Source organism: Nelumbo nucifera, chromosome 3 (genome assembly GCF_055504915.1).
Source record: "Nelumbo nucifera cultivar China Antique chromosome 3, China Antique-T2T, whole genome shotgun sequence".
NCBI lineage: Eukaryota > Viridiplantae > Streptophyta > Magnoliopsida > Proteales > Nelumbonaceae > Nelumbo > Nelumbo nucifera.
This window is the reverse complement of record NC_142651.1, coordinates 15800034-15866511: the sequence shown is the minus strand read 5'-3', so window position 1 is coordinate 15866511 and position 66478 is coordinate 15800034. Positions and strand designations below refer to the sequence as shown.

At 38.4% G+C, this 66478-nt stretch overlaps 3 protein-coding genes and 1 pseudogene across 14 annotated transcripts in view; 2 read left to right on the top strand and 2 right to left on the bottom strand.

Moving 5' to 3' along the window:
- Positions 1-3002, top strand: part of LOC104603023 (phosphate transporter PHO1 homolog 3-like) — a 5460-nt pseudogene extending 2458 nt beyond the window's left edge. Inside the window, exons 2-7 of the transcript XR_016083817.1 lie at positions 1040-1160; positions 1292-1547; positions 1667-1771; positions 1890-1934; positions 2033-2182; positions 2318-3002. The product of XR_016083817.1 is annotated as a phosphate transporter PHO1 homolog 3-like (transcript). The remainder of the gene's footprint in view (positions 1-1039; positions 1161-1291; positions 1548-1666; positions 1772-1889; positions 1935-2032; positions 2183-2317) is intronic.
- A 4170-nt stretch (positions 3003-7172) lies between these two features.
- On the bottom strand, positions 7173-13905 carry MTO1 (Pyridoxal phosphate (PLP)-dependent transferases superfamily protein). The gene is made up of 11 exons (XM_010260023.3): positions 13332-13905; positions 12881-12984; positions 12572-12645; positions 12307-12475; positions 11390-11449; positions 11083-11286; positions 10897-10983; positions 10255-10362; positions 8197-8292; positions 7985-8103; positions 7173-7476 (listed from the first exon to the last, which is right to left on the bottom strand). The coding sequence occupies exons 1-11, from the start codon at positions 13789-13791 to the stop codon at positions 7350-7352; spliced, it is 1608 nt and encodes a 535-aa protein (XP_010258325.1). The 5' UTR covers positions 13792-13905; the 3' UTR covers positions 7173-7349.
- A 6734-nt stretch (positions 13906-20639) lies between these two features.
- On the top strand, positions 20640-22997 carry LOC148800976 (uncharacterized). Of its 3 annotated transcripts, none has more exons than XM_088901635.1 (4): positions 20640-20951; positions 21566-21655; positions 21751-21907; positions 22379-22997. In XM_088901635.1, exons 1-4 carry the CDS (start codon positions 20921-20923, stop codon positions 22419-22421), a joined length of 321 nt encoding a protein of 106 aa, XP_088757761.1. In that variant the 5' UTR covers positions 20640-20920; the 3' UTR covers positions 22422-22997. The 3 variants fall into 3 exon arrangements, 1 of the variants encoding a protein (XP_088757761.1); XR_016084263.1 differs by lacking the exon at positions 20640-20951 and adding an exon at positions 21065-21389; XR_016084264.1 differs by lacking the exons at positions 20640-20951; positions 21566-21655 and adding an exon at positions 21165-21389.
- A 13160-nt stretch (positions 22998-36157) lies between these two features.
- Positions 36158-66054, bottom strand: LOC104598063 (ribulose-phosphate 3-epimerase, chloroplastic-like). Of its 9 annotated transcripts, none has more exons than XR_735297.3 (11): positions 65736-66053; positions 64652-64766; positions 59137-59277; positions 58893-59006; positions 57976-58054; positions 56746-56855; positions 56609-56665; positions 56125-56194; positions 55907-55995; positions 52226-52290; positions 36158-36677 (listed from the first exon to the last, which is right to left on the bottom strand). XR_735297.3 is itself a non-coding variant. In XM_010259962.3 (10 exons), exons 1-9 carry the CDS (start codon positions 65945-65947, stop codon positions 55946-55948), a joined length of 948 nt encoding a protein of 315 aa, XP_010258264.2. In that variant the 5' UTR covers positions 65948-66053; the 3' UTR covers positions 51989-52290; positions 55907-55945. The 9 variants fall into 9 exon arrangements, 3 of the variants coding, with proteins under 3 accessions (XP_010258264.2, XP_010258278.2, XP_010258296.2); XR_735299.3 differs by having other exon boundaries at positions 52226-52281; XR_735294.3 differs by lacking the exon at positions 36158-36677 and adding an exon at positions 51892-52009 and having other exon boundaries at positions 52180-52290.
- Between the last annotated feature and the right edge of the window lie 424 nt (positions 66055-66478).

Genomic DNA, 66478 nt, shown 5'->3' with positions numbered 1-66478 from the left:
TCATATATTGTACTGAAATTTAATTAATTATAATGGGTGACAAGGATCAAATACTAAATTTAATTAATTATAATGGGTGATAAGGATCGAACACTAAACCACTTGATCAATCAGGCTCTTATATGATTTCAAGTAACTATTTAAAATAAAAGTTTACGCTATTAGTTAAATTGGTCCTTGAATAGGTTTCTATTATCTAACATGCCCCCTCACCTGCAAGTCTATTAGGCTTGAAGCATGGACAAGACTCATATATTTTGGTGAAATTTAATTAATTATAATGGGATGATTAGAATTGAACATTATACCACTTGGTCAAACAGACTATGATTCCAATGAACTATTTAACATAAAAACATATTAAGTAAGGTCCCTCGATATGTTTTTATTCTCTTGAAAACTTTTACTTGGAAGTACTACTAATCAATGAGTCTTGTCTTCTTTCACTCATTTTTTATCAATTGCATGCCCCAGTTCACTTCAAGAAATGCATCAAGAACTACTTAAAAGTGGTGGACAACTCCTACATTGGAAACTCTGATGAGGTAACAAATCCCACTTAATGTCTTTTATTTTGCATTGTTAGAGATAAATAATTAACATTCTTTAATTGGTAGACGCCATTTATGAGAATATCTGATTAATCAATTTTTACTTGGTGAAATTTGTTTGGCTTATCACCTCACAGACCACTAGACTCATGGATAGGGCAGAGGCTACATTCATCAAACACTTCGCAAACTCAAACCGCAAGAAAGGCATAAACATCTTGAGACCAACAGCAAAGGCGGAAAGGGACAGAATAACTTTTTTCATGGGTAAGCTTTTAGTTTTAGTCGACTAGAATCCAATAATGAAATGCTAGACTCAAGGGTATAGTTATCATTTAAAATATCTTGATCTGGGAATTCGAAAGAACCCTGTTACAAAGAATCGATCAGTACATTCATGGAGATTAGTTCATCAATCCGGTCTAATTTGTTTTTAAGGAATGACACTATCTGCTAATTGAATTAATTTCTTCATGGTAAATCCTCAGGTTTATTTACCGGGTGTGCAATAACTCTAATAGTGGCCCTTGTTGTCGTTGTAAGACTCAAACATCTCATAAAACAGCAAGGGAGTGCCAAATACATGGATGTCATGTTTCCACTTTATAGGTAAGAGAAGATGCATTCATGTTGCCTGAAAACTCCTCAACATTTCCAGTAGTAATAAAATCTTGGGATTTCTGACTTCTCTCACCTGCTACGTACATTCTGAATTAGATTAATTGTCTCAACACTTGCAGCTTGTTCGGATTCATTGTCCTACATATTATCATGTTTGGAGGAGATATATACTTCTGGAAGCGTTATCGAGTGAATTATACATTTATATTTGGCGTCAAGGGAGAGAGGGAGTTGGGCTTCCGAGAAGTCTTCCTCTTTGCTTCGTGTATTGCAGCACTTGCTCTTGGCACTGTGATTCTAAATCTGGATATGGAGATGGATCATAAGACAAATTCCTTCGGACGCAATGAGCTACTGCCTCTGGGACTCCTTGTTGTATGATTCCTGGACTCACTGTTCTCTCTCTCTCTCTATCTCTATCTCTATCTATCTATCTATCTATCTCTCTAAATAATGTTATATACTGATCATTTGCATCTCTTCTTTCCATGTAGCTTCTACTTGCTATACTATTCTGCCCATTCAACATCATATACCGCTCTTTTCGCTTTTTCCTCATTCAATGTGCATTCCACTGCCTTTGTGCTCCCCTTTACAAGGTACAGCATGAATGGAGGAAAAACTTCTCCCTTAGAATGACTGAAATAATAAAGAAAAAAGCAAAGCAAGCTTGGCTTATTAATTTCTGTATGTGGTTGTGTTTTAATTTCTCTGCAGGTTAACCTCTCAGATTTTTTCTTGGCAGACCAACTAACCAGCCAGGTCTGGTAATGGTATTATGGATAGTGATAATCTTTTAAGTTAATTTGCTTGAAACAATAAATAACAAGTACCAAGTGTTTGTTATTGTCCTGTGCCAGGTCCAAGCTATCAGAAGGCTGAAACTGTACATCTGCTACTATGATTGAGGAAACTACCTGAAGAGAGAACACAGATGCAATGTTAGCAGTGTCTATAACGCTTTCTATTTCATTGTAGCCGTGACCCCTTATTGGTGTCGGTTCCTTCAGGTAGGTCCTCACTCTTGACCACAAGTAGTGACAACCCGTCATATATATATATATATATATATATGCATGATTAAACTGCATTGTATTTTGATTGGAAATTAACATTAATTTGGCTGCATAAATTAATTAATGTAGTGCCTCCGCTTCTACGAAGAGAAGGATAAATTGCAAGGATACAATGCCCTGAAAATATTCTCGACAATTCTAGCAGTTGCCATGAGAACAGCTTACGGCCTGCAGAAGGCAAAGGCATAGCTGATCCTGGCTGTGACCTGCTCAATCACTTCAGCAGTGGCAACTACATACTGGGACCTTGTTATCGACTGGGGGCTGCTGCAGCGTAACTCTAAGAACCCGTGGTTGAGAGACAAGCTTCTCGTACCGCATCATATGGTTTATTTAATATAGATATATATATATATATATATATATATCGATCATTTGTCTGGCATTGTGACTTGGTTTACATATATAGCTTTAACGTCCAATGTTGCAGGTGTTAGATGTCCTGCTACGATTTGCGTGGATGCAAACTGTGGTTCCCTTTAAGCCCAGAAATTTACATAGGCAAGCCTTAGTTACAATTGTGTTGCCTGTCTGGAGATCATTCGTCGTGGCATATGGAACTTCTTCAGGTATATATGTTTTTGTTTCTAGTGTTAAAGAAATCATGCTAGAAGTTCTAAATGAATAATTAGATCAAATAGTTTTCCAGTACTCCGTCCAAAAATATATTAAAGAATAACTTTCAATTGCTTTATGGATATAATAGATAAATCTATAGATCTAAAACATATTTAGTCTTTATCGATAGAACAAAAAAATCATATTTTCAAATTTTTTGTTAATTTATATTTTCCCCAAATATCTTCGTGAAATTTTCATAAATCTACTGATAACACCAAAAAAAAAATATGATTTTGAATGTAGGAAATGTAGATCAACATAAATTTAAACATTCAAGATGTTATAAAAATTTGAAAAAATGTACCTATTTTTGCCATTTTTTTCAAAATTTGAGAAATCTTAAAAAAAATTAACAATTCATACTTGTTTCTTGCAAATTTTTGTAAATCTAGCACTCTAGGAATGAGGTTTGGAGATTTAGAGTAATTTAGGAGTGAAAGGAGCATTATTTCAGGGAAAAGAAACTTGTTTTCCCCTTTATTTTTCTTTTTCAGTTTTTTGTCGTATCTTTTTCACCGATACACTACCAATACACCCTTGATACGGGTCCGATACACATGAAAAAAGATAAAATGATCAATTTCCATGTGTATTCATATCTGTTTTTCAAAGATATGATACGACACACCTCATATCGGGTGTATCGTATCAAAATTTTAAACCATGGGCTCGCTCGATGAGGAGCGAATCCGAACTCCTATTGAAGCTATTGAGTTCATAATTTTAAACAGATCTATAGTAATAAAATGGTTAACAAAACAAATCTTCTTAAGGTGAAAAAGAGGGTAATGGCGTTTTTAGAAAATAAAAACCTATTCAGGGACTTTACGTAACATATCCTATTAGAGCCTATTTGATCAAGTGTAGTGATTGATCCTCACCACTACCACTATAATTAATTAAATTTCAGCATTTGAGGACAAGGTATGGATGGGCCTTTGCTTATACACGCTTAAGCCATAACCTTTAGCATGAGGGGGCATGTAAGAGAAGAAAATTTTATTCAAAGACCTCACCTAATTGCTTAAACTTTTTAGGTTAAATGAGTTGAATTGAGTTGGGGCAAGGCTTAATTGAGTTGAATTGAAATATATTCAATTGTAAGCTTCCATCCATTTTGTTTATTCAGATGAGACAATCAAGAAAAGGCGGTATTGATGCCGTTTTCTGAGAGGCGTCTTCTCATAAAATGTTTTTCCATGTTGTTGCTGTTATATAGGCGTTTTTCAACGCTACATCAGCACACGAGAAAACATCAAAAATGGCATTTTCTTATACCACATCTTTCTAGATTTTCAAGGCGGGTCTGAAAAAACTTTTTCAAAAAAACGACCAACCAAACAGCAGACATTTTCTCAGAAAACAGACTTTTGACATGGTACTGATGTGGAATGTTTTCTGAGGAAACTCATCGATCCCAAACACCTACCAAGGCACTAGGCTCCTTCACAATAAACCAACAACAATCACGCAGCTAGGCAAACCGCTCCACCCAAAGTGGGATGGGTCTGATAATCGGGTTGAACATCTGAGACCAAGTAAGACAGAGGAAAACACAAACACAGGGCTAGCTTTCCACCCAGGGGGGCAGCCGAGCAAGGAAAACCACAATCTTACAACTCAACTTAAACAAGGAGTGCAGATTTTCCTCTACTTCTTTTTCCCCTTCCCTAGACACCAACTTAAACAAAGGGTTTGTCCCTTAGAATATCTACACGGAAAAAGGCAAAGGAAAGGCATAAGCAAAACAGTAAATAAAACCATTTTGTCCAATTCAATGGTATCAACTATCGAGTACAACCGAAGTAAATTAAGACAAAGAAAATAAAGTAAAACCCAAAATAAAATTAAACAAGAATTTATATTTTTTTTCATTTGCACTCTCATGCATTTGTACCAATACAATTAAAATTGCAGTGCAACCAAACAGTCAAAGGTTCAAAGTATCAATATATACCACATTGCATCATACAATATGTATCGATTTTCAAAGTCACTGATGCACTAAATACAAAGGTTTATGACAAAGTCATTCAACAGGTAATACCTTTTCCAAAAGTGATCCAAAGATTGAAAGCTTAAACAATTTCAATCCATGAAAATGGCCCATTTGAATTGTACAATACACGTATTTTTATCCAGTTGCACATTGGGAATATCTCCCATGAATGTATGTTTTTTTTTTCTGATATCTTCTGAAGGGCTACACAATGGGGGTCAGGGGCGGAGCCAGGGGACCCAAGGGAGCCATGCGCCCCCCCACCCCCCACCCCAATGGGTTGACCCCCTTATGACCATCCATATTTATTCTCCCTCCCCCCTCCTCCCAATCTACCTTAAGTTTTGGCCCTCCCTCATAAAAATATCCTCTCTCCGCCCCTGATGGAGTAGCCCATCCCCCAACCCAGGTGCAGGTGAGATACAATCCCAGGTCTCCACTACAACTAGCAGAAGATCTTGCCAATCAGTTGGTTGATACCTTGCTGCCTATGAATGTATGTTAAATGTACAGTTGGACTCCCTTTTTGTGCAAAGTATTTGTTTGGTTGCAGCCATTCGGAAGCGCAAGCTGCCCTTATCATCTCAAAGACAGGATTATTACTTAGGATACGGCGGGGTTTCCACAGAATTTGAATTTCCAGGCTATTCAACTCCAACTCGAAGCTTCAAGTAAGATCTTCAATCAGCATTATCCGACTATATATATTCCTAACTGCAGTATTTGCAATTAAGTATCAGCAGTACTTTGAATTTATTAATCTCTCTTTATGAGCCTGAACTCAAACCAAATAAGTGATCATTCCATTTCCACGCAGTGGAATGTAATGTGTTACAGTCCAGTTAAGCCCTTGGAGTTGGGCTAAGGGTGATCATCACCCATCACCAAAGCAATTAATAAGCAATCAACACAACTCAGAAGGTTAAGTTCATGCAGGTTCTTGAACCGTGCAGCACTGAGAATGGAAGGAGACACTGGACCAGACGACTCCATTGCAAAACCATGGAGACTATGTACAGTGGAGCAGGTGGAGGATCTAAAAGGCGTCATCAGAATTCTCCCACCGTATAAGCACCCCAATTGGCATCCAGGCCGGCCTAACCATCATTGAAGTTCTGAAGATGGACCGTCGTGTCTGGTCGCACATGGAAATCCCAGCTGGGTCCTTCATGGTCTTTACACTATTTTCCACGGCCATCTCCATTTTCCTTGTGGATCAAGTTGGCAGGTCGACACCGCTTCAGCGTATCGGCGTAGGTCACTTCTTCACCATCATCGGCATGGCAGCATCCGCCATGGTAGACCCCGATTTCTTCTTCCCTTTCTCTCTCTCTCTCTAGATTATCATTGCTGCTGTTTGTGTATCGTGAGGTCGGGGAAGATGAACATTGTTTTTCTTCCAATTGTTCTTAAAAATTATTACAACAACGGATTTCAACGGAAAACTAACGGAAAAAGGTCTTTGTATCACAATTATAATACAGGGGGGGTCTTTGTCTTAAAACAAAGTACAGGGGGTCTTTGTCACAACTCCATAGTAGAGGGGGTATTTGTAATTTTACCCTAATAAGTTATAAAAAGGCATTAGCAAATTCATTTTTTGTAAAACAGTTTTAAAAGCCTTTTTTATTGAGAGAATGTAGAGTAAGTGCCAGTTCGGAATTGATATCAATTCACGGGTAGATATGAATGCATGGAATGCGCATTTTTGACCTTTAGAATGTTTAGAGTTACAGCAGAATTAAGAATTCTGCATTAGGCCTGTGCATGCTCGTCCGTTTTTTATTTGCTCATCATTAAATAATAAAAAGAAACCCTGAAAACCTTTCCCAATTTTCCATATCGTCATTCTTTTAAAAAGATAATATTCAATGAAAGCCTGAAACTTCAACGTATACGCATCAACCTGGGATACGGCTGACGGGCGAGGGCAACAAGCAGACTCCTCTGATGGAAGCATGAATTGGAATTTTTCCATGACCAGTCTTAAAATTAGCTGAACAATTGCACATCTACGGTCTTCATAATCACTTTGACGCTTATGGATTTCCCAAATACCCACATCTTTACGACTTTACCATGTAATGCCTGCCAATTCTTGTAATGGCATCATCCATCAGGTCGTTTGCACAAAGGCAAACAACGTGCCACTCGACTAGTCTCGCTGAAGGTCAAATGACGAGTGAACAATAAATGACAGAACTAAGGCAACATTGTTGGTTTTGTTCATGTTGTAAGAAAATGCTCCCTAGCAGGATTTCCATTTCATTCGAACAGACTGATCAATTGAAACACCATAACAAGGAAACAACTAATACGGAATAATTGAGACATTAGAACGATAGGCATTACATTCTCGGTTCTTATTTGGACGAAGCTGAAACACAAAACAGGAAGATTAAACGCTTAATCAGAATGGTAGAAAAGAGTCCCAGAAAAATTGCCAGGGGATAAGGAGAAAAAAAATGGATATGACACGTTCTATATATTCTCCAGAGCCTGGAGGACATCGGCCTTCAAGTCCTCAAAATCTTCGACTCCAACGCTGAACCTAACCAGGTTGTCCCTGATGGAAAATTCGTTGGTTCTCTCAGCTTGGTTAAGATCCCTGTTCCATGCACAGAAAGAAAATATCATCTCAAACAAGGCCTGTCCCAACATGAATACTATTCCGTTATAAGTTTTTTGATGAATCCTATTTTGGCATTAACTCCATTCATTTAAGCTGCGTTTAGAATCAGTGTAAAATATCATCAGTGTGCTTTTTTGAAAATAGTGATGGGTGGAAGAGTGTAAAGTTTTATAAAACTTTAGAATTGATGAGATTTTATATCGATTGTTGACGTAAAACTACTCTCCATCCAAAGCATGCAAAATTGAATCAGAGTGTAATTTTACGTCAATAATTACACCCTCTTGCCAAATACATACAGACCCAAACCGATGTAAATTTACATCGGTTCTTGATTTACATTGCATCCAAATGCAGCCTTAGTGCTTGTTCTTTTCTTCTTTTTTCCTGATGGATGTTTGATTTTCATTTCCTGGAAATATTTCTTTTCCCTTTATTTTCTCAAACACAGAAGACGGTGGACAATAGATTACAGAAAGAATACCAGTAGGACATGAGTGCAGGCTGATCTACAATGCTCTCGCAGCCTCCAAACGATGGGGCAATATATGGAATCTTCAAGGAGTCGATGAATTTTTTTGTTTTCTCGAAGTCCCCATCGATCTGCATGAGCAAATACAAAGGAGCATAAAGAATAAAGAACCCATATAGATGCATTTCTGCACTCAGACATGTATCATCAATCAATTAGCTAACCTCAAAACTGACAACACCACCAAAGCCAGACATTTGTTTCTTGGCAATGTGATGATCTGGGTGACTTGCCAGGCCTGGATAATAGACACGTGTCACCTGCAATTCAATTTCTGTCAGTATAAAGGTCAACAGACCTGATGCCAAGAAGAATCACTTATTTCTTGCAAAACTTGGCTAGACGAGATTGGCGAGAGGTATAACCCTTTTAGTAGTTGCAAATCTTTTTTCCTGGATTTTATATTACTCATAGAATTTGCTTTTTGCTCTTAAATGATTTCACTCAGATATCAAGCACATTCCACATGGTCTTTCTCAGTGATTAGGAAACCGGACCATACCAGCTGGTGGGACTGGTTGAACCATGACCCGGAGCTACATCTGATTCGGTTATACCGTAGAAACTGGAATAGGTAGAAAACTGGTGAAGCAATCCAGGTTTCCTAAAACCACTCCGGATCTGCTACCCACTACTTGTTCCCACACCTATACCCACCAAACACCGCCGTCCCGGTATTGGGAACATCTCCCTGTGAATGAAAAGGGAGATAATCCCAATGCGCAACTGTTATGTCATGTGGATTGAGATGTGGGAACAAGTAGTGGATAGCATATCCGAGCCCACATAAAACCACCCAGGTCTCAAATGTTTGGAATTTTTAACAAATGATGAGATTCTAACTCATAACCTTTTTTCTCCATGCATAATGTCTTGTTACCATTAATTTATTATGTGTTCACTAATGATTCTTTAATGTACACATTACATTAGTACATGTATTTTAAAGAAAATGTGATGTGAGTTAGGAGGTTTGAACCCTTGTCAATTACTACGTATATGTATATGCGGTATGCCACATCATCATGGTTCAACCTCCTGTTTGACCGTGTTTGAACCTCTCCCCTTTCTGGTTCTATATTCGGTCCGGTTCTTTGAACATTGCTCTTTCCTTAAGTCATATTTTATTTACAGGTATAAATACAAAAAATTAAAAAAAAAAAACACTAAAATTGCAGATATGATATCCTCGTACATATAAACATACTGGGTATGCAGGGCCTCTGGAGGGCTTGGCTGAATATACACTTAACCTTCAGCATTTTTTGCCCGAGGTGGCTACTCTTGTACTCAAGCCCAGTCTCATGCTTGTCACACTGAGGTTTTACGACAGCACTAAGCAAGGACCTCAATGAACCGCCCATGCTATAGGTGGTGCTAACCTCCCAAAAATCTCGGGAATTACATGGAAGTCTAGAACCCTGGTTTTCAAGATTCCCAGGTTTACTTCACAAATGAGAATTTTCTTTTTTTTTTTTGTGGAAAACATACTAAGAACCTTAATATATTCGATCACTCCTTACAATTTATTATTCCAAGACATCCTCTAGGAATAATCTCTTTTAATTTCTTCACTTTCCTTAACACTGGATAACTATGCAGTTTGCTTGTATTCAAGCTCAGAAATCATTTTAAGTCACATCATGCAACTCTAATAACCTAAACCCAAATCCAAATCCATACCCAAGCCCATCGCCTACCTTCAAAGAACCATATCCAAGCCCAAGGAACAGTTCTTCAGTCTGCAACGTTTTAGATTATAACCCTACATTACCAAGGGACTAGAAAAAGATATGGAATTGCATAAACTTCTGGTTCATCCTACTGTGAATAGCCACCATAAGGATACATAACCAAAAGCTTCACCTTTATCCATAAAGGTGTTGTAATGGTGTTTGTCGCCTGCTTCTGCTAAGCAGAATATGTAAGTTTGCATCCCTTTCTGGCAAATATAAGGTTTTTAAACTATATTTTATGTGGGCCAATGTTTCTTGTGTATCTTTTAAAAAAAGATTAACAATTTAATACATGTGTCACTTAATCAAAACCAAATAAAGACTACCTAGACTACAGAAAGATCTGATTTTTATAGTTTTTTAAAGACAAGAGAGAAAAATTATATGATTAATTTAAATAGGATCATTGAAGCTACAACAAATAAATTAACAACTAAGCATTTAGTAAAGATATTATGCATTTAGCTTTATAGACTCTTCAAGTACCTTAGGATGTGCCTCTAAAACCTCGGCCATCCTCAATGCTGTTGAATTTTGCTGCTGTACACGAAGATGCAGTGTCTTCATGCCTCGGATGATCAGATACGCGGCATTCTAATATCATAATAGGATCAGAGTTATTACAATGCATGTTCAAGTAGCATGTGTACTTGCAATGGGGTAAGTAAAGCTAGGAAATATACAAAACAAATAAGCAACCACCACTACTTTGTTAGATACATCACTTCAGCACTTTACATGGAGTTCCAAATATAAGCTTCAAACAGATCAACCGCTCTTCTTTCAAACATTTATGGCCTGTTTGAGGCCACTGAGCTAAACATTAACTCAACAAGCATCCATTTGGGAGGGCTTTCATGCAGCTGCTTCCGGCATTACATGAGCTGAAAAACCCAGATACATTATCTAGGCTGAAGTAGAAAGCCCAAAAAATGACCGACAACTGATTTAGGCTCTCTGGGTCTTTCACCAAAGATAACTTAAAGACTGTGTAGAGCCCATCTCAAAGCCAGAAGCTGCTGCACTTCAGCCTTCCCAATCAGGCACTTAAGATAACATGACTACATGGATTTCCTGGCTATGGACAATATAGCAGTAGCCATGGTAACAACTATATTTATAGCTTACCGGGTTTAGCGTACCACCCAAAATGTGATGCAAGGTACGGATTTCGGAAACCAGTTTTGCAGAACCACTAATACAACCTCCAAGAACCTGGAAATCATGTTCATTTGTCACAAAACTTTTATTTCACATCACAATAGCAAGTAATTTTTAACAATAAATACAGCACTAAGTGCAGGAATATCGTACATCATTGTGACCAGCAATGTATTTTGTTGCAGAGTGCAGAACAATGTCGGCACCAAGGGCAAGAGCCTTCTGGTTCAAAGGTGTTGCAAAAGTTCCATCTATGCACACCAGTGCACCCCGGCTGTGACAAAGCTTAGAAACCAATTCAATATCAACACAGTAGAGGAACGGGTTGGTTGGGGATTCTGTAAAGAAAAGAGATACCTGCAAGAAACAATGCCATCAGGTAAGGTGGGACTCTTCCAAGATGGCAAACAGAAAAAATAAGAATTCAACAAATAAATTAAGCAATATAATGGTTACTGACATCATTCTTGTCCAGGGCAGATTTCAGTCCATCCATATCAGCAGGATTGATAATAGTTGCCTGCAGATTGGTATTAATAAAAATTAAGGATAACAATATAATAGGAACCGAGTAGAGAAAGAAACTCAAAAATCTGAAAAGTTTTGAATGGAAATTGTAACATGCACTACAGAACAACAACAGTTACATTACTACTACCAAGAGCACTATCAACAATTCCTACAAAACAATAGAACCAACCGGTTGAACATTATCAAATATGACATGAAAGTTAAACAATCCACATACAGTGGTTTCTTAACCTACATACATATGATAGAAAATGAACTCAATATTTGGTCTTAAAAAAACTAAATAAATTATTTTCTAGTATATCCCTTAACAAAATTAAATAGAAACAAAGAAATGTAGAGAACTAATTCTTAATTGAATTTATCTGAATCACATGAACCATATGAATTGTAAGACTCACGAATCAAATTAGAGGATTCAAACAAAAAAACATAAAACTTTGCAGAGAAGGATTCAAACATAAGATTCAAATCACGAATTGTATTATAAATCATAAGATTTTAACAACAATGGTCGAAAACAAAAGAGCACAAATACCAAAAAAAAAAGCCTCAGCAAATATTCTGGAAACCAGACCAGCCAGCTAGCTGGAAGAGTGGCGATGAGATGAGGGTGCACTTATGCAACAGCCCCACTATTTTAATCATCCATTGGGGAAAAATGAAAAGAAAAGGCTTACAATTTCTTCATTGTCTAGATTTTAAGCCAACAAATGATAGACAATTATTCAGTGAAGTGTTATACACTGAATCATGAATCATTATTCACATTTCAACTTAAATATAAAAATCAAGGTCTCATAACGCATTCAAGATAATAAAGAACAAAACAAATAAGAAACTTACCCGGATCCCCATTTTGGGAAGTATTTTTTGAATGAACATTCTAGTCTTCCTGTAACAATCTGTGGTAGTCACAATATGCCCACCAGCAGGAACCAATGCCATCAGCATGACCGTACTAGCACACATTCCAGAAGCCAAAAACATTGTTGACTCAGCCCCCTCTAGTGCACTGCTCCAGAGAACAAGACAATAGGCCTCACTAAGTATTTAGCCAAAGAATCCAATGCAAAAACAATAAACATGCATATTGAGAAGCAGGCCATACCTAATCTTCTCCTCTGCCACCACCGTAGTTGGGTTTCCATAACGCCCATATTCAAAACTTGCACTGCGTCCCTCCTATCACAAGATCAAAAAGAAAACTATATTAGCTCTAACATTCATGAAAACAAGTGACAGTGCTGACAAACAAAAAAAAATATACAATGAAAAAAATGCTATTGTTTAGTGGTGGTTCAAAAGATCAATTAGCTGCGGTAAGTTACGCTAACTTTTTATGCAGTTGGATGCATAAGAACAAAGAGTACCAACACTTCATATCAACAAAAGACTGCAAAGGCAGTATGATACATACCTTGAAATCAATGAGGTCATCCGTTTTCTTGAAGAAGTAAGCAGAAGTATTGACAACCGGGGTGGTGATTGCATCGGTGACTATACCACGACCTAACCTTTCACCTGAAGAAACCGAAGGAAAAGCAATGGCTTTATGGTGATATTCCAAAGATATGTCAGCAGGATCCACATCATCATGCTAACAGAACTTAGAAGAATGACCAATCAAAAACAATAGGATGGATAGTCGATCTCTTCCAAAATTAGAACAGAAAGTAGAAAAACAAATCATACACGAGGAAGCATGATTCACAATAATGTTCTATAGAAAATTCTAGAAAGGGAAAGGAAAAATATAAGAGAAACTAAAATGAATTGAATCATGAAAATACAACCAGAAATCTAGAGCATTTTGTCTGGCAAGTGCATATAAAAAGAGAGGGGAGAGTGAGAGAAAGATGAGTAATCACCGGCATGAACAGCGACAGTCCCATCGGAGCACAAAAATGAGGCCTTCGAATCGACCAAACCGGAAAACTGTACATCAGTATTGTTACAACAATCACCGTCAACCACCGCCGCGGCAACATCGACCGCAGGAGTAGCATTGACGGCCGTGGAAGTAGCAGGAACAGATGCCGGTTGGTTTGACCACGAAGCTGCGACAACTTGGGCGACACCGATGTTACTGCAATTCCTCCGGGCCTTGATGCTAAGCTGCCGGACAAAATTCGGAGGGAACTTGAAAATCAGAGAAGACAGGCCCGCCGAACCGCACGATGCTCCGGCCAAACCACGGATCGGAAACGACTTGGCCTTGCCGGAGAAGCTGCCAAAACTCGGCTTGTCCGACCGTGGATTGCCGGAAAAATCGGGATCTGACCGGCATTCGAACGACGGAATAACCCTAGCGCAGCTGGACACGGCCATATTTTTTTCGCCTTAAAGAGGTTTGATAGCTGCTTCTCGCCTCTTTTCTAATCACCTCACCAGAACAAGCTTAAAGGAAAGCGGGTTCACTCGTTTTATAGAGTGTTGGTTGGTGGGAAAAAGAGCTGGCCTGACCCCTGGGCTATTTTAACCACGGTTACGAAGAAATGAAGTTAGATTTTTAGCTATGGTCTATGGTTAGGAATTCACTTCTGCGTCCCACGGGAGTTTACATCTGCGCCCCACAACGTTCGACAGTACATTTTTCCTCCGTGTATTGAAAATATCTCCCGATGATAATACCAGTTTCGAAGTCGTTATTGGAGTGAATTCTGTGGTTAATTGTTGTGAGGCCGTCGTGGACGATCATCCAACGCTTGACCTTGACGTTCGCAGTTACCACTTGGAAATTTTGACAAGAACATCTCATCTGGACACGTGGCGCTCTCGTTGTGGTTACTCATTCAGTTCAGTGATACAGCAGGCCTTCATTATGACGCGGGACATCTCGATGTAGTTATACATTAATTAACCCTTGGTTGTCGAGAGAGGAACGTCGCTGGGCATGAAATGTCAAATCATTCAGCCCTTATTTGTCTTTTTAATCCAAACAATATTTCGTGTAATTACTCTTTTACCCACATTCCTTCTTCGTAATGCATGATGCTGAATCAAGTCCCGCAATCAGTACTTTGGGATGAAAAAAGGGTAAAGGGAAAAAGTTATGAATGATTAACAAAAAAAGGGTTTCTAAGGCATTTTTTTCTTCCGAATATCAATAAAAAGTTATATTTTTATAAAATAATTAAAATGGGGTAACTTTTTTAAAAAAATATCAAAAAAAGGCATTAATACTATTCATCATCTTCGTTTGCTGCTTTTTTAAAAAGAAGACGGTGAAATGATATTTTTGCCCTGAATAAGGCAGTGATTGAAGGTTGTTATAATGGTTGAAGGTTTTCTTGCAGAGGTGACACGAAAAATAGGTGTAGCCGATGAATATCTATACGGGAGTTGGTATCCAATACTGGGTACCCACACCTACAACAATATTTTTGTTTCCCACCATATCGTTTGGTTTTCGTGTACGTGGAGTAACTCGAACTATTAGGCAGCCCAATGTGTAAATGTAATGCTATGTGAAAGTACAAGAAAAATTGCAATATTTCAATATTATTACAGAGCCCTCAAACGAATATAAGATCAATGGCCCACTGTTCTCAAACGAATTGGGATTGATGTAAAATATTTCATTGGATGAAAAAAGAAAAAGAAGATGATGAACACAACCACTGCCCTTATTCAGGGCAAAAATATCCTTCCATCGTCTTCCTCTTGACAGAGCAGCAAAGAAAGACGATGAACAGGATAAATGCCCCTTTTTTATATTTTTCTATGAAAGTTACTCTATTTTAATTATTTTATAAAAATATTACTTTTTATTGATGTGGTGACGTGGTGACGTGGTAGACAAAGAACGCGTCACTCCTCTATTCACTCTCTCTGAATTTAATACAGATAACGCGAGTAATCAAGTCGTTTTATGGTTAAAGAGTAGGGATGGCATAGAGAAGTGCCTCGTCGAAATTAACGAAAGTACAGCTTTGACCAATCAAAGTGTCCCGTGAATTTTGATGATTACCACTGGGCACCTGATTGGTGATGGATTGTGAGTTCTTCCCATATCATAGTGACATTGTATTTTAGTTAGGAGTTGTTTGGTAAAGTGGCATTATGTTATGTTGCTTTGAATTTGATTAATACAAATTTATAAAGGAGAGATTTTTTTTTTATTTGAAAACGTTTGAATTGATTAATAAAAATTAATATGCATATATTTTTAATATGTTTTTATGATAGAAATACACTCATAAATAATGTGGCAATATATAATTCTCACAAATTTGTTTAAATCAATTGAGATGCAATGGCAATACAATGCAACCCTACCAAACACCCTCTAAGAGGACCGAATTCCGTGTTATACGGGCTAGTGTTAAAAATGTTGAACGTATCCAATGTAGATTTCTGAATTCTATTGCAGACCTATAAACATTCAAAATGTCAAAATCCCCCACTCTACACAAATGTCCAACTGCGAATTGGCATCAATTCCGATTTGAATCCCGTCATTCTCCCTTTTTATGATATAGTACCAAAAAGAAGGGATAAATGGACTGCAATCCACCACATAAATATAAAATTGCAATCCCCTCCTAATCTAATAATAATCTTTCTATAAACCGCATCCTGTCCATAAATTTAACATCAATCTAAAGGCAAAATTCAACCCACCCCTAAAAATCTAAGCCCCACCCTAGGAGTGGACTGAACTATAAAAACCCCAAAAAATTATCATGTGCTTCGGAGCTTGGGTGTAGTGATAATTAAGTACCCAAAGTTTCGTTTACCACATAGAGCTATTCCATACTTTTAGATTTTAACACTATAATTAAAAAAATAAAAGGGTAATTATTTGAAACTCCTCTTCACTGTTTTCCAATTGTCTTAAGCTCACCTTTTCTTTTTTTTGAAGTCTCTAAATACTCACCTTCCGTTTAATCACATTTACTGACCATAACCGTTGTTCATTGAGGCCATTAAATATTTTTAATGGCCAAAGTAACCCTGAGTAGCAATGCATGGCGCAAAACAAGTTTTGCTGAACTTCCCAGTATGATTCATTGTTGCAGAAGTGGTTGTGCCGTTGTCACTCCTAAAACCCCGTCAAACCAGATTTTACGGGGATTTTGTTAATGGGATTTTGGTTCTTACTGATCAAGAAGTTCATGTTTTTTTTTTTCAGATCTATGTGAAGACTAGGAAAATTTTATTTTTTCGGATATCACTGGGTAAATGATATCTACCCTCGTAGGTGGATAAATAATTTTTCCACCTGGGAGAAAGTCATCAATACTTGAATGAAACAAAATGCTCATTTAATAATTGATTTTTATGGCTAAAATGGCCATTATACTGTTTACCTGGAAAATAAAAGAACATAACAGGTATCCATATAAATAATTTATCAAAAAGAAAACAAGACTTTAATGTCATTCGATGAGAGTTCAAACTCTCCTAGTTCAATCAGTACTGAAATCATCTTAACCTGCTCAAGTTAGGTCCTCCAACAGCAACGTCAATGGAAGCTACTGAAATCATCTCAACTTAGTGTTTATTGGTGCTCATCATCTTTCCAATTCTTTGGATTTGATACCGTTGAAATGAAACCAGAAAACAGGTTCCAATCTGGTCCTAGCAAAGTCACAACAAAATCTGCATTGCTGGCTATGTTACAAAAATTCTACTTGTTTGCTTTTGCCGGAATTGTCACTAGAGCTTTCCTTTGTTTCGCTGTAGAATAGGTTGTTCATCCATGGAGTTTAGTTGTTTTCTTATCTCAGTCACATTAATTAATTAAGGCATCCAAGTAAACCTGAAATCAAGGTTGGTTGCCAAATGGGTCTGGTTGATAGGTCTGAGATCTCAGTGATGTTGATGCAAAAGGTTGGATGGTTCCAATCGAACAGGAATTGTTCAAATGATATTAATACATGTTTGGAATTCAAACAAAAGGATCAAAGACTGATTTTGTTATATGGTTGAACAATTTCTCATTTTCTACCGGAGATCATAAACCTTTCTTTAGTACATGAATGGCACCCCATTTTGAGAGAACACTTTTGAGGAAGATTTTAAGGAACAAGTGACTAACCACAAGCGCCCATTGTGCTTGCTTTCCGGAAGGTCCTTCATGTCAATTATCGAGCAAATGAAAAGGGTCTTTTGGGTTAGAATGGTAATTTTGCAAAAATCATCCAATTTACTAACGGAATATCTTTGACATGGGATTCTCTCGAGATTTCATAAAGTCAATGTGAGTTTAAGACAATTGAAAAAACAGTGAAGATGAATTTTAGATAATACCCTTATGAGACCATTTTGCCTTCTCTTTTATTGTATTTCTAAAATCAAAGTTTTAAACCTTTTTGTTCATATAGAAAGAAGAGAAATGGAAATAGTTCAAAACTTGAGTTTTGGAGAAACAAAATGACCAAATAATCTCATGATAGTACAATATACCTCTTGTTGCAAATGATTCATGCAATATGAGAAGGAGAGAATAAGTTAATATAGTCAGGTACATTTTAAGTATCTAACTATAGAGGAGATTCATGAAATGTAAATGTAGAGGTTGGTGTTAAAGGATGCCCATGTTCAATAGGGCAGTGATTGCATTCAGTTTCCTGATAAAATGGAAATTGAATTATTTGTAAGTGAATTTAAATACATGGTTGTTGATTTTATTTTTAAAAATTTGATAAAAAACACAAAAATTAACCCGGAGGGGGGGGGATTAAGCTGACATGGACAATAATATATAGAATAGACTAGTAGAGACATGTGTAATGCACAAGCTAGTGTTACATAGTGATTGCATTTGGTTATGGGTGAGTTTAAAAAGCCCCATGTTTATTTTTCTTAATTCAATAATAATAAAAAAAAACAAAATTCTAAGAGTAAAGAGGGACTAACATTCCCTTGTATGACTTTGCCTAGGAGTGTTGGTGTCCATGGCGTCCAACAAACACTTTAAGCAAAAGCTAAATCAAGTGCTTGACAATGGCCTAAAAGAAATGCAAAAGAGCAATTCAACTGCTTTTTGAAGCTCCTTAAGGTTTTCATTTATCTCTCCCTCTGTTCTTGTTGTTGCAATGAACAATATGAGAAGAGAGAATAAGCTGAGTGGACAATTACATTTTAAGTACAAAGAGTAGATATAAGATGCAATTGTTCATGTCCAAATGGACCACATCCCCTCTCCATCCCTAATATATACTTTTTTCTTTGCATTTTAATAAAAATCTATATTTTAAAATTCTATCTTACAATTCCAATTACTTAAAACTTTTTCCTCAAACCCCTATACTTTGTTAGTGCTTTCCCCATCTTGCCTAAAAAAGAGAATTTATTGAGAGAGGATCTTTGATTTGGTATACCATGGGGTATGGGCACAATTTGATTGTTTGGCTTCGGTTAGGTGAGAATAAACCCAAATTTGCACCCATTGATTCCCCGTTCCAAAATTTTGAGTTGAATATGCGAGTGATGTACCCATAAATATAAATTAAAAAAAAAAAGAATATGCGGACTGATGATGACATGTTTTTTGTGGGTTCTGATACTAAAGCCACTTGCATTCAAGAGTGACAGGATCTGTTCCTCACAAATGAGTGTTTCACATGCGACCATGCTTCGAAAACATCTTCCATAAATAATAACTAATAAAAACGGGAGATGTTCCCAATAAACGATAGAGTGAGGAGCAGATCCGATCCCATTCAAGAGGGACACAAACAAGTTTTAAAGAACAAAAATCGCAAGTGGTTGATTTGATTAATTGGACCGCTACTTTTTTGCTTCTATTAATGTAAAAATCTGGTAAATGGCCCATCGGATTTTTGGAAGGACAGTTTTATATCTGGATGTCTATTCTACGTGTGCTCAAATCAAGACTTCAAATCTCTTTCCTTTTTGGACGTGTCTTTGTTTGGTGTCTGTGGGTGAATGTGTATGTGACTCGGTTGACGTGGACATATCTACTACTCCACTAGCCTCAGGTTTCAATCACATATATTATACATATTCTAATTAATTAACAAGCGTCAATCAGCAACTACCGCTACTACTTAGACAATATTCATCTGTTTGGAGAAAGGAATTATTATTAGAATCTCAACCAAACCAATAATAATGCAATGCAATACATGATTCCATTTCAATGATGAACCAAGTAAATTGACAAAAATACCCTCATCTTTATCTACTTCAGTTCTCAGCAACCAAATCATTAGTACATTTTTATCCCTAATAATTAATATTCATGGGCCCTTGTGTCCAAGGAAGACATCATTGGACCCAATGGCAAATTAAAATGCGTCCACTATTATTTTTATGGGGAGCTAGAGCCTAGAGAGGAGAGGCAGCAGCGTCTATTAGTAGCGTCCACCGGGCTTACATGAGTGAGAGATGGGAAGTGCCTTTTCTTTTTCATTTATGAGATTCTTTTCTTTTTCATTCATGGGATTAATATAGTCTTCTGCGATGCGATGGATGCACCTTGTTATGAATCGATATTCAATATTCAATATGATGATTGAAGATTGAAGATATAAAGAATAAATATAAATAAATTAAATGAATGAATTAAGTAAAGTAAGTAATTTAAGTAACGCCATATTTGGGAGTACTTAAGTTAAAAATAAGCGATTATTGAATAAGTGTTTAATAACAAATGATTATTCGAATTAGTATTTATTTGCATTTGGTATTCAATGTTTTTTTAAGTGCTTATTTTATATTGGGTGTTTGAGTCTTTTTCTCCGATAAGCATTTAAATAAACATTTGGGACTACTTTATCCTTAATTTTCTTTCAAATTATACGAAAACACTTTTATGAAAGTACTTTTATGAAAGTATTTTTATGAAAGTACTTTTACGAAAATACTTTTATGAAAGTGCTTTTATAAAAGTACTTACATAAAAGTTATTTCATACAAGTACTTTTATAAAACTATTTTTGTAAAAGTGCTTTGATAAAAATACTTTTATAGAAACTAAAAATTTGAATTGAAAAAAGCTCTTATTTTTTAAAATAAGTACTTATTTAAAATTTATTTCCCAAACACCGATAAGTGCTTAATAGTCTAATCTTAATCTAAATAAATACTTATTTTTAAGCAAATTCCAAACATGACCTAAAATTAACTTCATTAAGTTTAATGAATTAATTAAATAAAATTAAAGAATAAGATTAATGGAAAAAAAAGGAAGCAGGAGCACCGAACAGATGACAGTGCCCATTAGTGGCGTCCACAGCGGTCCACTGGGCTTGTGTCCTTTTTCTTTATGAAATTATTATGATTTGGTGATTCAGTTAGTTAATGCGTAAACAAAAAGATGCAAATAGATGTTAAGTTAACAACCCTATTGAAATATGCTTTTGCATTGGCACTCGAGGCTAGACAGCAATACCAAAAAAAACTAGACAGAGACAAAAACATGCTTATTTACTTGTGCTTTGTTTGTCTGTGACTCTGTGTGCATGTGACCGTGAATGAGTGAGAGATGGAAAGAAAGCACCGAATGTTGACATTGTGTGAGTCTCACTTCTGTCATCAATATCATTTGTCCATTTTTGGTAACGCATTATGCTCTGATGTGGAAAATTATGGGGATGTTTAGTGTGTCGTTTATAAAAAAAAGGTTTGTAGTATAGAAGGTAATTTTTGAGGTTTAATATTAATAAAAATAATATATTTAAAAAATTTAAAAAATGGGTTAATTTTTTAAAAATAATTTAATAAAAGACAAAAATACTGTTCATCTTCTTCTTACAGTCGCCGCCCGCCGTTACCTCTATTTCCACTCATCTCCGGCAACGTTGCCGGAGGAGGAAGCGAATGTAGCGGCGTTAGACAGAGAAATCACCAACGCCGCCGCCACCTCTCCCTCCGACCACGTCCAACAACGTTACCGGAGGCAACGGCTCTGGTGAAAAAATGGCAAGAAAAAGAAGATAAACAGTTATTGATAGGTCCCCACAAACAGTCCTCTGCATCATTTTTTTCGTGTGAAAACAGTGGGATGGGCCTTCTCTTCACACGTCTTTTTCCCCTTCTTCCCTCTTCTCTCACTCTCTCGTCCGAGTCCCTCTCCCTCTCTGTATCTCTCGAAATCATGGCAAGAAACCCTAACTCTTTTTCTTTGCAGGTTTTGCAATTAGGGTTTTGATGGTTTTTCACACGATTCTCCCCCGCTTCATCTTCCAAGACCTCAGTTATTGTTTTATTAGGGTTTCTGGTAGGGGTTGTACCCTTTTCGTTGTAGTTCTTCCACTTCACCACTCTCGATTAGTGTTTTAAGTTTTCTGATCATCGTTCTCTCATGTTTTGCAGGTGGTGGAGGCAGTGGCGACGCCGGGCTTTGGTTGGGTTCTCTATTGATATCTGCTGCAAGAGCTAATAATACCATCTTCTCACCAGAGAACACACAACAAGGAAGGAGACGTTTGAGTTCAAGCAGAGTTTCGGGAGAAGAAAAGCCGCTCACCTGGTAAGGGATTTGAAACTGCGACTGCTGGAAATGCAACAGGTACCACGGAAAAAGTCTAGGCTGGGGTGGATGGTTTCTGTTCCGGCTTCTTTGTCCACCCACAAATTTCATCTCAATCGATCTCTTCTTTGTTATTGAAGTTTTTAGCTAACCTGAAATTGATTTTTGAGGGTTTTTGTGGGTATTTTTTCTTCTTTGTTAGGGTTTAACGATGGAGGGTTCGTCCATTGTTGTTAAGTTCAAAAAATATTAACAATTTTAATAGTATTTTACGTTTCCATAGACATGCCATAAATCCACGTTTTCTTGTCTTGCCCAGTCAAACTCTTGGACACATGTTGGAATCAGACTGATATTTAGAACAATTAATATTTAGATCCGCGTTTTATCATCTTCCTGTCTTTAATTGTGTTTTGAACTTAACATTTAGATCTTTTTCTACAAGTTGACATGCTCTCTTATAAAATGCAGTTTGAGCAAGGGGTTGCGCAGGCCATTCTTCGTGGTCTTATAGATTTTAAACGGGATCCAGGGCCAAATGATTCAGAGAGTGCAAAGAATTTGGTTCGACAGATGTTAGAGCCTGACCCAAAACTTAGCTTGACTGCGAAGCAAGTGCTTGGTATTTTCCTACTTCTTTTGTGCTACTGTACATGTTGAACATGTAATAATGCAAATCAACTTCTTGAAAAACACAACTCAAGGCACACTCCTTAGAAACTTACATGTACTGATTTGGTTATTTGGAAAACATCCGGAGCATATTTCTCAGGGGTTATGATGCCCCAGACGGCCAGGCCATAGGTTCCATGCCTAAAACTGTCTTGCCCAAATAGAAGGCAAGCTCTATGCCCATGTCAGAATGGGAGGGTGTCTATATAGACTTTCTAAAGAAATGTACATCCTTTGAAGAGAACACATGCAGAAATTTGTATTGATATCTGAGTGGTGACAGCATAGACTTGGATTTCATTTCCACCAAGAGCAGTTTTCATCTGATAGTATTACTCTTACTTGTGCCATTATCATTTTGTTATGGACTTGCAAGAGTATCGCTGATTTGAATATACTTGCAGTTGATTGTTTTTGTTATTATATTCTTTCCTGGTTCTGTTTTGCTGAGCCAGTTGATTTCATGAATACTACCCGCAAGATTATCATTTCTGCTTATTGAATCAGCATAAGTAACTTGCAGCTTGCACTTGGTTTATCATTCTGCTTAGTATGATGATCAGACTTCTGACATTTAGATGAATTATTGAACACTAGACAATTAGGATCTGATGCCTATATTCTTCCTCCCTTACAGAACATCCTTGGCCCCAAAATGCTAAAAAATCTCCAATTGTTCCTCTTGGAGATGTTGTCAAGTCAAGGCTAAAGCAGTTTTCTATGATAAACAGATTCAAGAGGAAAGCATTAAGGGTTGGTTGACCTGTAGCGCTACCCTATCTATGATGAACAGACTCAAACTTTTAAAATGTGACAATCTAGTACTTGTCATTAAGCAGTCCATTAATCAGTCGTTAACTGACATTTGAAAAGTAAAAAATGCCCTAGAAATGCATCTAATTCTCTTTATCAACCATCCAAACATTGATAAAAAAATAAACAGTCCTGATGTAACCGGTTCCGGTCACGTATCATTTTTTCGTGATGTGTTAATTTTTTGACTAAGTACCTCGTCATCTCGTCTGCTCCCATGTGGTCGGTGACTCATAGGCTGAAGTGGAGCTCCCTGGTGGCGAGCTGCCTGGAGGTGAGCTACCTTGATGAGCTGCTTGGAGGTGAGCTACATTGATGAGCTGCCTAGAGGTGAGCTACCTTGATGAGCTGCCTGGAGGTGAGCTACCTTGATGAGCTGCCTGGGGGTGATCTACTCATCTTTGTAAGCGGCGGGAGCTGAGGGACCAGTGAGAACTAAATCAGAGAACCCAAGGGTGTTCACCCGGTGAGGTTACTCCGATGGCTAAGTTAGCACACAGTAGTGAGTTGAAAATTGATATAAGAGAATGAGAGAGTTAGAGAGCAGGGGTTACCATCCTTTTTTCGCATCTCTCCTTCGCCCCTAGGGGGTGAGGTCTTTATATACTGGAGTCCTCGTGGATTAGGTGGAGCAGTTCCTGGATCCTAGCTGTGATGGGACCTGCTTTCGTGTTAGGTGGGCATAAAGCCACCAACTGGTAAGGTTGCCCATTTTCGCCTGACTCGGGGAGTGGGTGAGCTAATATAGCCGTTACAAGTCACAATCCCGTAAAATGCGGGGTACGGTGGTGTGTTCCTCGAGGTTGTCAGGTCGGCGTGTGGCCCAGGCCGCTAGCTCGTGCCAGGGCCAGGCTACCAGCTCGTGCCAAGGCTAGGCTGCCAGCTTGTGCTAGGGCCAAGTCGCACCAAGGCCAAGTTGCCAACTCGTGTTAGGGCCAAGTTGCTAGTTCGTGCTAGGGCCAAATTGTCAGCTCATGCTAGGGCCAGGCTACCAACTCGTGCTAGGGCCAGGTCGCGCTAGGGCCAGGCTGTCAGCTCGTGCTAGGGCCAGGCCATGCCTGGTGGGACACCATCAACTTAGCAAAGGCAAGTTGTTGTCAAAGTGGTCCTGGGTGTCGCCTAGTTGTTCTGAGGTGCCAGGCTACATGATGGCGAGTTGCCTGTGTGTTGCAATGATGCCGAGCTGCCTGTAAGTGGTGAACTCGAGCTGTCTAGTTGTCAAGAGGTGTCAGGTGTCACTATGTCATTGGAGGGCCAAATCCGCCCTCATCAAGTCCCCAAATCTAGATTCTTCTAAACAGTCACCAACTTTTTTGAATAGAAGAGGTTAGGATTTGGGCGAGGTTCAAAATATCGATACGTTGATAGAGGCATATCAGGTGAATCGATATTGTTTTTTTTTTTACTTTTTTTTTTATTTTTTTCTAAAACCAGTTCAGGGGGGTTGATTTAGGACTCCTCCCCCCCCCTGAACCGGTCCAACCCCCAATACACCCACTGTAGGGGCGTATCAAAGGGGTCTCATAATGATACGTATTTGCCGATACGTAACGATTTTTTCAATCTTGGATTTGGGACTGTTCATTTTTTTTTGTTAACGATGGCTGATAAAAAGATTTAGATAGCATTTGAAAGGCATTTTTGACTTTTCAAATGTCACTTAACCGTTGATTAAGGAACTAATTAAGGGCACGTACTAGATTGTCACATTTTGAAAGTTCAGATTGGTCACTCGAGCCAAAGTACATGATACTGATGGGGAAACTTTCCCTTCTTTTATTTTCAACCGCTCTCCTCTTATTGGTTTCTTGTCGTTTCTTATAAACTTGATGCTAATTTAAGCGTCAGAATTCAGAGGTTGCCGCGCTCACCTCGTCCTCTCACATTATTGTGCCACTCTTACCTCTCAGTTTCTCACCTTGCCACCTATGAAAAGGAACTCACATCGTCTGTATCCACGATGCAAAAAGTTTTTCTACAGGATGCTAGATGCATTTCAACTAATGGAGTCTAGACTTTAACGGGCGAACTTCAAAAACTTTTAAATTTTGTTAAACCCGCCCAATCTCCTTTTGACCAGACTCTCGACCTGTTCCTCTCTCTCATTCTCTCTCTCTCCTGTTCGTACCTCCTCTCTCCTTACCTCTCTTCTTCAACCTCACGAGCTACCACCGTCACCAGTTCCGTCATCGGTACACTACTTTCAATCTCGGTTTTTTCTATACTCTCTCTTTTCCTCTCTATCCCACCCTCCAACCGGCACCAACACTACAACCTCCACCGTTGTTGCCACCGGTCTACATGTAGTGATACTAATGGCATATTGTGCAGGTTGAAGCCCGTGTAGTTCATTAGTAACAGAGGAGCACCCATATGTCATGTTTGTCCCTATTGAATTCTTTCTGATGGGTTTTGGATACCATAGGCAGCTCTCTGCTGCATCATTGCCAAGTCAAGGCTCAAATCCTATTAGACTCTCCAGCCATTCATACATAGCTCCAAAGCTTCTATCTCCAGATAGCGTGGGAATCAAACTGAAGCCTATTAAGACTTGTATTACAATTGAAGGTTGATGTAGAAAGGAGGTTGTTTCTAATCACATGTCATTGGTTCATGTTAGTATAGGTACAGAGAAAAAACTGCACATATACACGTCCATATTGGGGGAAAAACGTGCTTAGGACATTCTTTGATTTGTGTTATTGAATGAAAAATGATATCACAGGTTAATTGTAGAGTAGTTTTTTTTTTTTCCATTTTTAATGAATCAGGAAGGTAAATCATGTATGGATGCCATATTCATTTTGTAACCATAACCTTGTAACTTCAAACAAAAATAGCCCTGAAGATTGAATCTCTCTCTCTCTCTATTGTTGCAACTCAGTTTCAATTGTTCCTTTTATCAATATATAGTGTGGATTCAATGTTGCAAGAACATTCATTCCAATTCTTTGATGATAAGTAGGATTCCATTGAACAAATAGAAGTAAATTCAAATCCCTACAAGTGGGGAGGTGATTATATCAGTAAACTAACAAGGCAGACTTGAATCTACCAAAAAAAGAAAGAAGAAAAGGCCAGCTTGAAGATTGAGCAAAAGTTTTTCATTTATTTTTTTAACTCAGCATGATGACTCTTTGAGTCAAAAAAAAGAAAGAAAAGCATGCTTTTATCAGTGTTTTCGTTTCAATTCAAACATTTTTTTTCCCGAGAAATGAAATAATATTTCATCTACATCCTATTACTCTTTTTTTCTTCTAGGAGAAAATGAAACATGAACCAGATCCTATAACATTCTAGTGTTAACATATCGATTGCCACAAGTTCCATCATATTACTACATCTTATTCAATAGTAGCCACATGAGGTGGCAAAATCTTGATGACCTTTAAATCACAAAACAACAAAAATTAGTCATTGGTATTTGGCTTAAAATAGATTTCTTGGCAACTTGATCAATTCTCATTGAATGATACTTAGGGGGTTTTCTTTTTTCGGATTTTGAGAAGGGGAAAATTGATCAATGGGATTTTAATTCCCATTGACCAAGAATCACATGTTCTTTTTTCAGATTTATGTGGGACTAGGGAAAGTTTATTTTCCTAGATACCACTTACTCAGGTAAGTGATACCCATCTCCTAGATGGTTAAATAACTTTGTTAATACTTGAATGGGACAAAAATGCCCCATTTTAATAATGAATTTTTATGACTAAAATGGTCATTGCCTTTATGAACTTTTTTTCATAAGAAATAAAAGAACATGGGTAAATGCACTTAACCAGTCAAGTCATAAGTGTTTCTCAGAAAAAAGACTTACTCAATTGATGTTGTTATTGATAGTTCATTTCTGCTACAATAGTGATTTGTGGCTTGTGACTTAAGTGGATCCATTTGTGATTTTTTTTGGTTAAGTAAATGGATTTCATTCAACGACAGAGTTATAAAGTCAGGTACAAGTGAAATCTAGGGGGAGAGTTCAATTTTTGTCCTGTGCTTTGAGAACGACGGTGGTAGCAATTGTAATCATCAGTTGCAGTGGCGGTGAAGGTTGCAGCGAAGGCACCGATTGGAGGGTTGAGTTGTTGATTCGGAGCAAGAGAGAAGAAGAAGAAACGAGAGAGAGAGAGAAACTAGGGGGGATCGAACAAAGGTGATGCAACCAGTGACGGTGGAAACTCGTGAGTTTGAAGAACGGAGGTTGTGACTTGTGAGAGAGCGAGTTAGAGAGAGAGAAAAAGGGAAACAGGTCGAGAGTCCAGTCGGGCGGTTTAAACAAAATTTAAAAATTTTAGGAGTCAAGACGCCCGTTAAAGTTTGGACTCTGTTAATTGAAATGCATCTAACATCTTTATACGACGCGTTCTCCTCTTATTGGTGGATGCAACGATGTGAGTTCGACGAAAAGTGCCCTCAGAGGTCAACACTACCTGACTAGTGACTACCATCTCTTTTCACTGTTTACTTCATATACTGTTAGCCTTTTGTACGGTTTCTCATCTTGTTGCCTCAGCAAAGTCTCTCACCTTACCTTCATCGTCTTGACTTGGGCTTGTTTTCATTTATTTTTGAAATCGCTACATCAGGAAAGAAAAACAGAAAATGTTCTTTAACTCTGTTTTTATTTTCAAAAGGGATTTATTTCAAAAAAAAAATAATACATGTTTTTAGAATTAATAAAATATTGATTTTTAAAACAAAAACAATTTTTTATGGAATATGATGTTGAATAATTAAATGAAAATATATTTTTTTAAGAAATAATTTATTTTCAAATAAGATAGTTTTGATTTATTTTTGGAACTAGCAACAAAAAAAGGGTAAATTACAAAGACTCCCTTGGGGTTAGTGGCAAAACCCCTTGTACTTTTTCTGTGACAAAGACCTCCTAAACTTTTACATTGGGACAAATACCCCCAGCAGTTAATTCAGATGACAGAAAACAATAAATTGCCAAAATACTCCATTAAACTTTCTCTATTTCTTTTTTTTTTTCATTCTCTTAAAACTCTTCAATCTTGAATTCCACCTACATTTGATCATGTCTATAGCTCCAAGAAGCTACCCACCTCTCTTTTCCTCTCCACCACTGCCAAGAACAGCTCCCTCCAAGCAAAATCCTTGCCTCACCTTTCCTTGCAGCTATTATTTTTCGAAGAACTACTCATTCTTGGACTCCCCAGTCTATATCTTCAACTCATGTTATAATACACCCCCTATATTAATACATGATCTTATAATTTGCATCAACTTTCAGGTTGGGTTGGGTTAGGGTTGAGGGGTTTTAGGTTGGGTTAAGGTTAGGGTTGAAGGTTGGATTGGGCTAGGGTTAGGTTTGAGGCTTCATCAATTGGGGCGGGGTAGACCTGTTCATGGGCCGGATAACCCGACAAGCTGGCCCAACCTGATCCATTCAAAATCAGGCTTGGACAAAATTTTAAGTCTAAGAACTTAGGCTCAGGCATTAAACATTGGGCCTGGCATTTTTTAGGCTAGGCTTGGGCTTTCCTAAATAAGCCTAATCCAATATATATTAATAATACATAATATATTATATAATAGTAAAATTAATAGTGAAAAAGATATTATTATAATATGTAGAATATTATAATATATAATATATAATTATAATATAAAATATTTATTTAAATCAGACTCCAGGCTCAAGCTCAGGCTTCAGACTTTATGCAAAGTTGGACTCAGGCTCAAGATCTATGCTCAATAACCAGACCAGACTCAGGCTTGAGCATAATATCTTCTGTTTATAAAGAGGAAAAGCCCGGCCCGTGAACAGGTGTAGGGCTGGGCTAAGGTTGACCTCAACCCGGCCTAACTCACACCCCATCCACAACTTGTTGGGGGTGAGCACTGAGCGGTAATGGCGCCATACAATTATTGATTTCTAGCTTCCCGATTCCCCCAGCATCCAGAACAGAGACTGAGCCAGAAAAAAAGGAGACTATGCAACCTATAAAGAGTGAACACGTCAGTGTTCAATTGCATGAGATGTAGATCTCACGTGGGCCCAAGTTTTATACAAAACACTGGCATGTCACTCTTGAGGTTGCGTAGTCCACTTTGCTTCAAACCCGGTCTGTAGTACTCGAAAATTTGTTTTTTTTTTCCGCGTTTTTTCACCAAAAGATTATTCAGATGCTGTCTCAAAGTCACAAACCGCCATATGAATGTGATAGGAAAGCCCTTCCAAACGAGCAGAATAATAGGAAGATATTAATAACCAATGTGATTGATATTTGAGGTCGTCCCGTCGAGGAGAAACGGAAACCAACGTCTGCCGCTCTCCATCATCTGTGTTTCATAGTGGGTACCATGAATCAAATTCTGAGGTTATAAGCAATTCACCGAATACATGATGGCTAAAATTCATTTTGAGTTTTCGTTCTTAGACAGAACTGATTTGGTGGTGGGCCCTTGTCCTATCAACATGTAACAGGTCGCAAGTTATTGGGGCCCAGCCGCCCAGGATTGCACTGTCTTCTTGTTGGCTGTTGCCCCTGCCCCCTGGCACATGGCGCCTGCGCTATCCCCTGTTAAAAAGCCATAAAAGAGCAGTCATACCCCCAGTTTTGATAGCCCAAAAAGTAACCCATAGCACAAGTGTAGGCCCATATAAAGCCCACAAATCTAGGGTCCAGCAACGATGACAACTTACAGCACAACACAAAGGAACAATCTCCTCAATCACTTGTTTTTGTTTTGAAAAACAGAATCGTTGACATTGGCAAATACCCCCTAAATTGCTCAATTGTCCACAACAATGTCTCTAATACAATATACACGTACACATGCACGTGCAGCAGAAAATTTTCTGCTCATACATCCAAAGGATCACGTTTATACATACGTCATGAAAGAAAATAAGAATAAGGTTTATCGGGAAAAAAAAAAGAACATAACAAATAATTACTTTAATGGTTGGACTGACCCGGGATCAAATCTGGATGTATATTACCCACCCATATTTAGCGGGTTAAGTAAAAAATAAATATACCCAAATCGAATGCATAAATTGATCAGGTATCATCCAGACTATGGATCCGACTCAATTTATAAGCTCAGCTAGAAGTCTGTCACACACCAGGAAAAATCTTTTGGTTGTTTGCGCGGATATGTCTGCACAACCCATGTGAAAGTGAAAAAAAAAACATGAGAAATTGAGAAAGTATATTTTACGCAAATTGCAACAAGGTGATTAACACCTGGAAAAGGGACAGCCTTGTTTGGACAGACAAATCTTTTCAGTTTGCACATGTGAAGGAGACCCCACTCTTCTCTATTATAATGAACCTAGACCAAACGTTGTAATCAAGCCTCGAATAACAGTTGTATGTCAAATTGTATTTGATCATCCCAAAATGTTTCAGGTACAGGTACAGACAACAATGGTACCAAATACAATAACTAAAAAAATCAAGAAACAGACACATACGCACAACCCATAGCCGTAAGGACCGCCACATGGTATATTTGTAGGCACTTGTGTTATGGGGTCTTTTTCCCTATTTGACTTTGGATTAGTACATGTTTATGATGATATGTAAATATGGTTCGATGAGTAGGTAGCTGACTGGGCTGTTATATGAACATCTCTCCCTGGGACTGACAGATCTCATCATCATTTTCATTATTGCATCTTTGGATGACAAAATATTAAAACTGCGTTTGGGAGTGGAGCTTTTTCAAAGACAAAGACTTCTCCAAAATTTTGGCCTCTTCTAAACAGTTTTTTTTTTTGGGTGAAAAGTGCTTTTTGGGTTAGCAATAAGCCCAATAAGCACTAAATATAAACACTCCCAAACACATCCTAAATCACCTCATTTTAGCTTTTCATTGCAATTTTCAAGAAGATTGGAACCAAATTGTTTCTTGGAACTCTTAAAATATCTCAGTGAGTGTTCCGCAACGAGATCACATTCAGCAGTCAGCAGTTTGTTTAAAATTCGAGATACAAAATGATCTACTTTTTGACTAGTTTGCTAACATCTCTATGGTTTACTGGGGATCACAAGAAAAAAAAATGCAGTGGATGTAACTCTTCAGCAAGATGTAGAAAGGCCAAATCACCAACCTAGTTCAATTGTGTCAAGACTTCTATTCCTCTCCTATCCTCTTCTCCGTGGACTTCCTCCTTGGATAATGAAACAGAAAACAAGGATTTTCAGCGGCAACAATAAAACAGTAACTTTAGGATCATGCACTGTTCTGGTGGAGCAATGTTAAAAGCTCCCTGGAGTGGGTTGACTAGCATATCCTATCAACTCACTTGCTTTATGGTTTTTTTTTCTTTTCTTTTTGGCAAATCACCACTGTTTTCAAAACCGAACCAGACCGGAAAACTGGGAGGTGATCGGTTCCGTTTATCTTCAAAACCACTTTTTCCTTTAAAACCGTTGATTTTGGTCAGTAAACCGCTGAACCAGACAGTTAACCGTTTTCCAAATTTTTAAATTTTTAAATTTTTTTGTTAGAACGGGCCGGCCATTTGAGTCGAATGGTCGGAACATTCAAACCATAACCGGACCCCTGACCGATTCGGTTACCGGTTCGTTTTTAAAAACCATGCAAATCACATTATTTTTGCCCTAACAAAGGAGGAGGATGGGTGGTGTAGTTCGCTAAAAGTAGGTACACACTTGTAAACACGATGAAAGCAAATAAGGTGAAAACAAATGGAACTGAATGTTGGTTTGCTGAAAAAGACAAAGACAGCTAAACTGTCATGGATTCCTTATTGATTCAATCATTCGGGCAGTGATACCTTTCTGTAGAACAGAGCAAGTACTGCATTCCAGGAACCTAAGAACACCAATATGCATAGCACATTGGTTCAATCACAGTGTGCAGTGATTAGTGAATGGATGCATCCGACTGGCGATAGCACTAATATGCATAGCATAGCCAAAAAATGATGCTAAAGTAGCAAATTTTCCCTTATCTAACTGAGCACCTTAGGCCATGTTTGGTTCGCTGCCAGTGGCCTATTCTTTTAATTCTTGCAGATTCTGAAAAAGAATGGACAAGAATGAATGAAATGTAGGTGTTTGGATATTCATTTTTGGCCGCAAGACTCATTCTTCCCATAATGCAATTTGGGTCTCGGCAAAAATTTGTGGCATGAAAATTTTCCGTGCCCCATCCTTTTTTTTTTTTTTGTTCGAGTTCGAGTCCTCTCGATTGAAGTCAGTGGAACCCCGCCCCTCTCTCTTTCTATCTCTACTGAGGTATCTCGATCTGTTGAAATTTGTACAAGGTAAATTAATCGACTCTCTCTCTCGCTCTGTACAAAGTAACGGTGAGATCGATCCCGACCTGTTGAAGTCCCAAAGCTAGGAACGATCCAAAGAGAAACCAAGCTAAACTCTCTCTCTCTCTTTGTCTTCTTCTTCTTCTTCTTCATTTCCTTCTCAAGCTGCGCATAGAAAATGGATACCTCCTCCTCCTTCTCCTCCTTCTTCTTTTTCTTCTTACTCTGTTTTTTCCCCTTTTAAATTGACCACCAATATCATCCCTATAAGCATTAAAAGAAAGCAGCATCGATTAAGGTATTCGATCAATTTTTGTCTCTTCATTATTTTCCTTATTGGTATTTGTGTGTTCGAATTTTTATGGAATTTATACATTTTTTTAAGTATAAATTATTGTTGTTATTTTCCTTATTGCTTTGCTGTTATTTTTTTGCCATCATTTATCTTGTTCTTATTGCTTTTCTTTTTTATGTTTGACGTTTTCATAGTTAATTTGCACTAATACAATTAAGAGTTTCTTCGATCGTGAGCACCTAACCACCCATTTAGAAGTTGGGAAGACAACTCCTTGAACTGGAAGCTTAAGACGTACCCATGGTTTTGGGTTGGCCCTTGAAAACTGCTAATCCACTATTTTGCCATTAATGGCATACTTAAACAGTTAATGCTTATTTCAAGTGGTTTATCAGTTAAGCAGCAGTCTGCTCTGAGCTGACCGCTGAGCTAGCTTTGTCATTAGGCAGCACCTGAGATTAATTTATGGTTAAAAAGTAGACCGCCCTTTAATTTATAGTCTGGTATGGTTGAATGAATTTGATCAGCTGAAAATTAAGGTAAGCTTCGCAGATATTCATATTAATTTTGATATTTTATTGTATGAGCCAGGCTTGAGTTCAATTATTCTAAGAGGTATTTGCTAATATGGTTGATTCGGATTTGTGCCATTTCAGAAAATGGAAATCTTCAAATTAAAATCTGATTTCTCGACCTTGTTTTTGAATTTCTAGAATATAAATATTCCTTTGATTATGGAATTGAAGAAATCAATCAATTTCCTTCTTTAAGGGTCTGCTTCGCCGATGTTTGGTTAAAAAGCAAGAGAATTGGTCAACCTAAGCTAATTAAAGAACAAAACATAATATTTTCTTGATATGATTTCAATTTGATAAATTAACTAGATTCTAAATAATCCATTTGTGGGCCCAGATTTCATGAAATGGCAAATTGGCAATCTGAAAAGAAGTGTTCTAGTGGGGGAAGACAACCTTATTAATTTATTCAATGGATGGTAATAGTCAAGACCCACAGATTAGAAATCACTTTCCCAGTATGAAAGGACATGCAATTACAGATCTGTATTCTTTGTTTTTTTAGCAAATCAATTAATGCATTGAGAAACAGAAACATGCATGAACTAATGGTTTCTCCTACATAGACATGGGAATAAAAAGTTAAAAACAATACTGGCTATCTGTAGATGGTAATTGATCTGTAGCCACACACATGGCACAACTAAGGCAGACAAAGCTAATATAGAGTTGGGTGAACTGATAGGTATGATAACAATTAGGGCAAACAAAGCTATAGAAATCTGGACTTGGTTGACACAGATTAGATCTGGAGCCCATTGGAATGCGACAGCTTTAGGGCTTGAGCCTTCCTGCAGAAATCATTCCCTTTGTATATAGAGCTTTGAATCATTGCTGGAGAGCAGCTGAGACTGCATGTAATACATTAAGAACAAAATAGTAGTTTATTTCCAACTTGGTATGACCCACTTGTAGAAAGTAACACCCATTGTTCAATGGACCACACTGATCCAACTCTGATGTTGAGTTATTTCTTTGGTAATCAATTCTGATGTTAAATTAATGCCCAAGTTTAGATCAATTCTGATCTTGGCCCCTTGGGTTTAGGCGGAGTTTATAGAGGAGCAGCAGAGCATCCCTGGTCCGGGATGGTAGTAGAAGAAGCTTCTTTTCTTTTCTTTTCTTTTCCAAACCATCCTTGGTATGGGATGGTGTATCTGAACAGAACAGGTACGTATGATCCTTTGTACACCAAGGAACTGTACAAGGGAGAAGGAACTGTACAAGGTATGGTAGGGCACACCCTTAAACAATCTATGTATAGATAACCATGAACACAATGAGGGAACTAAGCAAGGGAAAGATTCACCCAAATATATTGATACGAGGGAACAATCTGCCCTTTAGATATCAGCCAACAACCTGTCCTTTCTAGTTTACATTGCGAGTATTAAGACATGAGGGAACTTACCTTGCCTGATCAGTCTGAAGCCATCTGTTTGTTCCCTTTCCTTACATTACATATTTACATGTAGATGTAGTACCACTGAGAAATTGAGAGAAAGATAAATCCCCAATTGAAGAGGAAGAAGAGATGGATCTGGGCCTCTGGGGTCTGCATGTCCACAATGATCAGTACTGGTTTAATTGGTATTTGTGGTATGGTCCTCATAAGCTGCTTTGCTATTAAGCATTGTATATTCGAATAATCATAACGAGGAGGCCCCCCGCCCCCACCAAAGCTTGATCATCAAAATTTTACGACTCTCATCAACTCACCCATCTAAAATATGCTTTGTTCCTTTCAGAATATAAAATCTGTTTTCCTACATGTTCTGAATATAGAAATTTAACCAAGTGGCAAAGTTGAGTATTTGCTTTCAGAAAAATGATTCACATGGGCCCTACACGAGGGGGAACTTTTTTTCCTGACGTCAGATTAGAATCTAAGTAAGACCATACCCATGACTCCACCTTGCATAGATCACTTTATGTCCCATCTGCACCAATTCATTGCTTGCCACTTCCTGCAGTCTTGCTTTTATTTCCCTATTGTTTTCTTCTTAATTTTCATTTAATTATTGTTGTCATCTCTGATATGGTTGTTAATTAGATTTCCTCTATCTGCTTGTGATTGAGTTTTAAGAATGTTTTAGGCAACTGGGCTAGCCCATTGGCACCTCAAGAATTTACGATTTTTAATTTCATGAATTTCAACATTTTGTTAGAAATAGAACATTAGAACCACAGGAAGCTAAAGTTTTGAAAAACTTCAGAAGCTTCATAAGAACAGAATGCCTACTTTGATATATTGATTGATTGATGGCATTCAACTACGCTTAGCTTATTCTATGTCCACCATATAACTTAAACTTTTTACTTTCATTGTCACTTATCTTTTCAAAATCTCTTACTGTTTTTTTTTTGTGAAGTGATTACATCTTTTGTTATAATCCCACGCGCTTATGCCCAGAAAACACTGATTTTGGAAACATATATTTCTCAATATTTGAGCTCCATAGTTGACTGTGGCTAGATTCACCCAAACATATTGACTGAAAACCATTATTCCCAAGATTTTTTTATTTTGCTCTTTTAGGCAATTCCCTGGGGAGCACTAAGAAAGAAATGAATATTTGCTATTCTTGTTGTTTATGTAACTTGTTCATACACTAATGACTGATGAGTAGGTGATGGGTCCCTCTGTATTCATATAATGCACAGTGCTCTGGTTCTTGTCTGTCCTACTATTATATTTAGAGTAATATTTTGTTGTCCAAAAGCATTTCACTTATCTTTTTTTTTTCTTTCAAGTATCTCCACTAAATGTGTGGATGTTTGGTGCTAAACATATTTAGTTAATTAGTGATTTTGATGGTTAAAGCATTCTTCTATTAGAGGAAACAAATAAAGGAATAAAGGGTTCAAAAATCACTTAAACCACCCAAACCTCTCTCTCTCTCTTAAATCATTTAATTGAATTGACCAGTCACATAGTCACATATGATATTCTTAGTTGGCATTAGAGACTTGGTCAAGGAGCAAATGATTTCATTGCAGACGGCTTCTTCACCATCCACTACTAGAAATTTAATGCAGCCACATACATAAACCAACATAAAAATATCCATATATTGAAAATTTCGCAACTTTAATCAGCTTTGGTGCAGAATTAGAAAAATTCCTTTCCCACCACAAGACTTGATGTCACTACACAAGAGATATATATGTTACAAACTTAATCAACAATGGATTGTCAGATATTAGAAGATAATGTCATAAATGCTTTAGAAGATATATTTCTAAGCACTAAAATTTAAGGGATAGACCAAGGAATTATTGAATAGGCCAAAACTTGTTTTGCTTCCCTATTGACTATGTTTTCAATGTGGTTTGTTACACATTGAAGATCTAGAAGAGCTAGGGGTAGACCAAGGAATTCATTTAAATGAGCAGTACTTGGAATGGGCAAATAACCTTTCATTTGCAGATCAAGGAATTCATCTAAATGAGCACTTGGTAGACCTTTTGCTTATCTCAAACAGGAATCTGAATGACCATGGTCTTTCCTATGTTGTATTGAAAGCATATATGTTCATTGGAGAGAAGACAAGGAAATAGACCATTCTGGTTCTAGACCATCCAATCTGTTCAAATTCGTTTTGATTTAGATTGGTTTCAACCCAAACTTGGTCCATTGGCACCTATACTCTTACCTTAGATCAATGGACCAGATATTGGCTTAATCCAACCCAATCCAATATAAATTTTTATTACGGACGGACTGGATGGTCCAATCCAATTTGATAAATATTTTGGACCAGATTGGTCCGATCCAATATGTTTTGTTGGTCCGTCCAACCCATCTAAATTGATTTTGGATTGAATGGGGTCCAATCCAAAACAGGTTACAAATTTATTCTCATTCTTGCCATAAAAAAAATCATTTTTTGGAAAAAAGCGTTTGGTTCGTAGCAATATTTTCTCATTCTTCCCATTTTTACTCATTTTTTTCCATCTTGCAATTTCATCTTGGGTAAGAATGAGAAAGAACGAGAATTGAACCAAACATGACCTTAATATCTAAATGATTTCAATCCCATGAACCTTTTCCAATTTTCCTATGTATTTGAGCTAGCATTGTTAACATTAGGGCTGCAAGTCGGGCCGGGTTAGGTCGGGTTGAGGCCAACCCTAGCCCAACCCTAAGTTCTAAACCCCAACCCGACCAACCCAACCCTAACCCTAACCCTAACTAAATTCCTTCAACCCTAACCCAACCCAACCCAACCTTCTTCCCATCCTTTAAAACCTTATAGAATTTCTCGATTTTAGATCTTAACTCAACTTTTACTACATAGATTAATCCTATGTTTCATTAGTATCTGTTTGTTGACGTTATTTTTTTTGTTCTTTTCATACAAAATTCAGAAAAACAAGTGTTAGAAATGACTAGTTTATTATGAGTTATGACTTACGATAGATCTTTCTTGGGCGACAAACAACATAGAGGAGATGAAGAATAAAATTTTCAAAAAACAAATAATGTTATTAAGGTTTTAGTCTTTCTAATTAGGATTAAGTGAAGTGATTATCTTAAAAGAAATACATGATACTATGTGGTGGGGGCTATACAAATATCATGCATCTAAACAAATCAATGTTTGTTATATGTTACATATAACATATATTTATATATGACATGTACTATAGAGTCGAGTTCGGGTTGGGTTGGGTTGACTAAGAGGTCAACCCTAACCCAACCCGATGTAAAGTCGGGTTTATGAAATTCAACCCTAACCCTAACCCGAACATCAACCGACCCAATTGGGTTGGGTTCAGGCCAACCTGGCCCAAGTTGTAGCCTTAGTTAACATCAAGTTACAGATCAACCTCAAGGAATTTGAGAAAGATTCCAAAGTCTGAAAAACTGCATCAATCTTAATGCTGACTAAGAATGAAATTACTGATTAGGCGATTAAGAGTTCAAATCGTCTGTTACTACAGTGGTAGGATTCTCCCATAATAAGCAATCACAGGCCAGTTGGATATGGGTGCAATAAGTGCAGAGAAAAATTAATGGTCTTGCTGTGTAAATAATTAATAGTTTACGTATCCTGATTTAGTCACAGGCTCACAGCAAACAATATATGAGTTGTTGGTTTGTAATTTGTGGCTGTACATATTTATTTATTTATTTATTTTGAAAGCCCTTAGGCTGAATTCATTCATCATTGGAAATCATCTCAGCACTAATGACATGGGAGATACAAGAAGGGGGATGACCAAGTTAGAGGTCAGGTACAAAGAAAAGCAAATTTTACAACTTATGGCAGCACCAGCAACATAATAAATAGTTTACTTTTCCTGATTTAATCACACCAAATTATTTTTCTAGCAGTTACAGATAAACCTAGTAGAGCTGATGGTTTGTAATTTGTGGCCATAGATGATACCTGCATCCACGTCTTTTTTAAAATAAATAAAAAAGAAAAATTATTAAAAAAGAAAGAGAAAGAGAATACAGAATAGTGTTGGAGAGTCTAAACCTGAAAGGCCTTGGAAGGAGATGGGTGACGTGGATTAGAGGGTGTATAAGTTCTGCTTGGTTTTCAATCCTAATAAATGGAGAGCCGACTGGCTATTTTAATGCAGACGGACCTGAGACAAGGGTGCCCTCTCTCCCCCTTACTCTTTACTTTGGTAGATGATATCCCTCAGTTATTTACATCAAAAAGCAAGGGAGAGAAACCTGCTGAAAGGGTTTAGGTAGGGAAGAAATTCAGATATCTCACTTGATGTTCGCAGATGACATAGTCTTGTTCATGGAGGCGGATTGGGAAAACATCTCCAACCTAAAAAGGGTATTAAATATTTTTGAGCTGGTGACTGGGCTTAGAATTAACTTCAACAAAAGCGGTATTGTAGGCATAAATGTAAATGGCTCTCTGGTGGAAAGGTTCAAGGAGCTGTTTGGTTGTAAATTGGAGAAACTTCCTATCACCTATTTGGGAATGCCTCTTGGTGGGAATCCAAGGAGTCAAAGTTTTTGGGATCCAGTGGTAGAAAAATGCGAGAGAAGACTAGCTACATGGAAGAAAAGCTACCTGTCAAAAGGGGGTAGACTCACACTTATCAACACTTCCCTTGCCAATTTGCCAACCTATTACTTGTCGGTTTTCAGTACCCCGGGAGAAGTAAAAAAGTAAGATTGAGAAGCTTCAGCGGTACTTCCTATGGGAAGGAGGCGGCAAAAAGAAGGGTCATCTAGTTTCATGGAATCAGGTGTGTAAGCCCAAGAACCTTGGTGGTTTGGGGCTAGGACATATCAAAGAAAGGAACCTAGCTCTTCTTGGAAAGTGGTTGTGGAGGTTAAGGTTCCCCTTGGAGACGGAAGTGTTGTGGATAAAAATCATCAAGAGCAAGTACAAAAGACACGCCAATGGTTGGGATAGCAAGGTCCACCCAAACTGGGTTAAAGCCTCTAACCTTGGAAAGGTCTTTCTTCTGTTTATAACCTCTTTATTGATTTTGTAAGATACCAGGTGGGAAATGGGAATATAACCAAATTGTGGACTGATTTATGGTGGGGAGAGGACACCCTTGCAAAATCCTACCCTAGAATTTTTAACCTGTCCTGCTCCAAAGAAGCCACGGTAGCCTATAGCCTCAGTCACTCTCCCTCAGGATCCAGTTGGAATCTGAACCCAAGAAGGCCTCTAAGAGAGATAGAGCTTGCTGAAACAGCAAACTTGCTAAACTCTCTAAGTGAGGTTTACATCTCCCCAGCCTCCCCTGACCAAAGGATCTGGAAACTTAATCCTGCCAACAAGTTCTTAACTAACTCCTTTTTTAAGGCTCTAGTTTCAGAAGATCAGATCACTCCCTTCCCGGTTAAGAACGTTTGGAGACCACATGTTCCCCCTAGAGATTCTTTCTTTGTCTGGGAAGCCTACTTAAAGAAAATAAATACTTGTGATTTAATACACAAAAAGCTCAGAGGAAGGTTATGTATCTCCCCTCATGTCTGTCCTCTCTGCCTTGGTGATGGTGAAACAGCTAATCACATTCTTCTCCACTGCCCTGTCACTAGGAAGGTTTTGGTGTTTCTTCCTAAACTTAGTTGGCTACAGCTGGGTTTCCCCTGAGAAGGTAGTGGACCTCCTGTGGCAGTGGAAAGGCAAAGGTCTAGGAAAAAGAGGAATGGTATATTGGATTATGGTGACACATGCAGTCCTTTGGGGTATTTGGGAAGAAAGGAACAACAGAAACTTTGAAAACAAATTCAGAAATGTGGAAGACCTAATCTCTTACATAACTTTCCTCTGTAACCTTTGGGTTGGTTAATTCTGAAGCTTTCATAGGTCTGTCTTTAAATGACCTCCAAAGTAACCTTCCAGCCATCCTGCAGTCCTCTCCTAGATCTGAATCGACCATGAGAAACCTTATTAGGGAAGAAGGTGGGATGATCCTACACTTTGATGGTAGTGCCCTAGGATCTACCGGCCAAGTAGGAATTGGTGGTGTCTTCTGTGGGGAGAAGGGGATCAGCTGGGCTTATAGTGGTTCGATTGGGAGAGCTGATGCTGCAAAAGCAGAGGTCTTGTCAGCACTTACAGGAATTCGGCTTGCTAAACAGCTAGGCTTTTGCTCCTTAACTATAAAAGGGAACTCTGCAAATACAATAGCCTGGCTAAGGGAGAAGGAAGGAGGGCCTTGGAGACTTGCTCATCTGCTAGCTGAAGCTCGAGATATCTTAGAGTCATTGAATGTAAATCTGGTCTGGATTCCTAGGGAGCAAAACACTGTTGCAGACATCCTTGCAAAATCAGGGGTTTCTAGGGAAAGTTTGTATAGTGACTTCTGCTTACCTCTATAATTCTGCCTCTGCTTCTTTAGCTTGTAGTACATTTTCTCATGTATTTGTTCCTGTTTTAATTTAATAAGTTACCTTTGCTCAAAAAAAAAAGTTGATAAGAATCACACAGAAAAAAGAAACAACAAAGTAACAAACCCTTGGACTTAACCATTTATAGGCTCACTTTCATAGTTTCAGTTGTGGTATCAAGTCATTCCAATGATAATTTAAGCACTGTGACTTTGAACAATAATACCTTGTTTGAGTGGTAAAACCATCACTCTAAGATGTGGCTCGCTCTAAGGGCAATCAATCATAGTTAATCAGAAAAATCAGCTCTTCAACTTAAGTTACTGCTTCTCTCCATCTTGTGGATTGACTTAGCTAATTGTCATGTAGAACTGACATAGTGAATTGCCAGTATGTCCAACTTCACCCATCACACATTGCAATGAGATGGTGGTAGGACATTGGTCAAATATGGTTACAACTGCAGTTGGGGAAGTCTGGCCCAATTTGGTGGGAACTGAGGAGCACAAGAGTTCAGATATCCTTCAAAAGGATTTTTTTTAATGTAAAAAGGGAAATTATATTAAAGAAAATAAAATATTGAAAACAACCTAATAAGACCTGCATAATCCTTATTGGAACCCAACAATTTACCTAGGTCACATTTGTTTGAGGTGTAAAATCGAACTGGGGTAAACTTTACACCCAGGTTCGATTTTGCAAGCGTTTGGATAGAGTGTATATTTACACCGTAAATTGGTGTAAAACTCCATTTTGAAACTTTACACTGATAATTAATGTAAAAAATACATCGAAGTAACTTACCTATTTCTACCATCAAAGTAAAATTCCTCACTCTAATGCCTCTCTTCTCCATTTATCTGTTTGCTCCATCTACCTCCACCTTGCTCGCGGTTTCTCCCTCGTTGGCACCACTCTCAAATCTCTCTCACTTGGTGGTGGCAAGGTCGGCCTTCTCGGCGGCAACCTTGGCCACACCAATGGTGGAAGCTCTGGGCTTCTTTTTAGCATATAAGGTGAAGTGACGGCAGCCACTAAAATAAATCCCTTGCAGCCATGGTCGTTGGAGAGAAGGGTAAAGTGTACCGTGAGCCACGCCTCCTGCTTGCTGCCCAAACAACCTCTTAGACGCCTCTGCCCCGACAGCCTTCACATCCTCCCATCTCATCTTGCATGCCTCTGCCATTTTCACATCCTCACATCCTCCTGACAACTCTCTCTTGTTTGGTGGTTTGTAGTAGAGAGAACTGTGAAGAGAAGCATCAAGGAAAGAGCCAGTCTATAGGCTACAGGCTATAGACTATAGGTTAGCAGACACATCAAATGGTGAGCAATGATGCGTTTGCTACAAGCTACAGGTTGTAGCAGGCTAAAGCTACAAGCTACAGGTTATAGGATAAAGCATATCCGAACTATATTTGGACAAACTCATTAGCCAGTAGCTCAAGACACTCAAGGCCGTAGTCCAAATTCAAATAACTTGGGAACCGTTGGATCAGCATTGTTGCATCATATAGGACTGTTGCGAAGTGCATATTGGTGTATGGTTGGAAATTTACACTGACATCTATTCCAAATTCCAACAAAAAATATATCAAAATTTACACGTTGACAACCAGTTCCAATTTCCATCCATCACTGAACTGGTTCATATTTTCTATCAGTGTAAAATTGAATTTACACCTAAAACAAACATAGCCCTAAGGACTCTTGTGTAAAGTAATAAGACCTATTATTAAGTGTAACATTATCTAGCCTAATCCGAAAAGTAATGACCGGGACACGGAACAACAGAGCTGATCTCCAATGTTTCACCATTGTTGGGTTTCAAGAAGGATTGTGTATAAACTATAACAGAATATTAGAGGAACCAACCAATATATTTACATATTGAGTATATGGTTAAAGTTGCAACTGAAAGTTAGTGAAAGGCCTAGCCTTTGATGACTAAAGACATTCAGCTCTCCCTTCAGTGAAGGCATCCAGAGCCTGTAGTCTACACACGTAAAAAGATACCTGGCCTCTTGAGGCATTCTTAACATTGTTAACAATTCCTGTGTCACTTTTTTTTTTCTTATCTGTAACTTGTAAAGGACTTCATTGATGATCGATTAACCAATTTCTGTATCACCTTGTGGTTCTCAATATCTTAAACAGTCTACACATACATGGATGCATGACATCAAGAAAAAGTATATGATCTACAACTGAACTATCCTACCTTCCTATTTCAGGAAGATTAAAGCTTTGGTCTATCAACTCTGAATATCAAACTGAAATCCTGTTTTATATGAAAACAGATGGAAAAATTTATTTCTCCAAGAGGACAGAAAAAGAAGAACCTCGAAGAACAGGTTTACAATATATCCTAAGTGGATCAGATCTTATTCATCAATTGGGGTAAGTAGAACCGGATGTATAACGTGTATGTAGCATTGAATTATATGTCCTTAACTTGGACAGAGATCATAAGAAAAATCTCCTTGCCTCTCGGCATAAACAATGGATTAAGTGAAAATTTTAAACACTAAAAATTAGCATTCATTTATTTGAGAAAAACAACAGGAGGGGGAAATTAAGTGAAACCTTGAAAGGCTCGGAATCTCTGTAGTTTTGGTTACCTCACTAAAGATCCGATAATCTGACACCGCCGAAACTCCCCCTAAATTTCTTCACTCTAGCTTGCTCAAGACGTTATCATTATGAATATCCAACATTTGGGAATAAAACGTGAATTAAAAAAAAAAAAACCTCTAGCTTTCCTGTTTATCCTCCTTCGGTGCGGTTTCTCGATCTGATTCTCGCTCCAATTCCTTGGCCGCCTCTTCCTCCATGGCCTTCTCCGCCTGAAGTATTGGTTCATAGTAGTCGGCGTGGGCGTCCATACACTTTTTAAGCAATCCCGTCACCTCGAAGCACTTCTCGACAACATCTTCTTTGCTTTTCTCTGCATCTTCGACGCATTTTTCCCAGGCAATGAAGCTTTCTTTACATTCACCTCCCTTCATGAACAGGCAGAACCCACATTCTCCCTCATCCTCTTCACCTTCTTCTTCTTCCTCTTCGCCTTCTCCTTCGCTTCTGGGGACATGCGAAACTTCTGGATTTTGACCTTCCAGGGTTTCGTTGTTGATAGAGAGTTCTGAGACCTGTTCTGGAGCTTGATTTTCGAAGTTAATGGTTTCAGATGAAGCGTTGGAAGCTGCGGGGGATAAATTATCCAGGATTTCAGTACCAGAGGAAACCATGTTGACCTCTTTAGGGTTTCTAGTGATCGTGGTGGTTGTCGCCGCTGGTGTTGTGTTGCCGCTGGTAATGGTGTTGACTGTTGGTTGAGAAATAGGTTAAACCCTAAACCCTCCGGCCTATATAAAACTCGAACCCTCCCTCGAGACATCATGGGTGACGGTAGGTTGGTAACAAGTTGACTTCCACCAAGAACAGAACAGGAAAGAGGAAACGATTCTATATTCCTATTAACGGTGGATGTCAAAGTCATTACATTTGAAAAGTAAATAAAAGAAAAAGTTAAAAGAGGCGTGGCCTTATCATCAACCGTGAATCGTGAATGGGGCCGTTTTCTCCCAAAACTTTCTTGGTCGATGCGAGGCCACGCGTCCTCGAAAGATGACCGCGTAACAACTAAGCGGCCGTTTGATAATAGCCGGAGATGCTGAACTGAAAAAGCTCATGGCTTTTTCTTGTAGTGAAGTGGGCCGTTTGATGAAGTTTATGGCTTTAATTATTTTAACAATTAAAAGATAAAATGAAATTCTGTTTAACTGTTGAGCAACTTCGGACATTATCAAACGGCTTCTAAAGCATCAATTTGACAGAACTACAATTAGCGTAACCAGGCGCAGGGCGTTAGACCCGGTGGTTGGACCATCAGAAGTAGGGGTGTCAATTGAACCAGATTTTGTCCACAATAGGATTCCATTACAAATATCCAATGAACACTCTTGACCATTTTGAACCAGTCCAATTCAATGTCTGAACCGTTCAATTTGTTCAAATTGGTTTTAACTTAGATTAGTTCCAACAAGGTTTTAAAAAACGAACCAGACAATGAACAGTTCAGGGGGCCGGTTCCCGGGTCGAACAGTTTTGTCGTTCAAACCGAACAGACAACCCATCCTGACAAAAATAAAAAAACTAAAAAATGGCCAAAAATCGTTGAGCGGACCACTTGGGTCAACGGTTTGCTAACCAAGTCAACAATTTTTGGCCAAGAGACAGTTATGGGGTAAAACGGAACCGATCAGGTGACCAATTCCCAATTTTTATGGTCCGACCATCCAATCTAGGCCAGTTTTGAAAACATTGAGTTCCAACCCAAACATGGTCCATTGTCACCTGTATTCTCATCTTCTATCGGTTGACCGGATATTAGTTCAGTTGACCCAATCCAGTATAAATCCATTATGGATGGACCATGTCCAATCCAATCCAATAAATACTTTGTGTTGGATTGAAGTCTCTCTATGTACGAGTGTTCGGCTTATAAGAGTTCTTATTAGCCTATACTTAAGTTTAAGTTATCCTGTATTGGGCCTAAGCATGTTTAATGTTTTTAAGTTGTCTAGGTGTCCCATCACTAATCTGGGGCATTCCAGTAATTCCTTGTATCATTGTACTACATTCTAATATAAATAACAGTATTGTCGACTGAGCTATTCAGTTCGACATTCACAACATTTCAGAAGTCTTCTTCTCTTCTCTACTACTTCGAATACAGCTCCTAAGCTCACATGGTATCAGAGCATTAGCTTCTCCCTAGTTTCAGCCATCGCACTCTCTCTTCTCTTGCTGTCTTTTCATCTTCTTTCTTCTTTTTCTAGGTTGCTGCAGTGAAAACCTAGGGTTGTAAGAGAACAAAGCAAGTTCGGGTTTCCCTTGGTTGTAGGGATCAAGGGAAGTAAGACCTAGAAGCAGATGTCCTACTAGGTTATTTCCAGCAAATAGTAGCTATTTGGCTACTAAGAGAGGTATGTATAGGACGGACCTAGTTGAGGACTGATTTCAGCAGTCCTAACACTAGCCGAAAGGGGGAGAGCTTCTTCTACAGTTGCAGCTTCGAAGCTCCAGCAAGACTTGAACAACACAGTGGTAAAGAGCCCTACTTTCAGGTCGGTTATCAGCCCAAAACCTCTCACTTGCTGTTGTACCCGAACTGCTTCAGCCCAAGTGAAGTCTACCTAGCGAGCTACTAGCACCTGATTGTCCAGCACTGTGAACACTTCGGCCGGCTCTAAACAGAGCCATCTACTCTAGGACTGAAGTCAGGATGTCCTCGCTATCTGGAGAAGTTTCCTCTAGAGATAACAGACCTGCCGCAAGGTCTTCAAACCTGGAAAACCCTAATCTGCACAGCTTGCAGATTACAAGTGTGCTACTAGATGAGTATAACTTCAGAGAGTGGTCTGTCTCAGCAAGGCTTTTCATTACTTCCCGTGATATCATAGGCTATTTAGATGGGGACAAGAAGGAACCTGAAGTCGGCAGTCCTGAGCATGCCATGTGGCGCAAGGAAAATGCCACAGTCATGTCTTGGTTGCTGGCCTCCATGACTCCTCAGGTTGCCAAAACTGTTCATCATTTCCCTATAGCTGCTAAGATTTGGGAAAAGGTATCTAAGACCTACGGCCAGAAGAAGAACAATGCTAAAATCTACAGATTGAACTAAGACATTGCAGCTCTAAGGCAAGGAGATATGGCGGTTGCAACATACTTTGCAACTCTGGAAGGCCTTTGGGAAGAGCTTGATCATCACTTGATATTGGATTGCGAAAATGCCAGGGACAAGGAGAGACATGATAAGCAAATTGAAGAGAGCAGAACCTTCAAGTTTCAGGCTGGCCTAGACCCAGTGGTATAAGGTCACAAATTCTATGGAGAGATGAATTGCCGGAGCTACACCATGTCTATTACCTGGTGAGAAATGAAGAAGTCAGGAGAAAGGAGATGTAAGTTGACTCTCAGACATAGTCAACTGAACTATCTGGAGAACATTCAGCCCTAGTCTCCACTAAGGGAAACAGATATCCAGACAAGAAGTCCCTCAAGTGCACCCACTATGGTGGTGAGAAACATACAAAAGAAAAATGTTGGGTCATGTATCCTCATCTGAAGCTAGCTGCATTGAGAAAGGACAAGAGACAACATAAGGGTCATACGGCAAGTGGGAATCTTTCCACCAACAACAACAGTGGTGACAACTCACAAAGTACTCCAACAGTGTCTTCTTCCTCCATAGGGCAGGTTGCTGACTCCTCTGGAACTGGTATTTTGGGCTTCACGGCTAGTGAGGTAGAGGTTCTCAACCGAGCATTAACCCGTCTAAAAATCAATTCTTTTGCTTCCACCTCTCTTGCCAGATCAGGTACAGTCTCTGCCTTTAGTGTAACTAGCTCCATTGATTCCACTTCTTGGGTGATTGATTCCGGAGCAATTGACCATATGACACATATGTCCTCCTTATTCTCTTTATATCATTTGTTGTCTGGCCAGGATAAGATGAGAGTGGTTGATGAGTCTTTTTCCACCATCTCTGGAAAGGGGGTGGTTGACCTAAGCAATGACCTCTCTCTTAAATCAGTCTTACATGTTCCTAGTCTTACCTCAAATCTTTTGTCTGTTTCAAAGCTTACAAAAAATTTGAACTGTAGTATAACTTTTTTCCCTACTCATTGTGTCTTCCAGGACAGATTGACGAGGAGAACGATTGGGAGTGGTCATGAGTATGGAGGCCTCTACTATTTTGATGCGGACATCGGCTCAGCCCTACAAGCTTCTGCTACTACTAGTCCAGAAAGTATGGAGTCAATAACTAGGCTGCACCTGTGGCATGCTAGGCTAGGTTATGTGTCTTTCTCTTCATTAGCAATGTTGTTTCCCGAATTGTTTAAGGGCATTCCAAGTTAGAGTTTAATTTGTGATGTGTGTCAAATGTCAAAACAATGTAGAACAGTGTATCCAACTTCCAGTAATGAAATTTGAGCTCTTTTTTATTTGGTTCATTCTGATGTTTGGGGACCTTCACCCATTGTTTTCATTGATGGCTTCTGTTACTTTATCAGTTTTATTGACCATTATTCTCGGTGCACATGGATTTATCTATTAAAAGGGCGAGATGAAGTATCACAGATAACTATGGTTTTTTGCAAGATGATTGAAACACAATTTGATAAGAAGATTAAGCAATTCTAGTCAAACAATGCTGCTAAATACTTGGAAAAATCCCTAAACTCATTCATGGAAGATGCTAGCATGTTACACCAATCATCCTGTGCTAATACCCCTCAGCAAAATGGAGTTGTTGAGCGCAAGAACAGACATCTATTAGAGACAGCTCGAACCCCACTATTTCAGCACAAAGTGCCCAAGCAATACTGGTCTCAAACTGTACTCACTACATCATACCTGATAAATCAGATGCCATCTAAGGTATTGGGTATGAAGACCCCTTTCTCTGTTTTGTGTTTCACTCTTCCAGAATTTCCTCTTCCCTCACGGGTTTTTAGTTGTATATGTTTCATACATGTGAAGGATCTAAAGAAAACCAAACTGGAACCCAAGGCTACAAAGGGAATATTTTTTGGGTATTCTCCTATACAAAAGGGGTACAAGTGTTATGATCATGTCTCCAAGAAAAAGTATGTCACCAGAGATGTAGTCTTTTTTAAGCCTCAATCCTATTTCCAGTCTTCTCAGAATCCTCTTCAAGGGGAGACTAGTAGATTAGAAGAGGATTCTCATTCTCCATCATTTTTTGTTCCCCTATCTAACTCAGGTCTTCCATCATCTTCCACTACTCCTAGCTGTAACATTTCGGGTCAACCTAGTAAGGCTCCAAATGTGCCAGTTACTCCTCCTGGTGCAACAAATGCTCCTGAAGATTCCAGTAGGCAACAGAAGGAGATACTTACATACAATAGAAGAAAAAATGGCTCTCAACCTCATGATTGCAACCAGTTGGACTCAGATCAATCTGTCTCTGCAATTCAAGGTAATTCTGACTCACATACTTCGGATTTGGATCTTCCTGTTGTTCTTCGTAAGCCTGTCCGTTCTTGTACCACCCGACATCCCATAGCTAATTTTGTTTCTTACTCACATTTATCTCCTACCTATCACTCCTTTGTGTCTGCTCTTTCCTCTGTACGTGTTCCTTCTAGGCACTCAGAGGCAACATCTGATCCAAGGTGGAAAGAAGATATGAATGAAGAGATGAAAGCCCTAATGAAAGCAAGAACTTGGGAATTAGTGGACCTGCTAGAGGGGAAGGGCACTGTTGGGTGCAAGTGGGTATTTACAAAAATGCATAGGGAGTATGGGTCAATCGAGAGGTATAAGGCCAGACTTGCAGCAAAGGGATTTACTCAAAATGAAGGAATTGACTACAAAGAAACCTTTGCCCCAGTAGCAAAGCTCAACACAATCCGGGTTCTATTGTCACTAGCAGCAAATTTCTCATGGGAACTTCATTAGCTGGATGTGAAGAATGTCTTCCTAAATGGTGATCTTCATGAAGAGGTATTCATGGAACCTCTACCAAGGTATGATGTTGGCAAGAAGGTGTATAAACTAAGGAAAGCATTATATGGTTTGAAGCAGTCTCCCCGGGCATGGTTCGAGAGACTTTGTATGGCCATGAAGAAAGTGGGGTACACTCAGAGTGGTGCAGATCATACATTGTTTACAAGAAGACAGGATATCAAGCTTACAACACTCATTGTTTATGTGGATGATATGGTGATTACCGGGAATGACTTGGAAGAGATAAAAAGATTGAAGGAGTTCCTAGCTTCAGAATTTGAGATCAAAGACTTGGGAAATCTGAGATATTTTCTTGGGATTGAAGTTGCTAGATCAAGAGAAGGAATCTACATATGTCAGCGGAAATATATGCTAGATCTCCTAGAGAAAACAGGCATGATGAGATGCAGGCCAACAGACACTCCGATAGAATAGAACAATGGCCTACAAGAATCAATGGGTAAGGACTACTGTGATAGAGAAAGATACCAAAAATTGGTAGGAAAGCTGATATACTTATCCCTTACTCAGCCAGATATTGCCTATGCAGTGCATGTTGTCAATCAATTCATGCACTCACCAAAGATCCCTCACATGAGAGCAGTTGAAAGAATTCTCAGGTACTTGAAGACTTGCCCAGGGAAGGGAATTCTATTCAGGAAAAATAGTAGACTTGAAATTGAAGTCTACACTGATGCAGATTGGGCTGGGTCTGTTGGAGACAGAAAATCAACCTCAGGTTACTATACATTTGTGGGAGGAAACCTGGTCACATGGCACAGTAAGAAGCAGAATGTAGTGGCTAGATCAAGTGCAGAAGCAGAATATCGAGTTATGGCCCACGGGGTTGCTGAACTCTTATGGCTCAGAACTCTTCTTAATGAGCTTGGCATTAAGGCTGAAGGTCCTCTCAGGTTGTATTGTGACAATAAAGCTGCCATCAACATTGCCAACAATCCCGTGTAGCATGACAGGATAAAACATATTGAGATTGATCGACACTTTGTTAGAGAGAGAATTGTCTCGGGTAAACTCTATGTGCCTTATACTCCATCTGAGATGCAAATTGCAGATGTATTGACTAAAGGGCTGGCAATAGCAAAGTTTAGGGACATACTTGGCAAGCTAAACATGTTGATATCCATGCTTAGCTTGAGGGGGAGTGTTGGATTGAAGTCTCTCTATGTACGAGTGTTCGGCTGATAAGAGTTCTTATTAGCATATACTTAAATTTAAGTTATCCTGTACTGGGCCTGTGCTAATGGGCTTAAGTTTGTTTAATGTTTTTAAGTTGTCTAGGTGTCCCATCACTAATCAGGGGCATTCCAGTAATTCCTTGTATCATTGTACTACATTCAAATATAAATAACAGTATTGTCGACTGAGCTATTCAGTTCAACATTCGCAGCATTTCAGAAGTCTTCTTCTCTTCTCTACTACTTCGAATACAGCTCCTAAGCTCACACCTTGGACCATTAAATCTGGACTGGTCCAATTCAATATATCTTTTTGGTCCGCTCAATCTGTCTAAATTGATTTTGATTTGGACGGAGTCCAACCCAAAACCACTCATTGACACCCCAGTTATTACTTTTTAGGCTCCTGGTTCTTAGAAATGTTATGTTGACTTGATCAAAACCCACACCAAATCCAAATTCATATGTTAATACACTTTTTAACCACTAATATTTAGTGTTTTAAGCTACAATGCTACATACAAGGTTTTAAATCATAATTTGGAATTAATTATTTTTTATTTATTTTATGTTCCTTAATATACTAACATACACACATATTTATTAGTCTACCCCAATAGACACCACCTAATAACTTGCTATGCATTGAAATTTACTTTTCACAGAAAACATCCATTGAATTTTCTTAACAGATCTAGATGTCCATCTTTATCTTTTCCAGTGATTTTTCATTCTTCCCATGGCTTTCCTAATCTTCTCAATCGCCCTCGTATTTCATTCAATCATCATCAGAAAACAAAAAGAAAAGAATCATAATTATAAATTCAGTTTGGTAAGGTTAACTAATTTATGAGAGAGAGAGAGAGAGAGATCAATGGACAAATACAAGGAGTAAAGAGTGAAGAAATGGCAAAAATTACCTGCAAAAAAGAAAAGCAAACAACTTATTTCAAAAATTAATTTCCTATACAAGATATGAGATATGTTGCCTAAACTCATTGGCAAGGTGAACTGTCACTACTGCAGACTTTTAATTTTTTTTATTTTTTGGAAGACTGCACAAATTGAACTAGAAGAGTGCAGTTCAAACCCATTTCTCAGAGCCAAAGTAATTAGAGGGAAAGAGGACAACTGACACCAGCTAGTAGATGCTGCTCTGTTCAGCCTTCTGTGGCATAATATCTACATTGATCTGCAAACACTGAGAATTATATACATTAGATGGAATGGCCAGTCAGAAAGGACTTTACCTGCAGTACAATACAGAACTACGCTTATGCTTACAATTTCTAAAAAAGCAATGTAGATAAATAGAATATGGGATTAATCTGCTGGATTTGGACCATCAAGAGGAGGACAAAAACACATATATGAGCGAGTGGAACCCATACTACCATTATTTGCTCCTATTCAGTACAAAGTAGGATTTTCCACTCTTTATGCCCATTCCCACACCAAATTATCTCCAGAACCTCAGAAATACAAAATTTAAATAACATCATCCAAGAGGGTAACACAGACTGTTGATATCCATCATCATCATCTAAGCCTTCCCAACCATAGAGGGTCAGCTACATGAATCTTATTTTGCCATTCCATTCTGTTTAGCGCCATATCCATTCTAAAATTATTTGTCCTTAAATAATTTCTTACTTCTTCAGCCCATGTCCTTGGGTCTGCCACTAGCTCTTTCAGCCTCTTCAACTTGTAACAGATCACTTCTTATTGGTGCAATAGATGGTCCTTCTGTAAGTGACCATCTATTAATATCCATGATCTCACCAAAAAAAAAAAAAACTTGAACCCTCATAGAACATGATGAGCAGCTGTTTGCAAAGAGTTGTGGAATTATCATGTCTAACTGTGTTCCTTTTTCTTTGACTCCCATATTCATAAGTATCAATTAATAACAAGCTAATGGAATGTAGTGAGAATGGGCCGAATGGGCCCTAGTTTTCTTTATTTCTTTTAAGTAGTGTTTAAAAGTTATGTTTCTTAGTTATGGGCCTTCTTTTATTTTCTTTAATTCTGGCCACCCCATTAAGGGCATCCAAGTAGTTGTATTCAGACAGAATTATTAATAAAAGTGATGAAAGGGGGCTAGAGAGAGAGGTTCGAATTCTTCTTTTCTCTCTTCCCTTCTTTTCTTCTTCCACAACCTATTGCTGAAACTTCTTTTCTTCTTTCTCTTTCTCTCTTCTCTTTTTTTCTTGCATTATCTGAATTAATGTAGGTGTAATTTTCAACTTGGAGGGAGTGACATCCTCTTCTCTCTCTTCTCATGTTCCCACGGAAAAAGGAATCTTTGGAGGGAGGGGCTTCTAGGGTTCCGGGAGGGTGTTTGAGGTTTCTAAAGGAGATAAATACCTTTATTTTCATCTCAAATTGATTTCATTATCTATTATGGGAGTTATGGAGGGCTGTAGAGTTGAAAACAAATTTACAGGAGAAATGAGATCTGGGGGAGGAAGTGTTGGAGACCTCTTCGGGGCCAGAACCGTCACTACAATCAAGTTGGATGGTACAAACTACTTAGAATGGTCACAATCTACAAAGATGGCCATTGTTGCTCGTGGGAAATTGGGTTATGTCACCAGTGAGGAAAAGAAACCTAAAACTAACCATTCCCGATGGGTACAGGAGAACTACATGGTGATGACTTGGCCGTGTAATTCCATGTTGCCCCATACAAGTAAGAACTTTTTATGGGCTAACACAACTAAGGAGATTTGGGATGGAGTAACAAAAACCTATTCACAAAATGAGAATGTTGCTAGAGCCTACCAATTGAGAAACCAGGTGATTACTACTAGGCAGGGAGATAAGTCTGCTGCTATTTATTTTCCAGCCCTCGAAACCTTATGGCAGGAGATAGATCATTTGCAGACTGTGGTTTGGGAAAGTAGAAAAGATGCAACAACTTATTAAAAGCTGGTAGAGAAGAATAGGGTTTTCGAGTTTTTAGCTAGACTTAACCCTGAGTATGATATTGCACGACAACATATTCTTTCCCGAGACGGTGTAACTCTCTCTCAGGCATATGCCTTTGTGTCTTGAGAGGAGAGTAGGAGGAATGTGATGATGAGGAACACAAGCCTTGAGTAGTTAGCTATGGCTAGCACAGTGAAGCCTAAGCTGAGAGGGGACAAGGGTGAAAATGAATCGAGGAAGGAGGACAAAAGGGATTTGATCTATGACTATTGTAAGAAACCCAAACATACTAGAGATACCTACTGGAAACTTTACCCACACCTTGTACCGAGCCGACTCAGAAATAGGAAGGGAAATGTGAATATGGAAGTGACTAGTGATTTATTAGGGCCACCTACTATAGCCTCTCTAGAGTTTGTGGCAGTAGTTGCAATGAGGGACAAATTAGAGAGATATGGACAATTTCTGAATCAAAAGGATACAACCAGTTCCAACTCATTATCAGGTGCACAACAAGGTATAGGTGGATCAGGGGGTAGTCATTCTACCTCGTCTGCACACACAGGTAGTTTACATGCCACTACAAATTATGTATCCACACAAGATAAATGCTTCAGAAGGTGAACTAGTGAAGGATGTTGGAAGATATATCAGAGGTTAGTGGGGCGGTTGCTATACCTATGTATGACACGACCAGATATCTCTTATGCAGTGAGTGTAGTGAGCCAATACATGCATGCCCCATGAGTTCAACATTGGGAGGCTATTGACAAGATAGTTTCCTATTTGAAGGGACACCTAGGTAGAGGAATATGCGTTGACCATGGACAGTTGAAGTTAGAGGCTTACACAGATGCTGATTAGGCAGGATGTTTAGATGATAGGAGATCTACATCAGGAGTTTGTACTCTTGTTGGAGGTAATTTAGTTTAATGGAAGAGTAAGAAACAGATAGTTATGGCAAGGTCAAGTGCAGAAGTTGAACATAGAACCATGGCACATGGTGTTTTAGAGCTCCTTTGGATCCATTCCTTGTTAGGGGAGATTGGAGTTGAGGCCAAAGAACCTATCATGGTATATTGTGACAATCAGGCAGCAATTAACATTGCCCACAACCCAGTTTAGCATGATAGGACGAAGCATATAGAAGTGGATAGAGACTTTATAAGGGAAATGGTGACATCCGGAGAAGTTTGCTTGCCATATGTTGCATCTGACTTGCAGCTAGCTGATGTTCTTACAAAAGGAGTTGCAAAAAACAAGCTGGAACATGATTTACGCAAGTTGGGAATGTGTGACATTTATTCCCAACTTGAGGGGGAGTGTTGAGTTTTGGGCTGATATAACATGTTTTTTATTTATAGCATAGTTAGGGAGTTATTGGGCCTTAGGCCTATTAGTTTATGTTTTAAGTTAAGAGTGTTTTTAAGTTCTCACAAGTAACCAACTTACTAAGGGCAGACTTGTCTTTGTACCCTCTTTTATTTATAAGTATATAATCTAATGGAAAGGGTGGTCAGACCTAATTCTAAGCTTCTCCCATTCTCTTCTCTCTTTCTGAGCTGAAACCTTTTCTTCTTTCTTTTTGGCATGATACATCTAATCAAACAAGAACATCTTATTTAAATAATATAAACAGTCATAAGCAACATATAGTTTTCATACAGCCATGTGTCCAAACCAGCAGTTTCTCTCTCTAAGAATACAACAGAGTATTATAGAGCTTTTACTTTCTTTTTTATCACTCTTCTAAGTTCATAGTGCATGTGAATAACATGATAATAATGTCATATTTCGAACTTAGAGCCTTAATTCATAAACTCTATTTAGTTATTTGCACACATTAACAAGGAAACACATGTGGGAGTGAAGAATGAAAAACTAACCTTGAATGGGGCACAATTTTTTGGAGCAGTTCACATACTTTATGCTGCAACATCTAGTGGCTTCTTGCTGGTCTTGATCCCTCTTATAGCTGCATGACAGTAACAACATTTTAGTATGCACATGGACATGCACACCTCTGATTATGATAATCATAAGTAGGAAAGAGGGAAAAATGTGTTTCTATGGAATGTTTGTACAAGGAACAATAGATATACACCTTCAGCATAATCTTTAGCACCAAAAACAGCAGAACCAGCAACCAATGCATTTGCTCCAGCTTCAATAACCTGCCAGAATTGAGCAGGGATCATGGATTCATGGTACATAATATCTCAAAACATGTAACCTAGATACAATAGCATCTGAGCATAAGATATGGAAAAAGATGTTAGATCTGCTGCCTCTTAGAGCCTAACAAGATGATACCAATGTCTGGTGATATAATTGGATAATTTGAACATCAAAATTAGAGTCTTATCCTAAAAATTTGGGGTCTCATTTTTCCTTTTGGAGGGTTGGTTGGACATGAACATGTTACCTCATGGCTGCCAAACTTGTCAAGCAGCATATCAGTCACTGCACTAATGCAATGCAGTTATTCCCATTTCTCTAAAGAAAGATTACATTGTTCTATTCAGGGCAAATCTTCCACTAAAGAAAAACCACACTGGAGACCACAGAGTTTTTAATGGATGGATCACCTTATAGGCATTTGTGGGGCCAACGCCACCATCAACTTCGATCCATGGGTTCACACCCTGAAAAGGTAAAAAAGTGCTAAAATGTCATTCTGTCAATAAGTTCACCGAAGGAGAAACTCATCTTCCTTGTTACTTACCCTCTCAGCACACAATCTCCTCAAGTCAGATATTTTCTTGACTTGACCTTCAATAAAGCTCTGCCCACCAAATCCAGGGTTTACTGACATGATCAACACCAGATCAACCACTGTCCATGTTCAAAGAAAAAAAATGGTCAATTTCATGTCTATTGGCTTAACAAACCTCAAATAACCATCTATTCAGAACATCATTACATCAGGCTATCCATTGACAATTTTCTTTTTTATAATATAAAAAACCATTAGAAGCAAAAGTCCTAACTATTTCACCATCACCTCAGAGGTGCATCTGGAGTCTTATATGATAGGTGAATACCACTCAAATTAAAAGGAAAATTCTATAAAACAGTTGTAAGAGCAGCAATGCTGTATGGATCAGAGTGTTGGGCAATCAAGAAACTACAAGTCCGAAAAATGAGTGTGGCAGAAATGTGTATGCTGAGATGGATGAATGAAAAAACTAGAAGGGATAGGTTTAGAAAAGAAATCATTCTGTGATGAAAGTAGACTAAGATGGTCAATTATCAAAAAAATAAAAAATAAATAAATAGACTAAGGTGGTTTGATCGTGTGCATAGAAGGCCATCTACAGCACCTGTAAGAAGAAATAATCTGTTGAAAATTGAAGGGGCTAGAAGGGCTAGGGGAAGAACAAAAAGGACATGGGTGGAAGTAGTAAGAAATGGTTTAAGTGCTCATAATTTAACAATGGATATGGCGTAAAAGAGAATGGAATGGTGAAACGGGATTCATGTAGATGACCCCATATAGTTGGGAACTTGGGATAGGGCTTAGATGATGATAATGATTTCACTATCTCCCCCCTCATACTTCATCATTTAATAGATTCAACAATGAATCTACCAATATCATTATGAGTTAGTCCTGTATCCAACATCATTTTTAACTCCTTTCTCCCATGGGCTTCCAAATTTCTGTAGTCTTGCTTCTACTTTTCCCATTAGCATTTCATTGCCCCACTGGTGCAGTTCTCTCAAGAAATATTTCATGCTATCTTACTAAATCTTTTATTGCCATTTCAAAAACTCTATATGAGTGTGTTTTCCACTGTTTTGGCAAAAATCAACCATCACAAGTTTATGAAATAGAAAGTCCATGCTTCATAGAAGTTTATGAAATAAATTGTAACAAGATTACATTATGAGTCAACAGTAATACTTAAAATCATTGAAGGGTTATTGAAGGTGCTAAAGAAAGAAATCTTACCATCAAGTACATATTCTACGGCAGATAGTGAGGTAGCTGGATTTAGAACTACTCCGGCTCTAGCTCCCAAACTTTTAACCTAAATAATAAGAACCAGTATATGGTTGTCAAGGATAATGTAATACACTAAGAAACAAAAGTTATTAACACTCCCCCCTCCCCCCCAACACAAGTGCATGTCTCTCTTCTGCAAATAGTCCAAGTCATATAGAGTTTCTATGGCTGAGAAGAAGGTCACGGGTTCAAAATCAGTTGGAACACTTGTGTCATTGTTCCATTAGGAAATAGGAATAGACCAACCAGATGGAAACATCTAACTAGGAAACATAGTTAAAATTTGTCATGTCACTGTCATCAATATTAGTTAAGAAACATAAAGATACCCACATGAGATCCATGCAACATCTTAAAACACTACAGATCTTTACAGCATCAAGTAATAAGAGATTCATGAAGAATAATGGCATTAGTAAAACATATCATATGATTAACCTGATCATTGAACAGCTAATGGCATAAAATAACATGTCAACAGTGCTATATTAAGTCACTATCCATAGGATTAGAGTTGATATTTATAAAAACAAAAATCAGTTTAAGAACCTGAAAAAATTCTTATATGCTCAAGGTTATAAATAATATGATCGTCCTATTTGTGTCACTTTTGTGCTCTAAAGCACCTAAATGTTGGCCCAATAACCAAACAAACATGGTTCAATTCAAAGGAGAGAAGTCTGCACGCTATGGCATGAAGGGAAGAAAAATTCATCTTTCAATTAGGTAAATACTACTTTATTTTCTTTAATCCAAAAAAGAAGGAAAATAGAAATTTTCTCTCATCTTCCTAGTGCAAACAATGTGGTATCTATTCATTTCCATTTGATCACGAATTTCAGAGATAAGTCTTACACTCTTACTTGATTAAGTGTCCGATGCAAATGAATGGTAGAAGATTGTTCACAGTGAACACTGACAATGTCTGCACCAGCCTTGATAAAATCTGGTATCCGCTGCTCTGGTTCCACAATCATCTACAAGAATTTTCTTTCATATTAGCATTTATCAATCTCCACCAATAAAGATGACTTACCCACACAACACATTAAAAAAAATTAGATTTACTCCATGCACCAAATAGTTAAGGAACCAAAAAAAAATTACCAAATGAACATCCAATGGAAGATCTGTCACTGGACGCAATGCATCAACTACAAGAGGTCCAATAGTGATATTTGGCACAAAACGACCATCCATTACATCAACATGAATCCAATCACATCCTGCCAACTCCACTGCTTTCACCTAGGTTAAAATGAGAAAAAAAAAATTACCACCCATGGGCAACCTCTCTTTTCTTAAGAAGCTTCTAGTATAGAAGGGGAGCTGTAAAGATCATACAACAGAAAATGTGAGAGTATCATAATTATTTGATCAAAGAACAAATGAAATATATGAAATGATTTCCCATACAATTTGTCAGCATCTAAAAAACAGGGAAAGACAGCTGAAGGACCATCCTCGTCCTTTTCTTCCAATCCTCAGCCGCTCCCAGGTAACCTTGTCATTTCTGGTTTTGATACTGATGAGTGTTTAATGTCTCTTGTTCCAGATTCATTTCCCTTCCAACAAGAGTCGAAAGCCCATGACATTGCAGCCACTAAAATTGAATGCACAAGGAATCTGCAGGGGGAGGTAGGTAGGAGGGAAGCAGAGGGGGAGAGGGACAAAAATAAAAAAAAAAAAATCTGGGAGATTATTGACAAAATAATGGGGGAATATGAAAAAAAAATCATTTACAAAGAGAGGATGCACATGGGGCAAGAGAATGAAGTGGTAAGGAGGCAGGGGGAAAAAATAAAGAGGTGAGCAGGGGGAGAGAGCAAGGTAATCCCAGTTCAGATGACTCCATAGCAGAATTTGTGGGTAAGTTGGGATGTAAATTGCAGAATCCGAATGACCTTAAAGTTTTCTTACACAAAAAGGAAGGAGGAAAGTAAGATCAAGAAAAGGAAGTTAAGCGAAGTTGAGAGGCTGAAGAGAGATGTAGAGGGTGACAAGAGCTTTGTTAATGAAAGGGGAAAGGAGGAAGGGGATCAAGTAGTTTCTAAATGAAGGAAGGGTCATACGAAGAGTTTGAAATGCAATTATTAAGTTGGAATGTCAAGGGACTGGGGAGTGCAAGAAAAAAGAGCAACAATTAAAGAAGTAAGGAAGGCCAATCCAGATGTGGTATTAATTCAGGAGTCCAAACGAATGGAATTTGATAGGAGATGGGTAAGAAGTGTTTGGAGAGATAGGGGGCTTAATTGGGTGGTTGCTCCTTCTTGGGGGGCTTCTGGAAGGATAGTGACCTTGTGGAAAGAAGATGTACAGGAGGGGGTTGAGGAATTAGTAGGCAACTATTCAGTCTCTCTGAAATTTAGGCAGGTGGAGGATGGGTTTGAATGGGTGCTAACCAATGTATATGGCCCCAATGATTACAGGAAGAGAAAGAAGATGTGAGAAGAACTGGGAGATATCATAGGCTTATGGGAAGGACCATGGTGTGTGGGAGGGGATTTTAATATGATGAGGTTCTCAGAAGAAACCAATAACCCTAGGCAAAGGGTGACCACAAGCATGAGAAAATTTAATCAATTTGTGGAAGCTTTGAAGCTTAAAGAGATCCCCCTCTTGCACAATAACTTCACCTAGTCCGATCTCTAGTCGAACCCAATTTGATCTAAGTTGGATAGGTTCCTCTTCTTGACTGATTGGAAAGAACATTGGGGGAATATTAACTCCGGAACACTCCCTAGACTTACTTCCGATAATTGGCCCATAATGATTTGTAAGGAAGTTTTAAGGAGTGATGGGCCTACTCCCTTTAGATTTTAGAACATGTGGCTAAACCATCTGGGCTTTATCAAGAAGGTCAAAGAATGGTGGGAGCAATGTAACCCCCTAGTGGATTGGGAAGGAATGAAATTTCATAAGAAACTCTAATACTTGAAACTTAGGATTAAAGAGTGGAACCTATTGGAGTTTGGCAGACTAGAAGAAAGAAAACAAATCTTAGTTGAGAAGATTGAGGAGTTGGACCTAAAGGAAGAGAGAGAGGTTCTTTTGGAGAAGGGAACAAGGAGCGAAGATGGGTCTCGAGGAAACAATTGGAGGATCACTTGCACAAGGAGGAAATTAGTTGGAGGCAAAAATCCTGTTGCAAATGGTTAAAGGAGGGGGATGGCAATACTAGGTTCTTCCACACTGTGGCAAATGGGAGAAGAAGGAAGAATTTTATATCCAAGTTGAAAGTTGAGGGATCAACTATTTCACATTCGATAGAAATAGCAAGGGCCTTTATAGACCATTTCAAATCTATATTTAGAAGGCCTCTAAATAAGAGGGTGTGGTTAGAGGGATTGGAGTGGCCAGATTTAGGGTCAGATCGCATGGAGTGGTTAGAAAGAAAGTTTGAAGTTGAGGAAATAAAGGAGGCAGTGTTTTCAATGGATAGAAGAAAGGCTTTTGGTCCAGATGGGTTCACAATGGCATTCTATCAGGACTGTTGGGAAATCTTGGAGAAGGATTTAATATTAGTATTTGAAGAGTTCCATAGAGGGGGGTAATTAACCCAAGACTGAATTCCACCTTCACTGCTTTGGTACCAAAGAAGAGAGATGCCATACATCCAAAAGACTTCAAACCAATCAGCTTTGTCAATAGTCTGTACAAAATAATTGCAAAAGTGTTTTATCTCAGGATTAAGCTAGTTCTCCCCAGTGTAATTGAACCTAACCAAGGAGCCTTTGTGAAGGAAAGACATATTTCAGACCAAATCCTAATTGCAAATGAGAGTGTAGAGGCCTTAAAAAAATGAAAGAAAAAAGGAGTGGTTTGTAAACTGGATCTAGAAAAGGCTTATGACTTGGTGGATTGGTCTTTCTTGCTACAAGTGATGAGTAACTTTGGTTTTGGGGATAGATGGTGTAAATAGGTAAGGGAATGTTTGAGGAGTTGTCATTACTCAGTGTTGGTAAATGTGACGGTGGTGGATTTTTTCCCAGCATTCAGAGGGATAAGACAAGGAGATCCACTTTCTCCCTTCTTGTTCATATTGATAGCAGATGTTTTAGGGAGACTGATTCATAGAGCTGATTCAAGAAATTTTTTAGGGGGTGGAGAATAGGAAGGGAGGAGATACCACTCACACACTTGCAATTTGCAGACGATACAATATTGTTCTGTGAAGGTGGGAGTATGAATTGGATATGGAGCCTAAAACTGGCTATACAACTCTTTGAGCAAATGTCCAATCTTAAGGTGGATTTTGAGAAAAGTTGTTTAGTGGGAGTAAACATGAAGGAAAGGGAAGTTAGGGAGTGTGCAGATATTATGGGATGCACAACCTCAGATTGGCCAATGAGTTACTTGGGCTTACCCCTAGGAGACAACCCCAAGAAGGATAGCTTTTGGGACCTAGTGGTGGAGAGATTTGAGAAAAGGCTCACTTCCTAGAAGAAGAACTATCTCTCCTTATGAGGGAGGATCACACTGATTAGGGAAACCCTAACCAATCTACCTATTTACTTTTTCTCAGTGTTTAAGATTCCCTCTCAAGTAGTTAATAGGTTGGAAAAGTTGATAAGGTATTTTCTATGGGAGCCAGGAGAGGAAAGGAGGGACCATAGGGTGGTAACAAGAAGCAAGAAACAAGGAGGATTGGGGATTGGGAATATCTGGAAAAGGAATTCAGCATTATTGGGGAAGTGGTTATGGAGATTTCCTTTAGAAAGGGATAAATTGTGGGCAAAGATAGTGGCTAGCATTCATGGGATGGAGGACAATGGATGGGATACCGGAATCATGGCAAGGACTACAAGCACATCTCCTTGGAAAGCCATCCATAACCTTCCAGTTTTCTCCCAATAGACCAGGTATGATTTGAACTCAGGCAACCTTATCAAATTCTGGGAACAAACTTGGGTAGGGGATTCTCCTTTGATGATCCAGTTCCCCTCTTTGTATTGTCTCTCTGCTCTAAAGAATATGCCAATTTCATCTTTTTTAGTCCCCTCAGGTGCAACCTCTGGTTATGGGTGGAATTTGAACTTGAGAAGGGCGGTTAGGGATACAAAGTTAGAAAACACTTTGTTCCTTTTGGCTTTGCTTGAAAATGTTTTTCTGGACCCCCAAAAGGAAGATTGTAGAATTTGGACCCCCTCCCCTTCAGGCTCTTACTCTTGTGCTTCTTTCTCTAAAAACCTAACTCAGCGACCTACCTCCCTTGGCATGTCTTTCTCTGTTAAAGAGATACAGTGCAAACCTTATCCCTCCTCGGGTTGGGAGTTTTTGTTGGGAATCTTTCCTGGAAAGAATCAACACTTGTGATCTTCTCCAGAAAAAAAAAAAAAGACCCAAGACTTGTTTATCCCTGCACAGGTGTATTCTTTGTAGAGCAGATGGGGAGAATGGGTACCACTTATTAGTATCTTGTCATTATGCAAAAGCTGTTTGGGATTGGGCTTTATCCCTTTTTGGGTGTAGTTGGAACCCTCCTTTGAATGTACAGAGTGTGTTCTCTCCATCTTTCTTTAGCTGGCCAGTAAAAAGAGGAAGGATAATGTGGAGGAGTATAAGGGCATCTGTGTGTTGGTCTTTGTGGGAAGAAAGAAACTCCAGATTATTATTAGATAAGGAGAGGAATGCTGAGAACTTAACAGAGTTGATCCACATAAGGGTAGCACATTGGTTGAAATCCCTGGACATGTTTTCAAACTTTACTGTGGATGATTTGCTGAGAAGATGGAAAGAAATTGCAAGTTCTGCCTAGGGAATGCCTTAGCCCTTCTCTCTGCCCGATTGGTGAGGGTGACTCTCTTAGGGCTGAGATTTTAGCAGCCTTGGAAGGGATTCAAAGGGCAAGAGAACTGAATATTAGGAGACTGATTATTGAAGGTGATTCGGAGGTAGTGGTAAATTGGTTAAAGGAAGATAAGATAGGAATGTGGAAATACAGCAATGAGAGGAAAAAGTTAAACTGGTTGGCAAAGGATGTTGAGATAAAGTACAGCTGGGTGAAAAGAACTGCCAAATTCCTTCGCTGACGGGCTAGCTAAGCAAGGGGTGAATAGGGATTCTTTGTTTTGGGCTTATTTCTAATTCTGTACCTTTTCTTTTCCTTGTTTTGAGGGAGTTAAGATAGTTTACCTCCCTCCGCTTTTCTGTAACTTATTCTTAATTGAATTCAATAAAGATTTCTGCTATTGATCAAAAAAACCCTGATGAATTCTATAATTGATGAAAAAGCAATCTAAAGCTAACTCATTCTGCAACCTGATAACAAGGACAAACATCTAAAACTCAATTCAACTCAAAAAAGCCTTATCCCCATATGGTTCCTAAAAGTTAGTCTAAAAGGGCTGAAGGAAACAAATGCTAAAGAAGGGTAGTAAATTGTGAAAAGTATGGTGGCATGACTGATTACACAACTTACAATGTATCTTTTAAGCAGGTTCTGGAATTCAGTATAAAATCTAAATATTCTTTGCAACATCCCAAGCACCAGCGGAAAAATATAGATGAATTGTAAATAGATAATAGTCAACTTTATGCAATAGAACAAGAAACAGATCCTCGTTGAAAGTTCAAGTAGTTCTACCATTCAGCCCCTCTGAAAGCAAAGTCAGCAGAAAACCTGTTCACCCAACTTTGCAAAATTGGCAGAGAGAATAGATGGAGCAACAATTATGTCACTCTTTGAGAACTTATCAATGCGTGCTGTTGCCTTCACTGTGGTTTGAAACTTCCTCCTGTAATTGGGGAAAAAAGAAATAAATATACTGGTAACAGCACTATACTACATAGCCCACTGGACACATCAAGGAACAGATCATACATCTAACAACAAACATCATATATAATTAACTCTCCACTTAGTTCTTGAACACCCTATATGTACATAATGGAATGGTGTTTGTAACATTTTTATCAAATTACCAGCTACAAAGGAGAACTTCTACCAATCACAGAGTAATGGAGCAGTGATGCACAATTAATCTAATTGCCAAGATATTGTATGGGATTTCTCATAAAAATGACCAACCAGATCAAAACCCAGTAAAAAGTTTTCTTTTTTCAAGTTAGTACTCTTTATAATGCAAGAATTGCGACATCAACTAAAATTAAACACATCTCAGTATTTAGTCCATATTTAGAGCCCTGCTACGGTCAATAAATTAAGTTCAGAGTGGCACAAATACAAATAAGAAGGTGCAATTTGAACAACCAAAATATGCAAAAACATGATTCTTCCATTTATACACCAAGATACTACTCTCCTATGTTCGCATAGTGTTCTTCGAATTTCCGTTCGACGAAAAATTCACTGGGTGGTAAAGAAAATATAAAATTTTTGTGAACCACCCATCAATATTTGACGAATGCATGGATCATTTAATTTCTTATTTACCCCGAAATCCTAAATCCACGACAGAAGATTCAGATTTCCACTATTACAGAGAGAACCTTGTATTGATTCTTGAAATTTGTAATTCCAAAGTTCGCCACTTAGATAATTAGAATTTTCTTATATCTTCCATTAATCAGTCGGAACAGTTTAATACTGAACCGCTTAAATTTCTTTCAGCGGTTTTCATCGGAGAAAAAGAAAAGCAAAGAAGATGGATTTCAGTAATCCCACCAAAATTTCCACACCACTGAACGTCCAACACCCACCTAACCAAAACGAAGAAACTGAAAAAGGAGAAAAGAAAAGATACCTGGTCGAGGTGAGTGAGTTGGGAGGAGAAAGAGATGACTTCCGGATCTTTAGGCCAGCAGAAAAGCCACTGATTTGGGAAGTCGTCGAGCTCAACGAAACCGTAGCTGACATTTTCCTCCCTGTCTTCTTCTTTCTCCCACAAGTCGTCGAGCTCAAAGAGATGACTACCGACGTTAATGCTCTGTTACGATCACGGCACATATAACCCATGTGACTTATAAGATATTTTCAAAACCCAATATTACCCTTGTCGCATGAACCTCCACTCTCTCTTTCTCTCTCTCTCTTTCTCCATTCTTAGACCACCCTAATGAAAACCGCTCTTATCATTATCATGCGAAAACTGAAAGTACGGATTAATTATAATTCACACACACATCCTATCTTGCATTGAGAACATCTCCCAAACTTATTAATTATAATTCATCGGAGATGTTCCCAATGCATGGTGGATGTGCTTGTGAGGAGCAAATCCCATCAACTGCTTACTTACTTAGCATTGGACGCTAGTAAAAACTATAGCCGCACGTTGAAAATTGGAAACATTTTTTTGTTGTTCATTCATGGAGAAATATTCGCGATGTGTGGCTGTAATATCTTATGCACAAGAGTAGCCAATGTTATGTGGTCAGCTGATCGAACTCAAGGTGAATCAACCCCGATTTGGTTAATTCGAACCAAGTAAAAAAAAAATCGGATTGGGTCGGGTTGGATTGGCTTACTGTCTTCATTGGTGATTTG

Bases quoted from the DNA above. Each gene is read 5' to 3' on its own strand.
- LOC104598063 (XM_010259962.3), bottom strand. From the start codon at position 65,947: ATGGGTTATATGTGCCGTGATCGTAACAGAGCATTAACGTCGGTAGTC. The intron at 59,278-64,651 runs GTTTTCTGCTGA...ATTTTAACCTAG, and splicing joins TTGCAAAGTTGGGTGAACAG to GTGAAAGCAGTGGAGTTGGC. The intron at 58,055-58,892 runs GTAAGAGTGTAA...CTTATTATTTAG, and splicing joins TGCATCGGACACTTAATCAA to GTTAAAAGTTTGGGAGCTAG.
- LOC148800976 (XM_088901635.1), top strand. From the start codon at position 20,921: ATGGAAAGAAAGCACCGAATGTTGACATTGT. The intron at 21,656-21,750 runs GTAGGGGTTGTA...CATGTTTTGCAG, and splicing joins TTGTTTTATTAGGGTTTCTG to GTGGTGGAGGCAGTGGCGAC. The intron at 21,908-22,378 runs GTAAGGGATTTG...TATAAAATGCAG, and splicing joins GAAGAAAAGCCGCTCACCTG to TTTGAGCAAGGGGTTGCGCA.
- MTO1 (XM_010260023.3), bottom strand. From the start codon at position 13,791: ATGGCCGTGTCCAGCTGCGCTAGGGTTATTCCGTCGTTCGAATGCCGG. The intron at 8,104-8,196 runs GTTAGCTAATTG...TTGCTCATGCAG, and splicing joins GTGGTGTTGTCAGTTTTGAG to ATCGATGGGGACTTCGAGAA. The intron at 7,477-7,984 runs GTATTCTTTCTG...TGCATGGAACAG, and splicing joins CCTGCACTCATGTCCTACTG to GGATCTTAACCAAGCTGAGA.